Here is a 72,089-nt window from a genome sequence, read left to right on the forward strand (position 1 = left end):
GTGAATTACTTCCACCTAATAAGGTCAATTGGGACAACTTGGATTAACATGGTTAGGCTTGTAAGGGTTCTAGGACCGCTATCCTAGTAACCTGTTATGAACCTATGAAATGAATGGCAGAGTTTCACCAGTACAAGCATCTGGCAGGTGACCTAGACTAACAGTTCCCTTTAGTACTGCAATGGGCAGTTTGGATACCTGTTTTAGCAAGACCACTGAGTTATTTTCTCTTGATACCACAGACCTGCAAGTTACTTTAAATATTTTCAGGAATATTGCCATGACTACAACTCATAATCCAATCAACTAAATCTATCTACTCTGTAAACTAGCTAAACAATTCTTACTAAATCTACCTGTAACCCAAGAACAGCATCTCATCTTCACCTACTATAACTACTACAAACACAAACCATGACACCCAGTTCCCTACCACTGCTCACTCAAATAACACTATTAACAACCATCACTGTCTTATTCTGTCTCACCCAACCTACATTAGGAAACCACTCTCCCCCATTTCACATTACCACATCGTTCTCTATTATACACCCATATTCCCCCATCTTTATATCGCCCTACCTCTACCCCCATCATACTACTTTGCTCTTCCCCTATAGACTCCTTACTAACTATGGTAACACCAAACTCTACTTTACCATTTTAACATCCACAAAACTCTCCAACACTCTACTACACCACAAAGCTTCCAAATACCTCCTCAATCACATTATCTTTATTCTTCTCTCTGGTGATATTTGCCCAAACCCCGGTCCCTCCACCACACAAATTCCTAGAAAACAAAGCCATCCCTCCCATACCACAAGAAAACCCTTCACTTCTCTGCACTAAATGCTCAAAGTCTTTGCAATAAAATCCCAAACCTTCATGCCTGGCTTCAATACAATAAACCAGACATTCTTTCCATCTCAGAAACCTGGCTCAAACCCCACATAAAAGACTCTGAAGTAATACCACCTAACTACCGAATCCTACTAATGACAGAGTACAAAAGAAAGGAGGTGGGGTAGCACTCCTATACTCTGCATCCCTGTTAGTCACCCCTTATACCAAACCCTTCCCCACTTTTGGTAAGGCAGAAATGAGACCAGCCCTACTTCATCTTAACAAGCCGAAACTCATATTCATTCTCTCCCTCTGTATCCCCCCCCCAGGGATAATGTCTCATGCCTTGAAAATATTCTGTCATGGGTCTCCTCCAACATCACTCATAAAACAATAATCCTAGGTGACTGTAACATAAACTGGAACACAATTCAATCACCCAATAACTTACTTAATATCAACTTGTATAACTTTACACAACTAATCAATACCATTACCATACCCTCAAAGACCCCTTCTACTGGAAGTATAATAGACTGGATACTTGTGTCACATCCTCATTATATCTCAGATAGTGGCATTCTCCCAGACCCATTAGCTGACCATTTCCCCACTTTTGCCCATCGCCTTCCTTGAAACCCACAAGTACATATCCTGTAGATGTCTAAAAAACTTTAACCCTGAAACGTTCATAAATGCACTTAAAAACACTAACTGGACACCATTAAAAATCCTACCCTAGACAATGCTCTATCCTATTTAACTCCTCTTTCTTAGACCTACTCAACTCCCTTGCTCCCCTAAAGACTAATCGCATAAAAAGTAACCCTGTTCCCTGGTTAACTAAAAACACTTTAGCTACCATGAGACTTTGAGACAAAGCATGGGCACGATACCAAAAACAACGAACCCCTAACACCCTTACCGATTACAAAACATTACGTAATAAAGTCAAAACACTTATTACCTCCGACCGCAAAACTTACTTCTCTACCCTCCATGCCAACTGCAATACCAATCCCAAACTATTTTGGAAAGGTATTTCTTCTCTCCTACACCCCAGAATCTAAGAAAACCCCTGCCGAAACCCAGATGCAACTGACCTTGACTTAGCAACCCAATTTAACTTCTTCTTTATTGACTCAATAAACAAACTAATGCGATCCTTCACCAATAACTCTGTAATTCCTCCCCACCCTACTCCCTTCACCAACAACCCATCCCCACCCAGCAAACCATGCCACCAGCCCCCTCCTTTTACCATTAATCCCACCTCCACATCCACCATAAGAAAACTCTTACTAAAACTAAAACCTGGCTTCAATGCCCCTGATGAAATCCCCTCCTACTTCTTAAAACTTGCTGCTGATGTCATCGCCCTGCCTTACCATACTAATAAATCGGTCTATCCTAGAAAGCAATGTCCCCCAACTCTGGAAGAAAGCCTTTATCATCCCTCTCCATAAAGGTGGCAAGAACAATGACATCCCAAATTTTCACCCTATTGCCATTCTGTCCCCTATCTACAAACTACTTGAAAAGTGTGTCCACCAACAACTCTTACCCTACCCGATCAACAACCAGCTTCTTACCAACATGAACACAAACTTATTACACAACATGACTTTAGACCAGGCCATGGTACCTCCACAGCCCTACTCTCCTTCCTTGAAATAATCAAAAAAGCCCGTGACTCTGGCCACATTGTATCCACTCTTTTCCTTGACCTCTCTAAGGCATTCGACACCATTTCCCACAGCCTGCTTCTCACCAAGCTCTCTAAACTTAACTTAAGCCCTACCTCTACCCAGTGGTTCTCAAGCTACCCTGACCAACAGACAACAAGCAGTTAAATCAAATCAGTTAAGCAACTATCAGCAGGCAAAACCACATTTTAAGTCGTAGCCGGTTATAGATCACCCACCATGTCCCAAGATGCTCACTCTGCATTCCTTGAGACATTGAAAAATATAAAGGTCCTACCCAACACCATAATCTTGGGTGATTTCAACTACCCTGGTATAGACTGGGCGAACTACCAATGTTCCAACTCCTATGCTCAGCGATTCATAGAATTTATAAATTCAAATGCCCTTGAACAACTAGTATGTTCTCCCACTAGAGGGGACAACATATTGGATTTAATCATCACAAATACGGGCGACACTGTACCACACCCGTTATCACTCCCTCCTTGGTCAGATCCGACCACAATCTGATAACCCTGGACATCCTCACCCCTCCACCTCCCCAGTCAAAAAAAACATAGTCAAAAACCTTTCCAAAGCAAACTTCAAACTACTTGCAACCGAAGTGGAAAGCTTCACTATTCCCTTGCAGAAGGATAATGATATCCAGGATGCGGAATCCTACACCAAGGCACTCTATATGCATCTTCAGGATTGCATGGACCGTACTATCCCAAATAAAACCAAGACTCCTTCCTCAAGCAAGAAGAAACCAGTCTGGTGGACCCCGGCCATAAGCAAACTTTACAATAAAAGGAGGAGACTTATACAAAAAAAGGCCCTCATCAAGTCAACTAAAGCTAATTTTGAAAAGAAAGTTGCCAAGGATGCCAAGGATAACCATAAGGCCTTCTATGGCTACGTCAAAAACCTAAATGGCAACGCTCAGGTCTGTTCTGAGCTAGTACAAAATGGAACAAAATACACTGACCCTTCTGACATTGCCAACATCTTGGCTGACAGGTTCAGTGCAAATTTCTCCCCCCCCCCCCATCACCACCTACAGGGCCTATTACCATTCCAGGGGATTGTGTAAGTCCAATTATTACTGATACGTTGGTTAACAAGGCTCTATCTAAAGCTAAAAACACTGCCTCCATGGGACCAGATGGTGTCCCAGGCTCTGTCATACGCGAACTCCAAAAGGAATTAACCCCGCATCTTAATACCCTGTTCAGTCTCAGCCTCTCCACAGGATATGTGCCCAGAGAATGGCGCACGGCAACTGTGGTCCCGCTACACAAGGGTGGGGCCACAACTGACCCTGGGTACTACCGACCAATAAGCCTGACCAGTCTGATCTGTAAGGCTATGGAGCGAATCATTATGGAACTCATAAATGGAGAGATTGGGAACCTCTAGTTGCTGGACCCCACACAGTTCAGCTTCGTCAAGGGCAGATCATGCCTCCTGAACCTGGTGGACTTCTTTGAGACAGTTACTCAGGCTATAGATAAGGGAAAGGAGGTACAAACAGCTTACCTTGACCTTGCTAAAGCATTTGACACCAATCCCCATTCGGGTATTATTGATAAGCTCACCAGCTTGGGCATAAACCCTTACATCACAAGATGAATCTCAAACTGGCTCTCAGACAGATCCCATAAAGTAAGAGTAGTGGGATCTATGTCCGAATCCAGACCAGTGATGAGTGGTGTGCCTCAGGGCTCTGTCCTGGGGCCCCTCCTGTTTGGCATATACTTCTCAGAAGTACAGGCAAGCACGGAAGGGCTGTGGCTGACTAAGTTTGCAGAAGACTGCAAACTGGGTGCTATAATAGAGTCTCTGGCCGACATGGAGATCCTCCAGAAGGGCCTAAATGAGACTGATGCATGGTGTCAAAGCCATGGTCTCAAGCTAAATGCAAAAAAATGTGTAGTAATCCCCTTTGGAAAAAGAGTACCTGCAAACTACAACATAGGAGGTAATCCCCTGAAATCTGAAGAAGAAATAAGGGATCTAGGGACCCAAGTAGATAGCCAGCTTTCCTTTGATAACCATGTTGCCAAAGTGGTTAGAAAATCCTTCTATGTGACCCATCTGATCATGAAAGGGTTTGCATCAAGATCTAAGGATGTAATGGTGCCCCTATACTCTTCCCTCATCAGACCCATTATTGAGTACAATGCACCAATTGGAATGTACCTGGCTAGACATCTCCAGCAGCTGGAGAGACCACAGAGGTACCTAACCAAGAGAATTACTGGCCTCAAACAGTTGCTCTATGCAGCACGATTGAAAAAGCTAAGACTGTTCTCTGTTGCATACCACTTTCTCAGAGGTGATCTCTGTCTAACATACAGAGCCATGTCCAACCCAGAATTGTTGAACATGCTCCATCTTAGCAAAACCAAATCTACTCACACGCTCTAGGGATATAAACCTCAACACAACAATGAACAGAACATGCTGGAGGGATAGATTCTCTTCGCAGAGACTTCCCTTACTATGGAACAGGGTCTCGATCTACATAAGACAGAGCCCCTCACTATCACTCTTCAAGAGGAACCTTGATGAGTGGATGGGTAACAGAAAGTTCACACCAGGGATCACACCAACAGCACTACTAGATAGGGGCCAAGAGTACTAGCTGCTAGTACAAGGGTCTAGGGAACTACTAAAGGGGCGGTGAATACCGCACAACGTGGCTGGGCTAATATATGCCTTCGGGCAGACAGCTCAGTACCAACCTATGAACCCATGAACCTAAATGGAAAAAAGCTATATCACCCTTCCTTAATACATCCACAGGCGTCCCCCAGGGGTCCATTCTTGGCCCCCTACTATTTAATATATTCATAAATGATTTCTATCATGCCATCCCTCACTCCAGCCAAGTACAATATGCTGATGACTCTACAATAATCTGCCTGTCCCCTTCCCTTACAACTCTTAATATATTAACTCAAGCCGCTTTCTCTGCCACTGAACAGTGGATACTCGATAACCATCTAGCCCTCAATGCTACCAAAACAAAACTCATGTTATTCAATACCTCCAAAACCTCTCCACTAAACACACAACCCTTCATAATAACTAGCAAAAATAATACTATCCTAGAACTTATCTCAGAAACTAAACTTCTTGGTGTTATTATCGATAGTCAGCTAAAATCTGACAAACATCTGCAATCAAATATCAAAATGATCGACTAAAATCTAGGTATGCTTTACCGCAACAAACGCTTTCTCTCACCCACCACCATGGTAACATTAGCCAACACATACCTTATCCCATCCCTCTTATATGGTGCATCCATCCCTACCAACCTACAAGCTTCCCTCAAATCAAACCTCTCATCCTGTTACAACAAGATATCCAAATTTGCAGCAGGACATAGAGCCTCTACACATCACTGCAGTTCCCTTCACCAACTGAATTGGCTAGAACTACCAAACCTCCTTACATATACCCAGCTCATTCAAGCACATAAGCTCATTCAAAACCCATCCCTCTGTCCCTCCCTTGCAAATACCTTTGTAATGTACAAACCAGGAAGACTCTTATGATCCAGTTCCCAAAACCTAATTAAAATACACAAATCAGCACGTCCAGCAGGGAACCAACTAATGTCCTTCTCTCTTGCTCGCCTCTGGAACTCTCTCCCTACCTCCATTCGCACCACCAATAGTCTCCCCTTGTTCAAAACCTTACTGCAATCCCACCTTACTTCAAGATGGATATGTTCTTGCTCCCATCCCACCTAACACTGACTGTACACACTTCTTAATGTGATTATACCCATTTACCAACTGTCACTACCTACTACATTCATTGGGCAGGATTCACAAAGCCTCCGTGTAAGAGTTACAAGGCTTACATGGAGGCTGCAGTTAAATGGTGTGACGTCAGCATGTCATGCATATGCATGAGGGCATGCTGAATCACACCTAAGGCTTACACGGTCCATGGAAGACAGTAGGGGGCGTGTCCGTAGGCCGAGCCCTGCAAACGGACACACCCCCAGAAGAGTAAAAGTCCCGAAAGTAAGCCCCCATGACAGAGTCCATGGAAATGTGAATAAACACAACACAACACATGCCCCCACAGACTGTGAACATAAAATATATAAATGAACATGTTATATATTTTTTTTTAAATTGTAAAGATGTTTGCCCGTGAGTGCGCTCGTTTGTGCGGGCGTGCCTGTAGCTCAGCCACAGTTAGCAGTAAGTGGAAAAGCATATAAGAACTAACTATGCAAAGTAAGCCAAAAAGCAATAGCGTAGCGGTAGAGATGTCGGCTGAAGAGCAGGCAGTCATGGTTCGAGCCTCCACAACATAAAGTTTTATATTTAGTGAAATAAGCACGAAACAGGTCCCTGACATATATGTACACATATAAAATCATATTTTATGTAAAATGTAATGAAATAGGCTATTTATTTTGAAGAAATGTGAGATAACAAAATACTAAAAAATGCCAGATGTGCCTATAGCTGAGCTACAGTTTAACAAGGTAAGTGCATCTGCCCGTAGGTGAGCAGTGGTTTAACAGGTGTAAAATCAGTGCCCGAAGGTGAGCAGTGGTTTAACAGGTGCAAAATGAGTGCCCGTAGGTGAGCAGTGTTTCAACACGCTGAAACTGTGTGCCCATGGCTGAGTTGAGCGTATTATGCGTGCTGACAGCCAAATGAGGTGCAAACCAGAGTAACCCGTTTGCGCGGGGCTGCGCACCACGCCAACAAGCTAACCGACGGGCAACGTTGAGCAAGCTGTAACAAAACTGCCTTTACACAGACACACCCCCTAGCCTGTCTAGACAGTCATAAAATATAAAAAGCAGTGGCCAGGTTCGAACCCAGGATACCATGCACCATAGTCAAGGTACTGAACCACTAAGTCATGACAGCTGTACTTAGAAATGCAGTAATACCAAATATATAGGAATGAATAGAAAGAGGAGCATGACAAAGCAGGTTTTGTGAAGCTGATACAATTCCAAAATGGCCAATCACAGATAAGTGCGGGAAAAATGGCATATATAAGCCCCATAGGCGGGAATACACAGCATAACTGATTGTAGAACTAACTTGCAGCCAGAATGTCAGGAGTAGGCGAGGGTAGTTGCTTCCGAGCACAGAGGTGGGGCATTGAGGAGTCCAGATATATGGTCTGGCTCCTTGTCCACAATCATGAGGCCCAACTCATGCAGGGCCAGGTCCTGTGGGGAGCATATAGGGCTGAGGCGTGGGACCGGTTGGATCATGATCTCACCAGTGCCACAGGGATTCCAAGGACTGGTGAGCAAGTCCGTCACCACCACGCGGACCTGAAGAGACGTAAGCAGGACCAACTGAACCTTTGGATCCAGGAGGCCCGGCAAATGCCCAACGCCCCACTACTGAGTAAGTCACATCTAATTATGTATGTAAGAAATTAACCTGGCTGACATTATGGAGATGTGTATTCCAATATTACTTTATTTATATTACAGCTGCAGGTGTCCGTTCCGCGAACCGCAGAGCCTATGACGATAGGCTGGTGTGGTTGCACCACCAGGCAGGTCAGTAATCCTCTCCCTGTAACTGTAAATAAATATAAAAGTATGACAGTTAGCAAAAGAGTGAAGTGTAGTCACTAAGTAATAAAATGTGCAAGTAACAGTGTAAGAGTGTTTGCAAGTATTGCTTGATTACAAAAGTGTGTTGCAGTCTGTAATCCAAACAGAAAAATGAAAATGTCTGAAATAAAGTCTGAAATAAAGATGCCCCACCTGTAATATAATTGTACACAACCTGCAGCAGGCTGAAAAGTACAGCTGCAGAAGATGAGCAAATCACGTGTGAAATATATCCCTGTTGAAATACTGAAACATGACAGAAGTGAGAATGTTGGAAAGGATTGTAATAACTACAGGTAAAACATGTCAATAAAGCCTAGAAGTAAGTACCATCCTGAATTGTAAAATTGAAACAAGTGAGAGAGTGTGAGAAAGAGTTATGAATCCACCAATAAAGTAGTAATAACTCCTGAATAAAGTATACTGCAGTTAGTACAGAATGAAATGAGTGTGACAAGCAGAACCAAACTGCGAAATGTGTTCAAAATGTTCCTGCAGCTGGAATGTGTATCCCAAAATCTGGATATGTTGCTCTCAGTCTGCAATATGCAGATAGTATGATTGTCTGAAATACCAAACATCCACAGTTGTCTATAGCTATATAAAGCAAATGTAGCAGGATGATGTAGCTGAACAAAGCCAGATATGAATGTGTATGAATAAAAATGAAAATGTATATTGATGTAGCAGTAACATTCCTATCACCAACTTGAAGTAGTTATCACATAGGAAATTGTAGGTACAACTGTAGTGTGTATATATCTGCAGCTATTAGAAATGTACAGCATATGTATTGGTATTTGAAGGTGTTAATTATATTTTCTTCACCCTACCCTATAACCACATATAATCCATTCCACATGAAATTGGTATGTGCAATCACAATTAACACCCCTGGACATTTGTCCTGTTGGGTCATACATATTTGCATGTACGTTGATGCATCTGCCCTGTTCATACATCCAAACCTGATGGCCTGTTGCCATCAATCAACCCTGCATGTTGTTGGACTGTGTATTGCTGTTCAAATTATGCATGTGTTATGCTCGCTGTTCAATGGTGTGAATATCTGGGTGTTTCGTTAATGGGAATACTAATGCATGCTGTTACAACTAATTGCGAATGGTATTGTATGTTACTAACCGAAACTGTCATGACATAATGCAAAACATAGGACGACAGGGAAGGCGGGTTCCAGCGGACCCACCTCTCCCACCTCAGCTGGCGAGTGCACCTGGCAGTAGTGCCCAGTCCGGACCCTCCTCCGGTGGCCCTGTGCCACCTGCGGGTGGAAGCGCTGCAGGGGATGGGGCTCATCCCCCCTCTGCAAGTGTGGCCGGAGGAGAACCACCACTCACCCTCCGTAGCGTCCAGACTGTGGTGCATAGGGAGATCCAGGAATCTGTTCTTGAGCCCCTTCACCAGCTTGAGGCACAGGTGGCACAACTAACGGGCATGCCTGTTGCCCGGCCTACACAGCCCCCAGCACAGCCTCGTCCTGGGCAGTGAAGGTACAGTGGCAACTGCCCATGGGTGGGGATATCAGTTCCACTGTTGCCATCTGTGGGCTCATGGGCTCTGGATATCCAAACATCCGTCCCCGTCAATTGTGTAACCTCCCCACGTGTCATACACCACCCCTGTATGCGTCTTCTTTGTCTTGCCTGTTGACCTACCCAACCTACCTCCCCAGCTATACCGACTTCCTTTACCTGACATACCACTCTCACCTGAAAAAAAAAAAAGGGCACTCTGTACCCACAAAACAATTATGCCCCATACATAGCTGCCCATTTCACACACATGTCTGCTGGACATGGAAACTGTCAATTACAATTGGCTGTACAACAAGTATTATTGTTGTCCTGACACCTCTCTCAGGGGTGGAAGGTTTCAAATGTCACACCAAATTACAAACATATGCACAGCTGTTGCTGATGAAGAAATGGGCAGCTATGGGCCTTACCTACATCCCTCCTGCAAAACCCAAGCTTTTTTCCCTACTGTCTTACCCTCTTTGTGACCCCTTTTTCACCACTTTCCTTTCTCCCCATTTTCATTTCTTTCAAAGAAAATAGCACGGGTGTGCGCAAGAGTAAGCACTGTTAAGCGGTTGTAAACGGGTGTGCGCGGAGCTGAACGCTAGTGCGCATGCGGGAGCTCCATGCAAACCAGTGCTAACCCAGTTACAACTGCTTAAAAGTGCCTTAGTCACTCTGAATGACAGGTCCTGTAGTCAGTTCAAAAGCAAAATAAAATCCCACTGTCAGTCCCGAACCCAGGACCTTGGAAACAGTAGTCTGCATGATTTACCACTAAGCCATGACTGTTATATAAAAACATTGTGCTACAATAAATATATCATGTAATAGTAGGAATGAATGTAAAGGGAATATAGGATGTGTAGTACACAAAGCATGTCATGTATATTTACTGTCAAATCTAGTGGATTTCTATAATAGTAGTGTGTGAACAGAAACAGCCATGCTAGTTGGTAGCTAGTAGGTAATAATGTCAGTTATTATACATATATAAATATATATATATATATATATATATATATATATATATAGTTGTAGGTGTCAGTGTACATACACACTTAGTACAGGAAACAGGAGAGATGAATGGAGAAATGTTAATCTACAACACAGCCTGAATTATGAGAGAGATACTAACCTTTACACTCACAGAACAGTGTCCACAGCATACCAGCATGGTCCCCGCCCTTACAATCTGGAAGGGCAACGCATATCTCACATACCCTTTTATAGCACTGTCCTGAAATCACAGTGAGAACTGCAATCAGTACACAACTGGCTGCATGCAATTAGCAAATGCTGGCTTACAATTGGTGCAGAGGCTATCACATGGACATATGCAGATACCTACAAAAGCATGCTGTACTCCCAGTCCATGCATGCAATACTTTCATTGCACCATCTGGAGGCAGAAAGAGAGAGAGAAAAAGAAAGAAAAAAAGAAAATAAAAACACAAACAAAAACCACACTTAAGACAAACTAAGTTGAAGCTGTCATCAATGTCATTATCAAGCTGGGCTAGCAGCAGCAGGAACCTGTACTAATGGTAACGCAACCAGCTGCGACAAACACAGGTAATGTAAAGTAACAATTTAATAGTCTGCATACTGTCAACCCTCCATATGTGTTACTGGTCTGTATCTGTATGTATGTCTATGTGATAAGTTGTGTATACGTTGTTTTACCCAAAGGGGGTGACTATACATTTCATGCCATTCAGTGTTAGGCCATGATTCTGGCACCAGTTGTCCGTTTCAGTGAGGCCTGTCTGTAGGATGTGTGTGTCAGCTGGTGTATCGACTATGGCGCTTAGTTTGCGGTCATCTGGGAACTTTGTCATCCACAACCCGCCCATGTTTGCTTTCACATCTGAGAAGTAAATGCCAAACAAGAGGGGTCCTAGGACAGAGCCCTGTGGAATACCACTTGTGACTGGCTTTGAGTCTGACATGGCTCCCGCAATTTTGACTTTATGGATTCTGTTGTTCAACCAGTTTGCAACCCATCATGTGACATATGTATTAACATTTAAGCTGATGAGCTTGTCTATGATGCCTGAGTGGAGTATTGTGTTGAAGGCCTTAGGCAAGTCCAGGTAGGCTGTATGGACTGCTTTGCCCTCATCAATGGCTGTAGTGACTGTTTTGAAAAAGTCAACCAGGTTCAAAAGGCAGGATCAGCCCTTCACAAAGGCAAACTGGGTGGGATCAAGTGTCTGTAGGTACCCAATATCGCTGTATATGAGTTCCATAATGAATCTTTCCATAGCTTTGCAGACCAAGCTGGTTAAGCTTATGGGGCGGTAGTTCCCAGGGTCAGTAGAGGTGCCTCCTTTGTGGAGTGAGACCACTGTTGCTGTACGCCAGTGTTCAGGTACATATCCCGTAGTAAGGCTAAGGTTAAATATCAGTTTTACATGCGGTTGTAGCTACTCTTGGAGTTCATGTAGCACACATCCAGGGATACCATCAGGTCACATTGATGCTGTGTGTTCTGCTTTGCTGAGGGCGGCCCTCACCTGGACATCTGAGATGACAGGGAGGTTACATTCAGCTGTGATAAGTATTTCTTCTTTTGGGGGAGAGGGAGGGGGGATATTTGCACTGAACCTGTCTGCCAGAATGTTGCCAATATCTGTGGGTTCAGTGAATTTTATGTAGTTGTGTACTAACTCTGAGCATATCTGAGGCTTTTGGTCCATGTGTCTAACAAAACTGAAGAAGGCCTTGTGGTTATCTATAGTGTCCTTGGCCATTTCTCTCTCAGAGTTGGCCTTGGATGTTGTTATGAGAGAACTTAGCTTATTACTAGTGCCGACCAAAGATGCCTTCCCTTTATGTGATTCGGCTCTGTCCTGCAGTAGCCTCCTTCTATCGTTATACAATTTGTCTTTGGCTGGGGTCCACCAGACAGGATGCTTAACCTTTGTGCATAGGGTCTGGGTTAGAATTGTGTGTGCATGTTCCATGCATTCTTCGGGATGTCCGTGGGAAGCATTTGCAAAGGGGTCAGCATTGTGGGTTGTGGCTTCCACTGGCCCAGTGGGCTGCATGGATACCATCTCAGTCCTAACAAGTGAAAATCTGTCTATTCACATATATATCAAAGTAGTCTACTGTGCTGGTGGTGGTGGTAGGATATGTATATCCAGGCCGATTATTTTGTGTCCAGATCACACTAGTGGATGACGTTCCACATACAGTACCTTGTTATGAACCCCCAGAGTGAGGTGGTGCATTGGACCTGTCTCAGTGTGCTGACTGATGGGGCTTGGTACTATGTAGTATGGAATGTGGCAGGTATTGTTGCACAGGTGTTGGCTGGGCACTGATATCTGGCCATGTACATGTGTATCCACCAAGAGACACACATGTGCTACATATGGGAGTAGTAGTATATCACTACAGTTGAGTATCATGTATAGTGTGTGTGCCATATTTTGCTGACATAGTTTGCTGATATCCTGTTTGTGTTCTCTTTCAGGGACATGGTGCGTCAGCGAAATCCTGCCTACTCTGCTGCAGAAGATGAAGAGATACACCAGAGCCTGGTGCGGGATTATGACATACTGTTTTCCCGCACCAGCCAGAATCAGCAGGAGAGGGCTGCACTGTGGCAAGACCTTGTCCATAGGGTAAATGACATTGGCACGCATAATAGGACATATGAGCAGGTACAACATCACTGCAGTGATTTAATCAGAAATGTCCGTCAGCGTGTGTCGGATATCCACAGGCAACAGGTCGCCACAGGAGGTGGGGTGGCCACACATCCCCCCCTCACCAGACTGGAGGGGCTACTCCTAAGTTTTGTGGCTCCAGCCCAGGAACATCAACAGCAACACACCTGCATTATGATGGAGGCTGGAGCCACACAGCAACACGACATGGAGCATGCAGGTAATATGCCATATGTACACTTGACTGTTCTGTACACTGTTAGTTTATGCATGTGTAAGGTGTGTCCTTGGTATGTAGCTGTCAACATAGTATGTAATTGTGCAGGTGTGATATTGCCAATATCAGCAGCTGACATGTGAAAGGCACAGTCGTGTCCACTGACATTAATTCCCTAATTTCTGCAGGTCCCTCCAGTGTTACAGCAAGGCAGCCCATCCATGCTGGTGAGTGTGTTTTAACAATACCTATGATAGTCCTGATAGTGCTAGTAATAATAGTGTAACTCAGTAGTGCTCTGTGTGTATACTGCGGGGTGTGCATGTGTGCATGTGCGTGTGTCCACGTGTGCATGTATGCACGTGTGCATGTGTGCATGTGTGCATGTGTGCCTGTGTCCATGTGTGCATGTGTGCATGTGTGCCTGTGTCCACGTGTGCATGTGTGCATGTGTGTATGTGTCCACATGTGTACGTGTGCATGTGTGCATGTGTGCCTGTGTCCACGTGTGCATGTGTGCATGTGTGCATGTGTGCCTGTGTCCACGTGTGCATGTGTGCATGTGTGCATGTGTCTACATGTGCATGTGTGCACGTGTGCACGTGTACATGTGTGCATGTGTGCATGTGTGCCTGTGTCCACGTGTGCATGTGTGCATGTGTGCATGTGTGCCTGTGTCCACGTGTGCCTGTGTCCACATGTGCATGTGTGCATGTGTGCATGTGTCCACGTGTGCATGTGTGCATGTGTGCATGTGTGCATCACTGGTAACATTGTGTAGACATTGTAAACTGTGTTTCCTGTCTTCCACCCACAGGTTCTGGTGCTGCTCTGGTGTCCTGCAGCAGGGAACCTGAATCTGGTGCCACAGGTACTGATAATGATGATATCTGTGTAATGGCACAGGAAGGTGTGTCAGGGTCTGTCATTGGTCAGCCAATTGACAGTACACAGCTGTCAACCCCATCATTGCGCACAGTCATCCTGCCAGTACATCCTATGTCATCAATGTCCCTAGGTGATGGACAGGATACAGTGGGCATTGACCAGGGTAATGTGGTATCTGTGGCACATGCTTCCCCATACAGCAGCCATGGGCAGGGTCCTGAGATGGTACCACACAGACAGTTGCCCATGGGTTCTCGTGGGAGCATCCATGGGCGTACTGCCTCTGGCAGATGTGCCCAAAGAGGTCTGTCAACCTCAGCTATGTTTCGGGCTGTCATGCAGGTACAGTCATGTATGGAAAGGTACACCAGACAGGCTCTGAGGGAGCTGAGAGCATGTCACACATCCATGACTGACAGTATGCGTGACATCGCGGATGCTATCCGTAATTTCACCGATGTCATAGACAGACATTGTGGGGACATATTACAGCAGTTCCACAACTACATGTCCATGAGCCAGGGCAATGGTGGACGGTTGCTGCGTCGACGTGGCCGTATGCCAGCAACAGCAGCAGCTGGCAGTCGGCGCAGATGGCAACAGGCCCGCGGACACCCCCATAGTGCCAGCAGCAGCCCCAGCAATGCTGGGTCTGTGCTGTCATCGTGCACGTGGCTCTGGACAGTCCCAACAGGGACCTGTGTCCAGTCAACACAATCCCGCTTCTGATGACAGTACCCAGTCTGGCTTAGTACCGGATATGGTCCGTAGCACCCCTGCCAGGCACAGGTACCATGTCCGTGCCCACAGACACTGATCTGTATGACCTACCAGGTGCAGTCTGTGGCTGTCCACAAACTCCTGTATATGGCAGCCATGAGGTGGAACTGTGTGCGTGCATACACACATACGAAATGTTAACACCTAGGGCTACCACATACATGCACACACTGCACCAACAGTGCCCCACCCTGTACTGCTGTCCCTCACCAACACACATACACACACATGTCAATTGGTGGTATCAGTGGCAGACTCAGGCATACCTAATTCACACCCTGTGCATATGATGAAACTGTGCCACCTCCTGCAATCACCAACATCAGTGCAGGAACAGGTAAACACGTTGCTGATGCACAGGGTGACTACATAGAAGTGTATTAGTAGTATCATGTTGGTAACAGTACAGTGTGCTGATATGATTGTGTGTATATCCCAGCATGCCTGATGCAGTAACTGTATGACTGTCCTGAATTGTTATCTACACCCATAGTAAGTACCATAGTGTAACAGCTGCACATTATTGCATATCAGTGGTAAGGATGTCAACAGATAGCCACATACATAGGTAGCACAGGGGAGAAGGTAATGCAAGTAGTGATACGCAATGATGGACATGTACACTAATGGTGGCATGTTGCCCACAACGACTATGCAATGTGGATGTTTGTGCATGTTGATATGTGTGCAGTACCAATTTAATTTAAATTAAATTAAATATTAAATAATATCAGTTTTACCATGGACATCTGAGCTGTGCATTCCTGGGTACATGTTTATAGTGCCTGCATATTTGCACTGTTACCTACTGGAAGTGGTACCCCTTCTTTGTTGTACAATGGACTACTTCCAGCCCTGCTTACTGTAGCTTTGTTTGCATGCATGTTTGCTTGAGGTTCCCTGGAACACTGATTCCACCTGCAATGCTGATTTACAGAGCTTCTGTGGATTCCTAGTGACATCTGCATAGCGTACTATACGTATGTCAATGTCTCACTTGACAGAACGTCACTGTCTGTCCTGTTCGCATGTACGTTGCCTGTGACACATTGCATATGACTTACCTGGCATTTGCCCACGTGTGCAGTCATAAATGCCAGCGCTATGAAATCAGAAGCAGTACACCCATACATACTCACCTTCAGTATGTTGTTCCCCATTGGCCCTATGTGTTGGTAATCACCATGGCAATCACACTACTATGGTAGCATGTGCAAAGGTAACATGTGAATCACCTCTATGGTCCAGTTGTGGTATATGTGAGTCATGTGGCACTGTCACAGCTGCCACATGTATGCAGTCAACCCTCTCCCCTGGCCAGGAACTTACAACACATGTGTGAGATGCAACCACATAGCCAATCTGGGGACTGAGCACTCTGAACCCAGTACTGCCATACCCTGTCAGGTGGCATGACATACTGCAGTGACTACAATACCAGTCTGACATAGACCTGCACTGACAGCAATCCAAACACATGAACACACTGGGGCATACTTGGAGCCTCAGAATAGCATCCTGCCTGAGCAACACACACCTCCGCAGCTGGCACACAGGCATACGTTAAGTCGGAACAGAGCACATGCCACACATAGCACTCATCCCGTGTGCCAAACACTCACAGCCTGTAGGGCTACACAACACACCTGCTACAGATGTGTCAGGTACCTCTCTTGGCCAGTGCAGTGGGGTCCCGCTCAACAGGCTGTACATGGTGAAGGTCACAGTGATATGCCCGTGGGGCACTATGGTCCACCACATAACACATGCATACAGGTCAGTCAGAGGCATGGACACATATGACTCAGTCATTGTCCATGCCACTATGGATGACCTGAGACATACCTCCCTGGACTACATGATAGGGAACATAGAAGGGCTCTCTCAGCATGTGTCATAGGCTGGTATGAGCCTGACCTTGGTTGCCATCATACCCTCACCAGGTATGCTACCACAATATGTAGGAAGGGTGTTCTATGTCTACATTCTGCTCAATCTCCAATGTCATTCATAGGGTATCCAATGGCTGTCAGCATGTACTTACATGCTAGGTAAGCCACAATGATTTGCGAGGGGCAGCTTGCACGTGTCACCCATGGGCCATTGTATATTGGCGAAGCCTCTTGATACACACATAGTGCCTTTTGCTGCAGGGCACAGATTACATAGCCACCTCCACGGGTATCACACGGGATAGGACACTAACAGTAATGCTACACAACACCAGCAGTGTACACCGCAAGATGCATGCATTGGACACTGTCCTCAGCACGGTAAACTACAATATCTGTGCAGTAACAGATTCCTGATTCACGGCTCACATGTGCAACCCATCACTGCCAGGTTATACGTCATACCATGCCTGTCGTCCCCTACACATGTACCACACATGAACAGGGGGGAGGTATCTCAAGGCACCACAGATACACACACCTCCAGGTTGTTGGCAGAGCACAAAGCATCAGGGCCTATCCATGTGCAGCTAACAGTGTGTTGGACTGCCTTCTGGTTCATAGCCTGGCACACACAACCCTCCCATACACAGGAAACCCACCTGTCCTCCCTAACAACACTGGGAATATGACGGTCTCTAGATATGTCTTTATATGGCTGGACTGCATCCAGCCAAACATTGTGTGTGAGCATTACTGTAGCTACAACACACTAGCTGAAAGGTTCCCAGCATGTAGTCACTGAATTGCAGTGGAACAACATGTTACCACTCCCACAACAGGTGGGAACATGCAGCACCTGTTCATCGACTACATGTAGACTATATGGCCCAGACCAGATGTGTATCCCCCGCTGTTAGGATGATACCATATACAACTCACACTGTATATACACATACCGCATGCAGCCCCTGCACAGTAAGAGACAGTCATAATGTTATGCAGTGCAAATACCATTTATTCACATGAGGCACGTGTCAGACATGGGAACTATTGAAGGTCACAGGTATATATGTGTATGTGTCACACACATACATCATGTGTGCATTGCCATTGCTGGTTTAAGCAATGTCATGCATTGTTATGAACAACAACCCACACATGGGCATTTTGTGTGACACAAACACACGTGGCAGTTGTGGGTTTCCAAAACATACCTATCTGTGCTCTGACAGTAGTAATAGACCCAGTAGCGTAGCGCACTATTTGCATTACTGGGCGATTAGCCCTGTTTGTCTGTACTGATAGTGTGCTGACATCACCTGTGTTTACTGGGGGAATATGCAGCATCTGGTGTATTGTAGTAGTTGCCAAAAGGAACTGTTTTCTTACACTTGCAATTACACACACCATACTACCCCCCCCACAGGTATATATGTGTATGTGTCACACACATACATCATGTGTGCATTGCCATTGCTGGTTTAAGCAATGTCATGCATTGTTATGAACAACAACCCACACATGGGCATTTTGTGTGACACAAACACACGTGGCAGTTGTGGGTTTCCAAAACATACCTATCTGTGCTCTGACAGTAGTAATAGACCCAGTAGCGGAGCGCACTATTTGCATTACTGGGCGATTAGCCCTGTTTGGCTGTACTGATAGTGTGGTGACATCACCTGTGTTTACTGGGGGAATATGCAGCATCTGGTGTATTGTAGTAGTTGCCAAAAGGAACTGTTTTCTTACACTTGCAATTACACACACCGTACTACCCCCCCCCACAGGTATATATGTGTATGTGTCACACACATACATCATGTGTGCATTGCCATTGCTGGTTTACGCAATGTCATGCATTGTATGAACAACAACCCACACATGGGCATTTTGTGTGACACAAACACACGTGGCAGTTGTGGGTTTCCAAAACATACCTATCTGTGCTCTGACAGTAGTAATAGACCCAGTAGCGGAGCGCACGATTTGCATTACTGGGCGATTAGCCCTGTTTGGCTGTACTGATAGTGTGGCGACATCACCTGTGTTTACTGGGGGAATATGCAGCATCTGGTGTATTGTAGTAGTTGCCAAAAGGAACTATTTTCTTACACTTGCAATTACACACACCGTACTACCCCCCTCCCCCCACAGGTATATATGTGTATGTGTCACACACATACATTATGTGTGCATTGCCATTGCTGGTTTAAGCAATGTCATGCATTGTTATGAACAACAACCCACACATGGGCATTTTGTGTGACACAAACACACGTGGCAGTTGTGGGTTTCGAAAACATACCTATCTGTGGTCTGACAGTGGTAATAGACCCAGTAGCGGAGCGCACTATTTGCATTACTGGGCGATTAGCCCTGTTTGGCTGTACTGATAGTGTGGTGACATCACCTGTGTTTACTGGGGGAATATGCAGCATCTGGTGTATTGTAGTAGTTGCCAAAAGGAACTGTTTTCTTACACTTGCAATTACATGCACCGTACTACCCTCCTCCCCCCACAGGTACATATGTGTATGTGTCACACACATACATCATGTGTGAATTGCCATTGCTGGTTTAAGCAATGTCATGCATTGTTATGAACAACAACCCACACATGGGCATTTCGTGTGACACAAACACACGTGGCAGTTGTGGGTTTCCAAAACATACCTATCTGTGCTCTGACAGTAGTAATAGACCCAGTAGCGGAGCGCACTATTTGCATTACTGGGCGATTAGCCCTGTTTGGCTGTACTGATAGTGTGGTGACATCACCTGTGTTTACTGGGGGAATATGCAGCATCTGGTGTATTGTAGTAGTTGCCAAAAGGAACTGTTTTCTTACACTTGCAATTACACACACCGTACTACCCCCCCCCACAGGTATATATGTGTATGTGTCACACACATACATCATGTGTGCATTGCCATTGCTGGTTTAAGCAATGTCATGCATTGTTATGAACAACAACCCACACATGGGCATTTTGTGTGACACAAATACACGTGGCAGTTGTGGGTTTCCAAAACATACCTATCTGTGCTCTGACAGTAGTAATAGACCCATTAGTGGAGCGCACTATTTGCATTACTGGGCGATTAGCCCTGTTTGGCTGTACTGATAGTGTGGTGATATCACCTGTGTTTACTGGGGGAATATGCAGCATCTGGTGTATTGTAGTAGTTGCCAAAAGGAACTGTTTTCTTACACTTGCAATTACACACACCGTACTTCCCCCCCCACAGGTATATATATGTGTATGTGTCACACACATACATCATGTGTGCATTGCCATTGCTGGTTTAAGCAATGTCATGCATTGTTATGAACAACAACCCACACATGGGCATTTTGTGTGACACAAATACACGTGGCAGTTGTGGGTTTCCAAAACATACCTATCTGTGCTCGGACAGTAGTAATAGACCCAGTAGCGGAGCACACTATTTGCATTACTGGGCGATTAGCCCTGTTTGGCTGTACTGATAGTGTGGTGACATCACCTGTGTTTACTGGGAGAATATGCAGCATCTGGTGTATTGTAGTAGTTGCCAAAAGGAACCGTTTTCTTACACTTGCAATTACACACACCGTACTACCCCCCCCACAGGTATATATGTGTATGTGTCACACACATACATCATGTGTGCATTGCCATTGCTGGTTTAAGCAATGTCATGCATTGGTATGAACAACAACCCACACATGGGCATTTTGTGTGACACAAATACACGTGGTAGTTGTGGGTTTCCAAAACATACCTATCTGTGCTCTGACAGTAGTAATAGACCCAGTAGCGGAGTGCACTATTTGCATTACTGGGCGATTAGCCCTGTTTGGCTGTACTGATAGTGTGGTGACATCACCTGTGTTTACTGGGGGAATATGCAGCATCTGGTGTATTGTAGTAGTTGCCAAAAGGAACTGTTTTCTTACAGTTGCAATTGCACACACCGTACTACCCCCCCCACAGGTATATATGTGTATGTGTCACACACATACATCATGTGTGCATTGCCATTGCTGGTTTAAGCAATGTCATGCATTGTTATGAACAACAACCCACACATGGGCATTTTGTGTGACACAAATACACGTGGCAGTTGTGGGTTTCCAAAACATACCTATCTGTGCTCTGACAGTAGTAATAGACCCAGTAGTGGAGCGCACTATTTGCATTACTGGGCGGTTAGCTCTGTTTGGCTGTATTGATAGTGTGATGACATCACCTGTGTTTACTGGGGGAATATGCAGCATCTGGTGTATTGTAGTAGTTGCCAAAAGGAACTGTTTTCTTACACTTGCAATTACACACACTGTACTACCCCCCCACAGGTATATATGTGTATGTGTCACACACATACATCATGTGTGCATTGCCATTGCTGGTTTAAGCAATGTCATGCATTGTTATGAACAACAACCCACACATGGGCATTTTGTGTGACACAAATACACGTGGCAGTTGTGGGTTTCCAAAACATACCTATCTGTGCTCTGACAGTAGTAATAGACCCAGTAGCGGAGCGCACTATTTGCATTACTGGGCGATTAGCCCTGTTTGGCTGTACTGATAGTGTGGTGACATCACCTGTGTTTACTTGGGGAATATGCAGCATCTGGTGTATTGTAGTAGTTGCCAAAAGGAACTGTTTTCTTACACTTGCAATTGCACACACCGTACTACCCCCCCACAGGTATATATGTGTATGTGTCACACACATACATCATGTGTGCATTGCCATTGCTGGTTTAAGCAATGTCATGCATTGTTATGAACAACAACCCACACATGGGCATTTTGTGTGACACAAATACACGTGGCAGTTGTGGGTTTCCAAAACATACCTATCTGTGCTCTGACAGTAGTAATAGACCCAGTAGCGGAGCGCACTATTTGCATTACTGGGCGATTAGCCCTGTTTGGCTGTACTGATAGTGTGGTGACATCACCTGTGTTTACTGGGGGAATATGCAGCATCTGGTGTATTGTAGTAGTTGCCAAAAGGAACTGTTTTGTTACACTTGCAATTACACACACCATACTACCCCCCACCCCACATAGTGTGGTGACATCACCTGTGTTTACTGGGGGAATATGCAGCATCTGGTGTATTGTAGTAGTTGCCAAAAGGAACTGTTTTCTTACACTTGCAATTACACACACCATACTACCCCCCACCCCACCCCACCCCACCCCACACCGCACCCACACACACACTCTTGCCATTTGCAGGATTTAAACCCCTACCTAACTATGTTATGACACATGAGAGAGATGCATTAGCGGAGCACACTATTTGAATTACTGGGAGGCTCCTTTTCTCCGGCTATACTTATAGGGTGCTGACATCATCATTGTTTGGAAAGGGTAATGTGCATCATGTAGTGTGTTCTCCTGATTGCCAAAAAGCACATATCTTTCATACAGAACTGCACACACACAAACTCCCCTAATCCAAACACACACACTTGCCATTTGCAGGATTCAAACCCCTACCTAACTATGTTATGACACTTGAGAGGGACGCATTAGTAGAGCGCGCTATTCAAATTACTGGGAGGTTTCCCTTCTCCAGCTGTACTTATAGGGTGCTGACATCATCAGTGTTTAGAAAGGGGAATGTGTATCCTGTAGTGTGTTTTCCCAGTTGCCAAAAGGGACATTTCCCTCACACAGACTTGCACACACAACTACCCCACTCACCCACACACACACACAGACACACACACACACACACACACACACACACACACACACACACACACACACACACACACACACACATACACACACACATACACACACACACACACACACACACATACACACACACACACACACACAATTTGCATTTGCAGGGTTCAACCCCCTACCTAACTATATTATGACACTTGAGGGAGACACATTAGCAGAGCACGCTATCCAAATTACTGGGCATCTGTTCTGCACCTGCAGTATTTATAGGGTGCTGACATCATTATTTCTACAGAGGTATGTACATCTAGTACTACCTGTCATGTGGGAGATAGCATATATATGCATTTGCAGCCACCTACTTCAGGGTCAGATATGCACATCGCACTGGCAGGTTATGTTCTGTACCATGCTTCGTGACCACAGGACCTGTAACACACAACACAACCAGTCCAGACCACCCCTCCCACATCCAGGACACACACTTTGCTTCACTGGGAACAGTGCCAGGATATGCAGGTGTTCACATACACCATTCCAGTTGTTAGCGTCAGGTACAGGCATATTGTGTGTGGGAACTACTCAGGCCTCTACAACATTACCCTACAGCCACTACAATTTGTGAGTCCATGTGCTATGGCAGACCACTCACCACAGCCACAAGGGGAATACATATTGCACCTGACCATCTGCAACATGGGTACTCACTGTTCCACACCAGAGGTAGACCACCATTGTTGATATCTGACCATACCCACCTTTCCCTGGACATCCATATCCCATCCCCACCCCCAGGCAAGGTTGTCACTGCAAACAAACTCTATTTATCACAAGCAGACTTTACACTTGTGAAGACTGGGGTGGAAGACTTCAAAGGACCCATGCTGGGGGAGTATACTGGCCACTCTGCATAATCCTTGACAATTGCATTCTATGAGCATGTGGAAGGTTTGCATTGATCATGCTATCCCAAATATACCCATGACTGCTCCACAACAGGACACCTGTCAGGTGTACACCAGCCATATATGAGCTGTCCAACAGACAGAGTGAGCTAATACATTGCAGAGCAGTAGCCCACAGAGGAGGACATGTCTGAACAGTACCGGCACGACACTTCAATCCCACATAATCATCACGACACAGTGTTGACAGTGAAATTGTCCAGACAATGCAGATAAGGCTCCCCTCAGCCTGTTATTGACGCCCACTTACTGTTAGAGGTCCTCAGCAACCCTCTTCCAGCACACACCAACAACATGGATGTGGCTTAGCACATTCAAACCCTGGGATCTCCACTGTGTCCCTGCTTGACAGAGGCACAGCACACTAGCCTCACACGGTGCCTTATGTGACCTAATTTACAGTGGCACAGTAGCCTACTGTACTGGGGAGGCAGAAGCCAAGCACACTCTGGCTAAGCTGTCATTCCCTAGGGCAAACAGCCTAGTGTTGACCTCTACACCCATATGTTTAATTGTCAGATGCACATTATTTGTTGTTGATAGACTGTTTGCAGGTCTTTATTGCCATAGCATTCCCTGTTTGTATGAACAACGTGTGTATCTGCATATGGGAGGGATCCACTATATCACGTATGTCTCTGTAGTCATTTAACTGTGTGCACTGGGCAGATTGCTGTAATGTGGTTGGTTCCTGGAATAACACGTACACATACCAGATATGTGTGGCCAACTGCTAAACTGAGATTTGGCCTAAGTGTGTGAGCATGCCCAGTTCAGCCTTCCCATGGCATGTTGTCTGACATATGTCTCATTTATCTAAGTGTGCGAGCATGCCCAGTGTGTGCTTTCCATATGTTGAACTCTGCAGCCCACCACATTTGTGGATGAGTGTGAACTTCAACAATATCTCCCGTTTATGGTTGTGTGTTGTGTGTCATGTTGTGTAGTTACTGTCCAACTGCTTTGTGTGTGAACACAACAGGGATTATACTGTGCCTGCAGGGTTTGCATGGGATACTTTGCATACAGTTGTCAGCATCCTTTCATACTGACCTAACACTGTAGTACTGTATAGTGTACTGGTTCAGTACTTTCACTGTGGTGGACAGTATCCTGGGCTTTAGTCCTATCACTGCTTTACATTTCCATAGTGAGCACAACAGCCTGGTTAGGGGCCAGTTGTGCACATCTGACCATGTTGCATTATGTTCAGATATGAACTACTTATACCAAGCTTGTCCAACATTGGTAGTGTATTCCACAACATAGGTGTACATTGGCAAACAGTAGCGATGTGCCCTAGGCCATTTCTAATGCTAGTCGGAGAGTGTGTTTGTCCTTTGACACACATTGTAAGTGGAGTTTGCCATAACATATGTCATGGTTACTATACTGTGCCTCCGTCTACCTGTGACATAACAGTGATACCCAGGGTAAACCTACCATCTCCCATCCACTCATCACGATTCCTCTTGAGGAGAATCGATGAGTGACTCTATGGATAACCTGTACTGGGAGTTTACTCATGAGTGGGGGTGTCTTCTGTGTTATGGATCATGCAGTACAGCTTGTCCTATGTATGTCAGTGCTGGGGTTCAGGTCTCTCATGTGCATAGCTCACTGCCATTCAGATTGTACAAGGTGCAGCATGTTCATTGATTCCAGCTTGGACATGGCTTTATACATCAGGCACAGCTTGCCTCTGGGTGGGCATTATGGCAGTGTGTGGAGCTGCAGTTTGTTTAATCAGGCAACACATGGCATCTGTTCAAGCTCTTTGATACTCCTGGTGAGGTACTGTTGGGGACTTTACAGTTGATGGAGGTGTCTGCTGAGGTACATCTCACAGGGTTATTGTAGTCAATTGTAACGCTGATGAAGGATGACTGCAGAGCCACAATGACCTCCCCTTATCTAGATCTGACAACCTTCATGATTAGGTGGGTATATGGCATGTTTCTGTGAACACTACAGACACATGTTTGTCCAATGCAGGATATCTATCACCTTGTGTCCCCAGGTCTCTCATTACATGTTAGGTACGTAATGGGTTAACACCTATGTGGTAATTGGTGGGCACTTACTGTATATCCATGGGGGTTGACTATACACTTTTCTGCAATTAGCTTGCTGACATGACTATGGCACCAGTTGTCTGTTTCTATGTGGTCCTTTTGTGGGATGCTTGAGTCAGCTGGAGGGTCAGATATGGTGGGCAGTTTGTAGTCCTCTGCATACATGTTCAGACACAGTCCTTCCATGTTGGCCTGTACCTATGGGACATATATACCAAACGAGGGAGGTCCCAGGACCAAGCCTTGTGGGATGCCACTTATATCTGGTTTGTAGTCTGACATGGCTGCAGCATGTCTGACCATGTCAGTTCTGTCCTTGGTCTGGTTTGCAACCCCTCTACTGACATAGGGGTTTATATTTAAGCTGGTGAGCATATCTATAATGAACACGTAGGGTATTGTATGGAAGCATTTGCAAGGTCCAGCTACGCTGTGTGGACCACATTGCCCTCATCAATGGCCTTAATGACTGTTTCAAATGAGTCAAACATGTTTAGGGGCAGGATCTGCACTTCAGAAAGCCACACTGGGTAGGGTCCAGTGTCAGTAGGTCCCCAATATCTTTATGTCTGCGGTACATGCTGATCCTTTCCATAGCTGTGCAGACCATGCTTGTCAGGATTCTGTGGTGCTACTTTGCAGTATCCATTCAGGCAACACCTTTGTTGAGAAGGACCACTGTTGTTGTACACTGCTCTTTGGGTACATATCCTGTGGTAAGGCTGACATTGAGCAGTAGTGTGATTTGGCATTCCATTCTTCTTGGAGTCCATGTTGGACTTAACCCAGGACACCATTGCATACCATTGCTGCTGTGTGTTTTGCTTTGTAGATGCTGGCTGTTACCTCAGCATGTGCAATGTCAGGGGGCCAGCAGTCTGCTGGGATAGATATTTTGCATTCGGGGGGGGTTTGCACTGCACCTGTCAGGTTGTATGTTGGCAATATGTGTGTGTGTTTGGTATGTTGTTTGTAATATTTGTGTGATTCAGAGCATATCTGTGAATTACCAACACGGTTCCTACCCTCAGCTGAGTAAGCCTTGGGATTATCCTTAGTGTCCTGTGCAATTTGTATCTTCATAGGTTCATAGGTTCATACTAGGCTATCCACCCTAGGGCATTTGTAAGCCTAGCCAGAGTGTGTGTGTCTTTCGCCGCACCTTGCTATGTGAATATTATGGCCATTTATGATTTACTTTACTGTGCCTCTGTCTGGACGTGACACAGTGAAGACCCCCAGTGTACATCTACGATCATCCATCCACTTGGCAATATTCCTGTTGAAGAGTGTCAGTGAGGGGCTCTGCCTAACATGGAGTGGGATTCTGTTCCAGGGTGTGGGGAGCCTCTGGGTTATGTATCTGTCCCTCCAGCACATCCTATTTCATTATGTGTTGAGGTTGACATCTCTCACTCTCACAGCTCCAATGGCTTTGAGTTTTCTGGGGTGGAGCATGTCCATTACTCCTGTGTTGGACATGGCCTTGTACAACAGACATACAATGCCTCTGTGTAGGCAGTATGTGACTGCATTCAGCTGGGGTGTCTACAGCCAGGCAGCATATGACATATATTTGAGACCCTTTATCCTCTTGGTGAGGTACCTTTGAGGTCTTTCTAACTGCTGCAGGTGTCAGGTAAGGTACATCCCAAATGAGGCATTGTACTAGATTATGGGTCTGATAAGAGAACACTACAGGGGCACAATGACCTCTGTTGACATAGATGTGAATCCTTTCATGATACAGTGTCCAATATAGACAGTCTTCCTAGCCACATTGGCAATGTGAGTGTCACATAACAGGTTACTGTCCACTTGTGTCCCTAGGTCCCTGATTACTCCTTCCATACATAATGGTTTACCACCTATGTGGTAATTTGTGAGTACCTTGCTTGGTATTTGGTGGGACATTCATACTGTCCAGTGTCTTCAGGACATCTGGGTGGGGTTCCTGTGTGTGAGAGTGTGGTCTGCAGCATGCTACAGACTGTACAGCAGTTTTGCCTATGGTTAGGTGCACATGGGTGGTCTCTGATGCTTCGTGCATTGTCAGTTACCTAGACATATGGGTGTCTGTGCTGAATATGGATACTCCCCCTCCTTTTATGTTTTGGTCCAGGTTTTGGGGCCATAACACATGATATGAGGTATAACCTGGTAGTGCTGGTGTGCTGTCAGTAGGCTTGCAGCAGGTTTCTGTCACTGCACAGATATTGATATTCTCCATACTGGGGAGGGCCTCAGGAGCATGCATATTGCGGTTTACACGTCTGGCATTAGTCAGCATTACCCTTATGTTTCTTACCACTTATGTTTTCTAGGGTGGTGGGTTAGTCTTTTCAGCCTTGCCTATGTAAGGCTCTATGGAGGTGGCAAAAGCCTTATCCAATATCCAGACGCCCAGGGGTAACAGGTGCAAGCCATCCCTGGAACAGCAGCATGGCTTGTCAAGCATGACATCCCAAGCAGACAGACATTAGATCCTCTTGGAATGACAGCAGTAATTGTGCCACCTGTTAAAGCTGATCATTCTGTGTTTGTACTGTGGCATCATTCTTGGTATGGGTAGGATGCTGCAAACGGGCAGTGTCATACCGGCCTGGAGTACATGCTCAGAAAGCTCATCTATGTCTCTTTTCATGTAGTCCAGGGAGGTACATCTCAGGTCATTCACACCAGCATGGACAATGACTGCATCATATTTCTACTTGCTTTGGGGTGACCTGCGTACTTGTGTTATGTGGTGTATTGTAGCAGCCTACAGGCAGCTTACTGTACCCTTTCCCTTGTTCAGTCTGGTGAGTGGGACAGCAGTGTGTCTGCCTATAGAGTCACCTATTACAACTGTATCAGGCATGTTGTTTCTCCTTCTGGCCTGTGACTGTTTGGCACACCAGCTTTGTGTACTATGTGTTGCATGTGCTATGTTTGGAGGTTGTGGTTGCTTGGGGTCTGCTTTGGAGGCCTCTGTTGGTGTGGTGTGTTTGTAATTAGGGCCTCCGGGAATGTTTTCCTGTGTTTATGTGTTTGGTTTGCAGTTGTGATAGGTCTATGTGGGACTGGGTTTGTGGTGTGTGTGGTTACCTTCTCCTCCTGACTAGTTTTGACAGTACTGAGTTGAGGGAGCTCAGCTTCCGGTTTGGATAAATGGTTGCATCTCTCACATATATTTGTATTTTTTGGGGGGAGTTGAGGGTTGTCTGTGTACTTGGGGCAGGTATAACATTGCCTCAGGATTCACAGATTCAAATTGTTGTAGCTGGCCTTAGTGGATTGTATGTGTGGACATATTTTATTAACATACTACTGATCAGTGATTACTTCCCTTTTTATGTTTGCTCTATCATGTCGTAGCTTCCTCATTCTCTTGCATGGTTTGGTAATGGCTGGAGTACAGCATGCCAGATGCCTGCGTGTATGGCATTGTGTCTTGTTGTTATTTGTGATTGCATAATCCAAGCATTCCTGGCTGTGTTCATGGAATGCCTGTATAACAGGTTCTGAGGTGTGGCCCATATTTTGCACCTGCACAGGGCCTTTAATGGATTACACATCAGTTTGGAGGGGTGCAACTTATGCTTTACACATGTTTTTCACTGTGGTTTTCTGGCCAGGGACTGTGGTCAGGATATGTATATCCAGTGTGATTACTCTATGGTCTGGTCTTACCAGTGAGGGATACACTTCTCATCTTGCCATCCAGTACCCATGTTGCTGATTATCACATCCAGTATGCTTACCCCTCTTGTGGGAGTGGTACATTGTTCCTGGGCATTTTGGTTTATGGATTCTAGGAAATTTTCTCTTACAGTGTTGGAGCTAGTATAATGCTCCCAGTCTATGTCTGGGTATTTTCAGTCAACCGATATAATGTGGTTTGGGGGGCTTGATATATTCATGTATTCCAACATAGGCCAGGTGCAGTTCCTGGTGTTAGGATGGTAGTCTGTAGCAGGCTATAAACTGGGAAGCAGTTTTAGCCACTGTTACTTGACCATGGCTAGTCCATGCTGCTTCTTGTTGTGGTACCAACATGGGGGTGTGGTTATCCTTGACAATTATTGCTAGTCACCTTCCTTTTGTAGCTTGTTCCATGTTTTGAGGCTGTACAGCACAGTATGAGGTGTAACCTGGTATTGTTAGGGTGCTGTTGTGAGCCTTGACCCAGTTTTCTGTTACAGGACAGATATCAACATTCTCCATACTGGGTGAGTTTACACTGCATGCATCTTGCTGTTTAGACTTCTGGCATTGGGTAGCATTACATCTAGGTTCTTATCCCTTGTGGTACCTATGGAGGTGGGTTTGTGTTTTGAGCCTTACCTATTCAGGGCACGCTGTGGGTAATGACAGCCTTTGCCAGTATCCATGAGGCCTGAACTGATAGGTGCACGCCACCCCTAGCAGGTGGAGCATCATGTCATGCTCAGCATGTCATCCCAGGCTGGCACACATTGGATCACCTTTGAGTAACTGCAATACTTCAGCCAATTATTGCAATTGATCATCCCATCATCATATTGTGGCATCATGCTTGGTGAGGGTAGGATGTTAGTCAGGGTCCTCAAGTGTGCATATACTACATGGTGTTACATTACTTAACACATGGCATTCATGCCTCAGGTGGTGCTGCAGGGCTGCCTCTGTCGGATGCACATACTACACTCCCTGTACATGTTTGAGAGCAGGTTATGTCATTTTAGGCATCCATGTTATTATATGAGTGAGTCAGAGAGGGGTATCATTCCCAGGGTTCCTACTGAGCCAGTGTATGTGCTATGCGTTGCCTCTTTGCCAAGGCCAGGGCATACTGGGCATGCCTCCTTCTGCCTACTGGGGCAGGCTCAGGTTGTTCCTCCTCTGAGTCACGCTCTGCCTGTGATGGCCTTGGCAATGGTGGGGGGCTGTTTGGCCTGGCCCTATGCTGGTCCTGCTGCAGCTGTTTTCGCAAGATCATATTATGTAGCATAGCACATACCATGACAATTTGGGTACATGTAGTTGGTGAGTACTGCAAGGCTCCACCAGATGTGTCCAGACACCGGAACCGTGACTTGAGCAGCCCAAACACACGCTCTATTACATTACGTGTTTGTGCGTGTGCCTCATTATGGCGTTCCTGTTCAGGTGTGTGTGCGTTTCTGATGAGTGTCATCAGCCATGGCTCCAGTGCATAACCTGCATCCCCCACTAGGTGTCCGTGTGGGATGTCCCCATTGGCAAATGTCTGGTACAGCTGCGTCAAATGCCAGATATGGGAATCATGGTAGCTCCCAGGGCAGCCAGCACACACATTCATTATTATGCCCTGGGCATCACACACGACCTGGCAGTTGATGGAGGGGAAGCCCTTGCGGTTAATGTAGGCCCTACCCCGCTCACCAGCTGGTGCTTTGATGCATATGTGCGTGCAGTCTATTGCACCCACTACCTCAGGGTATTCCGCTATTTGCTGGAAGAGACACATATTGCTGGCCAATACCTCACGGGTATTGGGGAAATATACATGATCACCAACATGTGCTGACATGGCATCCAGGAACTGGTGCAGTACCCTGGAGGCTGATGCCTGTGATATCCCCATCATATCACCAGTTGGTCTCTGGAAGGTACCTGTTGCTAGTATTCTTAGGCCAACACATACCTTGGTTTCCACTGGGATGGGTTCCCCTCTGTTGATTCTGTGTGTGAGGCGTGGCCTGCACAGCTCGACAATTTGCTGCAGGAGGTCTCTGTCCACTCTATAGTGCTCTACTATCTCCAGCTCATGTAACCCGTGGTAGGTGACCCTGGGCCTGTACACTCTTCTCCGTCTCCTCACTGCGGGTTGTCTGGCACCATCTGCATTGTCACCACCCTCAGCAAGTCGCCTATGTCTCCTTATGACAGCTATGGCAGCCCCTAGCATTTCTGCTCTGAGTTCAGCTTTTTCAGTTTTCACTTCTAATTGCTTACTCCTGTCTTGCAGTGTCTCTTGAGAGAAACATCCTGAACTGCTGTTTGCAGAGTTTTAAGTGCTTGGCTGAGCTACTATTCTGCCTGTGTAATTGCCTGCTTCTAATTGTTTTCACCTGCTAGCTCCAGCAGTATTCCCTGCTAGCTTCCTACTAATTCTGTTGCTTCCTTTTTCCTTTCTGTTTCCTCAGGGGGGAACAACGTGCATACCAGCAGAAACACGCTCACAGTGGCTTACACACGCGCACACATGCTTACACGGTTCAGAATCTGCTTATTCGGGTTAAAACGCGCGCACACCAGCATAAACAGTCTTACAAGTCTGCCAACAGGCTCCCACATGCTCAGTCTGCCTTACACACGTGCACACTGCCCTACTCGCGCTTCATGGCGCGCACACGTGCGCATGCACGCCCAACAAGAAACTTTGGTGTAAGTAACAGTGTACACCTTCCATTTCTTGACTTTCCCATGCTTATCTTGTGGCACTCCTCTTTCCATGATATGTGTCTGACATCTGTCATGTAACACTGACCTCCAATGAACTGCATTTCTTTCTACCATTCCCCCCTGTGATGTCACCTATCTCCTACTCTATTCCTCCCCCTTATGTATCTCTTACACTACTCAGAATGTGCTCGTTTGCTATGTGACAGTGGAATTCAGTATCCTAACACTCATTTACATCAGATTGCCTACTAATGCTTAGTTACATCTCTTAGACTCAGCTTTCCCCCTTAGCAACCACTAAACGGTGGCCATGTTGTTTTTGGTCTGCTGGTTCCTGTATTGTAAATCCATGTATTGCATAAAACCCACATTTGTGGGTTTATAACCTTCATTTTTATGTGTCATACAGAGCAACCCATTTGTGCGGGGCTGCACTGCGTTTAAACATCGGCGATCGCCGAAAAAAAAAAAGTATTATTTTTCATATTTGCATCGGGGTACCTTGCCAATGGCCACATATTTGGCCATTGGCATGCTGCCTGACACATATGCACCCTTTATTTGGAGCTGACATGGCTCTATTGTGATTTTTGCAGAAACGTACTCAGTTGTCAACTGAGTACATTTCTGCAACTAAAACGGCTCTTACACGGGCTGCTTTCTGCTTCGTGGATCACTACTCTACCTCATTTGCATGCCTTTCGGCTGCAAGTGAGGTATTTAGCATATCCACGCCCAGTCCGTGTAAGAGACATTTTAGCTGGTCTCTTACACGGAGTTTCGGGCTGTTCCTGGATCGCGAGGCTTGCCTGGAGTCTTACACGTCTCTTACACTCCGTGCAAGCCTTCGTGAATCCTGCCCATTATGTTTTGCTAAATATCTCAATGAATCCATTAACTACTACAAACCTTTCCCAATTGTAAATACTGTTCTGTATATATATATATATATATATATATATATATATATATATATATATATATGTGTGTGTGTGTGTGTGTGTGTGTGTGTAAAAAGAAAACAATATTTTAACGTGTATGTATATATTCCCTTTGTCTTATGAGACACACGTACTACTGTATGTCTACCACTGGACATATGTAAATGAGCAATGTGACGTATACAATGGAACAAATGTAACGGACCAATTATTATGTATATCTGTCTTATCTGAAATGTGTTATCTGAAATGTACTATATACTATGTATAACTGTCTTATCTGAAATTTATTTCATGTATTTGGCTTCCTTTCATTGCATTTGTATTTTTTCTGGAGCTTTTCTCCCCAGGACTCCACTGAAAATGGGCCCCAGTGGCCCAATGGACTATCCTGGCAAACAAACTGCAAATAAATAAAATACATAAATGCAATGCCTCAATATAGATTTGTAGTTATATAGCATTGTAACTGTTTTTTTTTTTTTAAATAAAACAGATGTCACAAACTGCTAATGAAAACAATTCATGCACAGATAAACACATAAATAAATAAATAGTTATCAAGGATTGTGCATAGACAGTACACAGAACCATATACACTGATGTGTTTAAACAGTCACTTTTTTCATTAAGACAACTTTTTGTAGATACCTAAACATAATTTCTTTGCACTGTCCTTACTTGAATACCTGGCCTTAAAAAGCTTACCTTCAGTGCTACAATACTGACTGTGAATGTCTGTATGGGCAGGAGTGCGTAAAGCAATTTAGCCGAGACAGTTAAGGTGATAAGCTGGTAAAGATCGCTGTCCGTGGTTTGATTCCCTTGTCTTCCACATGTAACCTCTTGAATGCTGCAAATCACTTAGCCAGTCAGTGCCCTTAGGTTACCCCCGAAAAGGAATCTTTGTGTCCAGAGGACTTTCCTGATAAATCAATAAAATAATTGTGTACAGAGGACCTCACCTGGTTAATAAATAAAATAAGCCCTTTTTGTGGGGGAATAGTACATGCCTATAGCAGGTTTCCAGTACAGGCAAATACAAATAAATGTTTTCCAGTAGAGGTTTTTCATTCCTGAAGGATGCTTCCATGTTCAAGATGATTGTGAATTAGACAAATCCAGATGTCAGTACAATTCTTCCAGTTTTTAATTTGCAGTGTTTTATGCCTGCACTCCTGGACAGAATGAGTACAGTGCTGATTGTGACATGGAAAACCTAAAAAGAATGTAGACTAAAAGTTGATCAGATCATAACGTTCACTACAAGGAAGCTGTTTTGCCTAATGGCTTAGGAATAGGTGTTTCTATACACTGCAGTTGGTAAGTTGAGAGTTTTACAAAAATAAATATTTGTTTCTGCTGTTCTAGATGGGGTGTTAAGAGTTATGTAGTTTACTAAAAGCATGAAATTTACAACTGTTCTTGTTAAGAGTGCTGCAGCTGGGTATAGTAGACTGCAATTGTTTTCACACATATTGCTTCCTGTCAAAAGCTGCTCTTCCTTATTTTTGGAATGGAACACTCTTTATGTTTCAAGCATCTTCATTTAAAGGAGATAAAACTTTTGTTTTGATTTGAAAACAGTGAACTAAAAGTGCTGCTACTTTCCTCTCTGTCTGGACTGCTGTTTGGATTTTGTAAACCTCTAACTTGCAGAGAAATCTAAACAGTGCCTACTGGACTTCGCTTTTTATTTTTGAATTATGGACGATGAATTCCAATCAAACCAGGAATCAGTAAAGTAGATTTCTAAGAATTATAGAGGAAAGAAAATGCAGCCTATTTTCCCCACATCACTAAGGTAAAAATTCAGTAATTTGTCTGTGTGTCATTTGCAGCTATTGAATGTTTTTAAGATACACTGGTAAATAATTTACAAGATTTTCTAAAATATAGTTGGAATAAACTTACTTAAATGCAGTCAGGCTTAGTCTATTGCCAATTAGATGTTTAAATAATTATTTTATTCTTCCATGTCCAATCATAAATATATTTATATATATATATATTTGTTTATCAGGAAAGTCCGACTGGGCACAGACCCATTTTCAGTGGAGGCCCGGGGAGAAAAGCTCCATACAATTTAATGTATTATATATACAGTACTTAAACTAAGACAGTCCATTACACAGCAGACAAAAATTATACAATATAGCACAACTGAGCAATAACTTCTTTTTTAAATAAGTGAAGGGATAACAAGATAATGCAATGGAAGGCTTTCTAGAAAAATTTCAAGACAATAAAAGAAAATGAGAATATAAAGAGAGTTTTAGGAGAATTTTTTTAACTATTATTCAATGACTGGCCAGTAATGTTCAAAAAGGAGCACGCTGATTGGTCAGCCCAACCAGTGTGCCCATTGTAAATCCAAGAATATAGCAATGGAAAAAGTTCCAGTGGCCCAGACTTTTTTCCATTAGTGTATCTCATAAAAGTTTTACTTTTCTTTCTTTCTTTCTTTTTTTAATAAATTTACAAAACATAAGACCTCAAATGAACGAGGGAGACAGCGCAGAGACAAATCAGAGGATAATTAGGTACTTTCTGCAAAACTAAAGAAATGTACTTGATTATCCTTTTATTTCTTCTGTCCTGGCTCCCCCAAACATTAAAAGTCTCCTAGTTTCTTTTTAATAAAAAAAAAAAAAAAAGTAACGGTGATCTTCCTTTCTTGGCTGCTTCCTTTGCACAGCACTGATGTCCTGCGTAAGTATGGGAATACAAGTCACATAAGCATGCACAGTATATCAGAAAAGCCCCAGGATACCAGAAAAATGCAGAAGGGCACCACAGAGGCATTATACAATGACTTTATTTAAGAAAAGTAAGTTTGTTTCTTAAATAATATCATTGTATAATATAATAATAACCAACTCCATGGTGTGGTATATTGAATATTTACCCATGTTTTGCTTTATGTAATCACTTAAGCTTCGCTCTCGTGATTAAACCACACCAATCGTGGGTGAATCTTCAATATACCACACCGACGCTGTCGGTTATTACTATAATAAGTTGGAAGTAAAAGTTAGAGGAATAAAGTCAATTCAGAATGTAAGATGATGGGGAGGAGATGTAACTCTAGTTTAATGGAGTAGTTAGGCAAAGTAATGGAATGAGAAAAAGGGCACAGGAGATGGTAGCAAGGCTAAAGAGAGAGTGGGATTATTACTATTGGAGGATGTAGTTAAATCAAAGAATATATGGAGATTATGGGCAGTAAAGAGGTGAAAAGAGCAGCGGATTTAATTCAGCTAGGTGTGATATATGTGCAGAGCCAGGATTGAGAGGTAAGTGTATTAAGGAGTGTTTGAACAGGTTAAGTGTTAGGCATTCTAATATCCATAGGCATGTTATTCCAGTTTTTGTTCCAACAGTATTTGAATAAAGAAAAAGTCCAATAGATTTCTGGGGTTTGCAGATTGCAAGTAGTTGTTTTTCAAGGAAGATAATATGCAATTTGTTATGTAATGATTTAGAGCGGAGCTGATTGCCATGCAAATTGCAGACTTAGTATATCGGAGGCATGAGAGCACCTCAAGCCAGTTTAGACATTTAAGAGTGTCACAGTAATGTGACTTATGAGGACTGTTCACTGGAAACTTGGCCATTTTATTGTAACAAGAGTTATAGTTTTGATTTGAGAGAGGTTTGTAAATTGATAAGGATGGGCACAGGATAGAGTAGGGATGGGAAGAGATAATCACTTGCCAGAGTAGCTCTAGTTTGCAAGGTGAGATATTTTTTGTACAATACAGCATAACTTGTTTTTCATATATATTTAAAATAGAATTATGAATATAATGGTCAAAATTTAGTTGATTGCCAATTATAACTCGTAGTAATTTGGCATGGAAGATGACTTCTGTGGTAGTGCTGTTTAATGATAATATTGTGAAGTTATCTTTGGTCTGGGCCATGGATTTAGGGAGAAAAAAGGAGTGATGGCTTGTAAACGGAGAAGGGTATCGATGAACAGATGAAAACAGTATCACCTGCATACTGAATGAGAGAAACGTGTTGTGAAGATGTGTTACTATTATTAATGAATATTAATGAATATGTTAAAAAAGGATAGAGACTTGTGGGACTCCTGTATTGACTGTCAGGAAAGATGAGAAGGCTGACTGCCAATTAACAGATTGGAAATGATTTGATAGGTAGCTAGAGAACCATTTAAGAGCAGATATAGAGAGACCTAGTGTGTTCATGTTTGTGAGTAATTTGGAGTTTGAGACTGTTGAAAGCTTTGGAAAAGTCTAGAAATAGAGAAGAAACTAACTGTGATGACATTGTCAAGAAAGGATATGAGGGTATTTGTTATAGTGTGGGCAAGTCAGAAGCCATATCAGATAGGAGTTAATAGGTTTTCCTGCAGCAGATATTGTAACAGTTGTTTGTGAACACATTTTTCTAATATTTTTGAGAGAGGGGACAAGATGGCAATTGGTCTGAAACTGGTTATTTCTGTGGAGATGTCACCCTTGTGTAATAGCTTTATGTATGACTTTATCTGTAAAAGTGAAACTTGAATTTTATGTAGATTGATTAATTAGGATAAATATGGTATAACCAGTTTGCATTAGAGGCTAGCATAAGGTATTCTAATGGGGATTTTCAGGAGAGGAAGACCAGAGCTTGAGTTTATTTAAAACGTGCTTTATACTGTATGTAGAAATAGGTTGTAAGAAGAAGGTGAGTTTTCTTTGAATATACTTTCTGGGGTGGAATTGTGTTGATGATACATTGAGTGAGGCTATGTATAGACTCACTTAAATGGGAGTTGTTTCTAAGGGAGAAAGACAGAGTTCATTTGCGATCGTTTATAATATTGCTTTCTGTCAGTGATAGCCATTTTTTTTAGATTCTGGAGATGCTTATATCTTTGTGAATGGGTAGAGAATTTATGTTTTTGCTATTCCCTCCATGGTTTATTTCCTTTTTGGTTAGATGTTTGCTGGTCAAGGATAGTCAGGGAATCTGATTTGTTTTGACTCTTCTTCCTCCTAAGGGGGGGCAAGACTATTTAGTTTGCTAAGGAATACTGTGTTAAATGTAAGTATAGCCTTATCTAATGATAGGGTGATGAGAGAGGATCAATTAACAGATTTTAGAGTATTGTTAACGACTTCTGGGTTACCTTTAGTTACTAGATTTTGAGAGTCTTTGAATAGCGGTTGTTTGATATATTGGATGACTGCTCTTTGGACATATATGAGATTATAGTCACTTATGGAATTGAGGATGATTCCTACTGTAGAGTAAAAGTTTAGGTTAGAAATGAATCCGTTCTAGAGTGGATGAGGTCTTGCTGTTATAACTGGAGTAAGTGTGGGATGTTATAAATCTGGTAAAACTATACATGTCAATACTAAAGGATGGGAAGTCTGTTTCAAGGTTCTGCCAGTCAATGTTGATGTACCCAAAAATGATAGTTTTGTGTGGTATGCTAGTAGCTACTCAGTGAAAATATCTTCTAGTATGGGGATGCTATTTCCTGGACGTATAAAGACAACGGTTGTGCAGAGATCTTTATGACTGTTTATTTTAAGCATAGTGATAAGGAGCACTGTAGTCTGGAATTTTGGTGGGTTTATAGAAGAGGGAATAAACATAACAGAGTTACGGAATAAGATAACTCCTCCTCCTGCTTTTTGAGACGTCTGTTTGATCAGATGATATTATATCCTGGAGGGAATATTTCAGTGCATTTTATCTGAGGTTTAAGCCATGTCTCAGCGATAATAGTAATGTATGGGGAGTACTGTTTGATCCAGGAATAGAATTCTGCTACTTTGTTTATTATGCTGAAGATATTTAAGTAAAAAAAAAAAAAATATATATATATATATATATATATATATATATATATATTTTTTTTTATTATGTTGGTGAGCAAGTATGTGACAGTAGAGAGGGTAGGTAGAGTAGACAATGAGTAACAGCCAGGGTTTGGACGCACATAACCAGATATTGTTTTCAGAGTGAGAGTATACAAGGGGAAATTTAGATGCAAAGATAGTTGGATGATATTTTATTTTATGAGAGTAGAGAGGGGAGTTAAGCATGTTATATCTGATAAGGATATTATTGGGTTTGTTGCAAAGGCTGAGGGCAATTGTCACTCTAGAAATCTGAGTATTATTTGGAGTTATGTAACTGATTGTAAGGGAGTTATGGGTAGGTTAGACTGGTACAAGATAACAAGTAAGAGGGATAACAGGAGTAGAGAAGAGAAAGAGCAGAGGTGGAGCATTACTGAAGGCAGGAACATAGATGATGTGTAAAAATATTTAAGGGAATTTAACTAGAGGTGGAAAAAGGAGACAGTTATGAGTAATAATTAGTGTAATAAATAGATTAATTAGTGATGTATCTATTTATTTCTATGTGTGATTTCTGAAGGGAGTAGAATGTAAGTGAGTACAAGAGAAAGGTGAACTATGTGTATAAAACATTAAGAAGAGGTGTATTATGGTCTATTTGAATTCATGTATTATGTGTAGATTATGCTGTTATTCCATTGAATGTAAGGAGGAAGTGGGTGGATGATATGTAAGGTGGTAGTGACAGGATACATAGCTAGGAAGAGGAGGAGGAGTACTGTTACAGGAAGAGCAAGGGTTATAGACTATAAATGTAGATGTAAAGGGTGGGAATTGGGGATAGGGTAGGGGAGCAGAATGAGCCCAAATGTAGCTAGGATAAATGCAGCAGGGCTAGCTGGAGTCAGGTGAGAGACCAATTCACAACAAAAAACAATCTATGAAAGTAAGTAACTGAAAGGTATCAAGTTATCTGGAGCACCACACTAAAATTATTTTATATGGTACAATGGCAGGGTAACTTGGTAGAAATACAATTTAACATACACTGATTAAAGCTGAACATACAGCTGTGAATGTCTATATTTAAAATAGTTGTTTACATTTGTGTGAAATATGTTGAAATATTAATTTTATGTTTACTGTTTTGTTTAAATTGTCCATTATTTTACAGAACATTCATGACTTTGTTTCATATTTTTGCTCTGGCGAGTAATTTAAGATTGCAGTCACTAAATGGGGTAAGGGCCAGGGCAAAATTCTGCAAATGGTGGCCTAGGCAGCTTCCTAGGACCAGATGCTGGCTGTGGGGCCCAACCATAAAACTTTAAATTAAAAAAAATAGAAATATCAGAATAAGCACATTAATTTAAAAAAAATAATTCCAAATGTCCTGCCTACTGCTCAGATTATAACACATTAATTAAAACTGAAAAGTCTGAATATTGTGCTGCTGCTTGGTCTGCAACAGTTGCATACACACATCTCATTTGAGCCAGTGACAGAGACCAGAGCCACACAAGCAACTGAGTAAGAGACATCCAGGAATTTGGCATGGGGATTTAATTACTGTTCTTTCAGTACTGAAATGGCACTAAAAGGTGCACTGAATTGTTTATAAACACAATGGTAGCAGGGACATGTCTCCTGTCTAATTAAGTATAATGTGATTATTCTTTGTATAAATGCATGCTGGAGCAAGTGTGCAGAAAGGTACCTATTGGTAGTAATATTGGGTATGTGTTTAATGCCCCAGTTAAAGAGTGCTGTCTAGTTAAGTGATTTGCTCATAGTCGAACCCTGTACATTAGCTGCCAGAATCACTATATTTCCGGTAACTCATATTTATTTGCACCTTGACTTGTCTACTCTAACAAGCTTTCTAAATTATTTTCTACCAAATGAGTATTGCATTGTAAATATTCAGCACATATTCAAAAATATCTTTTCTATGTTAAACATTATCTTTGTTTATAATTTTTGTAATTTGATGTGAATGTTATGTATAATTTTGTATGATGTAATTTTATGTAAAAAATAATTTCTGAATTTTTGTTTTCTGGAGACTTTCTCCCTGGGGCTCTGCTGAAAATGGGCCAATTGCCCAGTTGGGCATTCCCGGAAAACAAATGTAAAATAAATAAATAAATAAATAAATAAGAGCATGAATCCTCCGCACCAACTGCCAGACCTCCATTAATGTTTTTTTCCATTGGTAAATCACTGACAGTTACACTCAGACAATGTCAGTCATTAGAGTTTCATAGTTTTTGTGGTTCATAAATGACATGCTATTAATTTTTAAATTTATTTAGAGAAGTTTGCTCTTATCTCTGTCCAATTTTGCAGGACATCTCTGATTTTGCCCCATATCTATGACCTGTCCTTGAGCAAGTCCCAAATCAGACAGTGCTTTTGGACAGCTGGAAATTTGGGCTAGGCTCATCAATGGTCCCCTGAGCTGTAAGCCTAGTAACTACCTATAAACCAGATTACTTATGGTGTAAAGGAAATTGACTGTAGTAAAAAAAAGCATTAGTCATCATCATATAAGCCATTTTCTTTAGCTGTGATCCTTGGTTTCCTTGTTCTGTTGAATGGTGATAATGTGTTTATTATTTAGCTGTAAATAAATTGTACAGCATAAAGTCTATGAGTTAATGTCAACATTTTAAATGTTAATACCTTTTTAATTTAACTTTTTTTTTGCAAGTAAATAGATATGAAATACTGTATTTTGGCTACAATAGTTTGTCTAGCAGTTAATACAGATGAGTAAGGCTATGAGCTGTTAAAGACTGGCTCATAGCATATAGCACATGGTTTGATTCTGTCAACCTTCATTTATCTCCCATGTGCCTGTGTCAAGTTACTTCACCAAACAGTGCTCCTAAAAAGGGACACTTGCATTCACTGCCAAATTTGTTACACATTTGTCTTTTGAATTCCTGCACTTTTAACACAGATGCTAATTAGTACTTCAGCATATGCTATCTGTGTATAAATTACAGCATGTCACCTGTAGTTTAATAGATTACCAGATGCATTTACACTAAATGTGACTTTTAAGGGAAGGGGGGTACTGTTTTCAATGCTAAGTCTGTTTTCAATATGAAAGTGTTCTGTTTAGAAAATCTCTGCAATGTTCTTTACTTTGTAAACTTTAAAATAAAAGTTTTAAATGAAATCCAACTTTGTGTGGTAATAGTAAAAGTTAACAAGAAAATAGTATGTACACTGACAGGTCTGAACAGTAGTTATGGTAATTGGGGAGATACAGCAAAGTAATGGGATATTGGTATGGCTAGTGGGCACCTGATTCACTACCCTGCACAAGGCCCCATTTTTCCATTATTATTCATTCATATAGTACAGACTTGTACTGAGTGATATCAGAAGGTGTAGCTACTTTGATGACAGAGAAGACAGGGAGGTCAAAAATGAGATGTAGATGTCCAGGCACACACACACACACACAAAAAAAAAAAATCATTGTGTTGCATGCAAGAATGTTTCAGATTTTTGTATGACTGGTGGGTTTGTTGAACAAAAGCTGCTGCTTCATTTATATTGCTTTTAATTGTTTTGTTTTATTCATTGCACTAAATCCTTCATTAATAGACTTTGATTGTGTAATGCAGTCTAAACATATTGTATTTTAGTAGTCTAAACATTTTGCATTTTAAGAATATATTTTTGCCTCACCTCACTGAATCTCTTCAAGAAGAATCTCGATAGGTGGATGGGGGATCGTAGGTTTGTCCCAGGGATTACTCCCGTGTCACTATTAGACAGAGGCACAGTAAACTAAACCTTAAAGGGCACAGTATACTCAAATCAAGGGGTGGCGTAAGCCATACAGAATCGGGCTAGGCTTATAATTGCCTCAGGGCAGAGAGCCTAGTATGAACCTATGAACCTATGAACCTGTGAACCTATGCTGTACCTACTTTACAGCCTGCAGCAACTGCAAAAGGGTTGACATTTTCAGTCATATAGTCTACATTATTTGAAGGGGTGATCAGAACCATCTGATCTTCAGCATCCATTATGTAGTCATTGCTGTATATTACAGTGATACAGTCTTCTCTACTAAGATTGGATAAGAATATCTGCATTTACTTAAAAACTGTTACTCTGCTCTATTCCACAGTGATACAGCGGTAGCATTGTTACCTCACAGCAAGAGGTTCTCCTGTTCGATTCTTGGCTTGGCTTGGGAGTGCCTTCTGTGTGGAATCTGCATGTCCTCCCCGCAGTTGAGTAGCGTTCGAAAGACATGCGTGCATAAATCGGCGTGCCTTCGTTGAAGGTTGGGTGTCGAGCTGGCACCTTGGCATTTCGTAAAAATCTACTGCCAATCATTAGCGGACGGAGTTCTGCTGTGCCAACCCCTTACCGGGAAAAAGCCAAAACACAACAGCAACTTAAAAACTGTTACTCTGGCAGTTAGTGCAGAGGACTTAAGCTCTGACTTCTTAATAAGCTGCTTCATGTGGCAAGGGTGTAGCGTACCTCTCAACTGTCCAGATTTTTCTCTCATATTTTTGCTCTTTTCTTCATGAAATGTATGGTTTTCTGGTAAATCACTGGTATGATCTGAGGACTGAAGTCGCTAAATAATGACATGCATTTGGGTTTCAGATTTCACATATTTCAGAAAATGCATGTTAACACAAACCCTGTTACCCTAGCAACTTCCTAAGTTTATAAGAGCAATAGTTAAGATATGTCCCTATTCTGGGGCCTTGGTCCCCCCATTTTGTTGGGCTTTATACAGATTTCTTGTACTAAGAGGTAGAGAGGTATGGGGTGTAGGGTTTGATTTTTTACACCTTCCTTTACCTGCTGTGTGACATTGAGCAAGTCACTTAACCAGACAGTGTTTTGGAGCAATTGGTAATTTGAGTTAGGCTCCTTAATGGTCTCCAGGACTGCATGTCTAGTAACTATGAACCTGTTGTCATTGTTTCCCAGCATTCCCTACTGCAAATCTGATTTAGTACAAACAATATTATGGCAATGTCACTAGCACACCAATTTTTATAATGTAATATAGGCAATTTATTCTTCATGGGCAGCAGATACTCCATTTATAGATGAACCCACTAAAATGTTTTTGCCAGCAGCAACCTCTGCATTAGTAGTTATCTTCAATGTAGAATTATTTAGATGACATTCACTTCTCCAGAGCTTGTGCATATTGACTTAGCATATGTTATCAGGTAGTTAATATTTCTTATGCTCTCATGAATATTCTTACATTTTTACTGTGCTACACATGGCTGGATCTTATGATGATGAGGATAGTGATCTCTATACAGTTTCATGTGATTTATACAAAGCTACCAATAAAGTGCATGTAATGTATTGTTTCACAACAACAAGGGGTGTAAATAGTCAGCAAAGTAGCTATAACTGGCAATGGGAGTGCAGGCTGTCTGTGTGTGAATGTACCCTACGCTCTTATCATCTGGTCATTTTTAAAAAGTCTTTAATCTGTCTTTGCAGGACTAGTGTGCATGTATATGTGAATTAAGTTGGAATACTTTGGCTACTGTGTGTTTGTGTGAAATGTGTAACTTTGGCCATTTTTACTGTTATTATATGTTTTATCACACTCATCTGAATGATGCAGTCAGCAATGTAACTATGACTGCTGGGTTTGGAGGATGTCTGTGAATAAAATGACTGACCTAGCTGAGCAATGACTAGTATGCATTTCTGTAAAGCAAATTTAAGTACTTTACTGTGGCGATTTTATCACAATTAAATATGTGATGTGTACCCAGATGATAAAATAAACATAATTCTTGATTATGGATCTTGGCGGATTATAATGACAGTAGCTTCACTGGTCTTTTATAGCTGAAATGTTGTGAAAGGGGTACATTATTTCATTATTGGTTCATACAATTTGTTTCACTGCAAGAAATGTTCAAAAATACAAATTTAAAACACTCTCTAATAAATGTTGCTGTATTAAACATGAAATATAATTTGAAAATTTTGAAAAAATCAAAAAGTTGATTCAAAGAATATATTATTTCATGCATGGTCCTAAATATGTGTGCATGGGGACCATGTTTTGAAAATAGCCCAGGGTTAAAGGTGCACTTAATCCACCACTGGCCAGATGCATTTTCAATGAATGTGAGTTTCAAGGGAAGAGAAGTCAACTGTTGTTCATGCTAAATCTGTTTTCAATGTGAGACTGTTCTGTTTAGTAAATGGTCATCAGTGTTTGTGCAATAACATTTGAAATAAAAGCTTTACATTAAATTCAAATCTCAATAATCATTGTGAAAATAAAGAAGAAAATAAGATGTAAAATGACAAGTTTGAACAGTGTTTATGGTAACTGTGGTGAAACAGCCAAGTAATGGAACACTGGAATGGCTGCAGGGGAGGGGGGTGGCCCGTTACCCTATCAAAGGCCCAATTTGACTATGTCTTGCTCTGGCAGCAGCTGACTGTGGCTGAAAGCAACTTACTGTAGTTATTTGTTCAACTTAATTTCTGGATTTACAACAGTAATGTGTATTACTTTGAAGTAAGTTGGAATATCTGTTTTAGAGCTACCATTTTATTGACACTCTGCCTGATTTCACAGAATATCCGTGACTTTAATTAATATTTTTGGGCTAGCAAGTAATTGAGGATTGCAGTCACTGAATGGGAGGGGTAGCTGTGGCTAAAGGCAGATTACTCTCTTGTCATTTTCTCATCCAGCTTTCAAAGACCAGTCTAAATTTGTATAAAATAAGTAGAAATGGTTATTCTCTAGCTACTCTGTTATGCGCACCGAAGTTGAGTATCCTGGATTTCACAGAATACTCCCAACATTGCTTCATATATTTGGTCTAGGAAACATAGCCGGCCTTAGGCATAGGCCAACTAGGTGGTCGCCTAGGGTGCTGCTCTAGTAGAGGCACTTTTCCAGTATTTATTTGGTGTAAGTAGACCAAGATGGGGGCACTGGGTAGTGTAGTGGGGGGCGCTGTGGAGCCCTTTTGCCTAGGACGCCAGTTGACCTAAGGCCGCTCCTGCTAGGAAAGAATTGAGGATGGCATTTATTAAATGTGTGAGTTAGCCATTATTAAAGACAACTTACTCTCTTGTCATATTCTCAATTTAATATCTAGCTTTACAGGATTAGTGTAAATTTGTTTGAAATAAGTCATGATATTTTTTTTGTGGTTACTGCCTTGTTCAAACTGTCCCTGATTTCAGAGAAATATGCAAATAATTGCGAGCTGCAATCATTCAATGGGGGAAGGGTTGTTTATGGCCGAAGGCAACTTATTGTATTGTTTGCTCAATGATAAGTCTGGCTTTACAGGTCTAATGTGCATTTGTGTGAAATAAGTCAGAATATTTATTTTGGTGCTACTGTTTTGTTGAAACACTGCCTGGTTTTGCAGAATGTCCCTGACTTTCCTAACATAGCCTGACCATAGTCCATCTGTTGATAATGGGTTTAAGGCTGAAGTAATGTTAATCATACTGTAATAATGCAACACCTCTTCCACAGCACAAGAGAGAAAGAAAATTATAAAACTGAAAGGGTGTTTCACACAGATGTCCCAGCAGTGTCTCTGGGACAGTGGCAAAGTTTACAAGTAATGTTAAGTTTTAATGTGCCAGTAAAAACATAGAACTTCATCTGAAAACAATGAAAAAATCAAAGGGTTCTGACGTCTGTGAACCAAATTTGACTTTTTTCTGTTACCAAAAATGAGTTTCCCTGTCTATGATATGTCATGCTGTAGTCTGGTGTTACTGCATCATGTTCCTAAGGTAGTGAGCATTTACTAGTTTATCACTATGCTCTTTATGCTTCATATGCCATTTCATTAGTGTTAACTGATGTTATGTACATTTCTGCTGACACCCTGTGTACCCTCATTATATTTCTTTATGTTTATTATATACATTAGTTGTTTTTTGTCCTTAACTTTGGGATTACATTGTTTGCTTGTGTTTCCTGTATTTCTTAAAGTGCTTTGTAACAAAGCACTCCAATAACCACTGAGCTCACCTGAGGTGAGCTGAATACACTCTACGTGATAGCGTGATAGCTGGCCTGTCCTGTCCTTTTGTCTTCCATAACCACTTGTCTGCCTAGGCAAGATGTCTACTGGCTTTAATGGCTGTGTGACTGAGCTATGGTGTGCAATTTCGCTGCTGTCCTTCTCTTGAAAGACCTGTGTCATCTGTTCTTCTCCATTCTTGTGCTTTTCTCTATACTGTTTAATGACATCTGAAGTGATCTATGCCTTCTTTCTCATACCTTACACTCATGTGACACTGGGCAGTCATGGTGCGATATACCAACTTGACTGCTGTCAGCCCCTCCAGATGCTATTGTGCCTTACTGATTCTCTCATAGGGTCAAAGGCAACATGCCAGCTGTTGGGAGAGTTTGGTGAACGGGGTTCCTTTGGACTCATCAAGAGTATTGTGCTGTGTGCATTGTGTTGTTCAAGACTCCAGATGTGGTAGCTACTATACATTTACTAGGTGGTTACTAGTTTATGCTTCATGTAAGTGTGCTGTACCATTTTTGCAAAAGCTACTGACTTTACGTGGATATTCCTCTGTTTATTACCTGTACATAGGTACACTTTAAATTCACCTCTTGTACATCTGTCATTAGGTTTTGGTAATCAACATAGCTGCTGATTACTTTCAGGTAAACATCTGCAGTAAAACTACATTTTTGAATTTGGACACCTGTAAAATATACAGCTGAAATTTGGGAACTTAGATTTATAATACTCTAGGCTGCAGCAAACTGTCTTATTAAGGCCCCTTTCTTGACCTTTAGAAACAAATGGTGGCTTTTTAAATGAAGTTGCATTTCTCTGTTTGTGATCTTATCAATGCAACTGTAGTCTACACTGTTACAATGAGGGCATTCTAATATTAACAAATATCATAAGGAAATCTGCTTTACATAGCAGTATCGATGGAAATATTACAGTGGATGCACAAAGGGGACAGTCTGGTACAAAACAGAGGCATTAGCTAGAATATTTTAGCATTATGCAGAGCAAACCAGTTTAACTAAGAATGCACCATCTGTAATGCAGAACAAATGGAACACATAGAATATTCTCTTAACTGAAAAGATTCACCAGAATAATATTATAAAAAAGGGAAAAAAAACACTTATCTGAACATCTTTGAAATACTCTTCGGAATTAACTTATAAGGAAATGCTATACATAAAAAGATGTAATGACGCATTCATCACTCTTAATGTCTGTTTCATGTCATGCACAGGAGTGCTATGGTGAAGAATACAGATCAGGGGTCAGGGTCTCAGCTAGCTGGCAGCTTACACTGCAGCATTAGCCTGCTACAGCAGAATAAGGGCTTCAAGAAAAATGATAATATTAGCACTGTTTGTGTATTGATTACCAATGGTATGTTTCATTCATGCATAACCCTGTGGGTGAGGGGGCTTTTAAGACACTTGTGCCTTTTGCATTATAAAGTCTACCTGTCGTGCCTTGTTCACTGATTCTACCAACTAGCTCAATATTATAGTAGAAGCTTTAAATCTCTGTAGAAAATCTGTAACATCAAATTCATTTCTGGAAAAAAACACAATTAGTGAGCTGAGGAGAGTGACAGCATGTCTGATGAACAAATAAGACAAATAAAGAAAATGAACGTGTAAAAGTAATGCATTAAGACATTTCCACCAGCACCACATGATTAACTCAGATATAAGTTAAGTTCTAAGTATTTCTGTATTGTTAGAAGTGACTCTAACATACTTTAATGCATCCTCTTCTGCTTACTCTGTCTCCACGGTATCTTCTGTCACTATCTAAAGTTAGACATGGAGTCTAAGTTGAGCTCAGCCAGTACTTTAATGGTTAGTAAACATGAAGATACTAGATTTCCATAGCAGAGATTGTCAAGCTGGGCAATAAGATGCATCCGTATTGCTGTATTACTTTTGTCAGACTGGTTTTGATAAGATTTACTTCTTGTGTGCAACATCACTCATGACAGACCAGACAATATAATTTTGGGGGGGGGGGGCTTTAAGCAGAGTCTTTGTTATAAACTGAGATAGAAGTTGACTAATTTAAAAATATACAGTGACTTCTACAGACAAAACGCGTTTTATTAAAACAACACAGTAGTTCAACAAAATGTGAAAAATGTATACAGTTAGGTCAGAAGAAGAGCGACTGCTGGTCAGGAGTAATACCATCCTGCTGCCACAGTTTCTTAGAATACTAGCTGACATATCTCTTATCATCTAGGATGACATTTCATCACACTTTTAAATTAACATTAAAGTCTTAAATTGAGATGAAATTAATATTTCATTTGTTGCCTGACACTACAACGTAATTTATTCTGCAGTATTGTGGGAATCATAGTTAGGTTTCAGCTTGAAAAAGAAAGCAAAAACACAGACTTTATTATTTCAGAAAGCATTGTAAGCTATTCTGAACTTAGGATGCAAACTCATAGACATTTGAAAAACATATTACCCATAACAAGTATGACAAAACTAAATGAATGTGTAAATGCATGCAGTTTAGGCTACATCCAAGTAATTGTAATAACTTGTGTATCTTCAGCTATAAATTTGCTTAAGCTATAAAGTAAAGTATGTTAAAGTAACTAAAGTGTTAGTGCAAAGAACTCACTGGCCTTAAGATTAGTTACTATACTTCAGTTTCCTACATTTTCCAAATGGTATGTCAAATTACACTGATATTGTTGCTTTATGAATTACAAGATGGAAGACTGATTCATGTACCTCATTCAAAATGAATAACAATTTTCCAGTTTTAGTCTTTTTGACATTTTTCACCATAATAGTCCATTCCGCTAATCGTTTAGCCATTCTGTGAAAATCCCACGTTGAAGACAAAATTTTTTAAACTCACTGTAGCACAGATACATTGGCACCCATACCTCTCAACCTCTTAAAGCAAGACATCTGGACAAAGCCACAAATAATGGGGGGACAATAGCCCAAAAATAGGAACACTTTTTAAATATTGCTCTTACAAGCTTAGAAAGTTGATAGAATAACAGGTTTTGAATTTGCATGAATTTTATGAAGGATATGAAGTCTGAAACTGAAATGTCTGCATTATTTTCTGACTCCAGTCCTCGATAATTTGCCAGTGATTTGTCAGAAAAAAAGAAGTTATGTACTTACCATAACATTCCATGTGAGTTGCTCATCTCACCTTCATTCTTTACTGATGGGTTCGGAGCTGATCCCTCGGCTCCGAGTCGGCACCTACTGCAAAAGCTTGAGGATTTCTAGTAGCTCGAGGCCAAGTCTCTATCCCATGATGCACCCTGAGTTACCTCAGATCTTGTTTGCTGTGTAAAATAATACCATATGTCCTTCTATAACTCCATAAGAGAGAAAGTATAGGCGGGATGAGTGACCAGGAAGGATCTAGCATCTCGGTCTTCTGAAAGCTCAGGAGGGGGTAGGAGGGAGGGACGTAAGAATGAAGGCGAGATGAACAACTCACATGGAACATTATGGTAAGTACATAACTTTTTATGTGAAGTTGTTCTATCTCGTCGTTCATTCTTTACTGATGGGTAGCATCCCAAGCACCATCAACCTCGGATGGCTCACAGGAGTATATTTCTCAGGACCATGGATCCAAAGGAGGCCCTGTCAACTTTGTAATGAGTGATAAAGGTATGAGGTTTTAACCAAGTGGCTGTTGCGCAAATGTTATCAATAGGAAGTCTGGCAGAAAAAGCAGATGATGTAGAAACTGCTCTGGTTGAGTGAGCTTTAATTTTATGCTGCAAGGGCATATTGGCAGTTGAATAAGCAAAGGTGATACAATCAGGTAACCATTTAGACAGAGTTGTTTTAGCCACTGGCATACCCTTCCTGGAATCTGAGACTGAAACAAAAAGCTGGTCTGATTTCCTGAAATCTTTTGTTCTATCCAAATAAAATCTGAGCTGTCTGTGAACATCAAGTTTGTGCAGTATGTAAACTGTTGGAATGGTTGGGAAAGAAAACTGGCAAATCAATAATTTGGTTGAGATTAGTTTCAGTGCAAACTTTGGGTAAGAAAGAGGGGTTTGTTCAAAGTGAGACTCTGTCAGCATGAAAAATCAAATAAGGAGGCTTGATGGATAAGGCCTGAAGCTCTGACACTCTGTGGGCAGAAGTAATAGCCACTAAAAAGATAGTCTTCCATGACAAAAATTTGAGGTCACATGAGGAAGCTGGTTCAAATGGCGGAAGAATTATGCGGGAAAGCATACAATTTAGATTCCATGGAAAATATGGAGATTTCACAGGTGGTCTGATATGAAAAGTCCCTTTGAGAAATGCTTTGGATAATTTGTGTGACAATATTCAATCCTTCAAATCCCAGATGAAAGTTAGAAATGGCAGCAAGTTGAACACGGACTTTAGCTGCTGAAGCTCCTTTATTAAATATCATGGTCAAGAATTCTAGAATAGAGGCCATAGGGGCTTGGTAAGGATCAGTATTGTTTTTAGAGGCCCATATAGAAAATTGTTTCCATTTGCTGAGGTACAGCTTCCTCGTAGAGGATTTGTGAGAGGATAGGAGAATTTGCTTCATCTCATTGGAAAGGTTATGGAACCAGGCTATGATGGGAATTGGAGCAGCCAAGCTGTCACCTTCAGGGACTGCAGAGAGGGATGATGTTCCCCCGATGAGTGCGTCAGATGGTCTGGAACTGGGTCCAGAATCCAGGGGTCCTCCAAAAGATGAAATCAAAGAAAAGGGAACCAAATCTGACAAGGCCAATAGGGAGCTATTAGAATGATGGTCCTGCCCAGGACTTTGGCTTTCTTTAATACCTTGGGTATCAACGGGATTGGTGGGAATACATAGAGGAGACCCGGGGGACAAACATGAAAGAGTGAGTCCCTTGGGGCTTCTCCCGGAGGGGGAATCAGGGTGAAATATCTTCTGCATTTGGTGTTCATGTGACTGGCAAAAAGGTTGCAGCAAGGCTGGCCCCACCTACGGAATATCCTGATGCTATTTCTGTCTTGAGGGACCACTCATGGGGCAACAAAATTTCTCTGCTCGACTTGTCTGCTTCTTCTTCTTCTTTCAGCTGCTCCCATTAGGGGTCGCCACAGCAGATCAGCTGTTCTGTACTGTTGTCTGCATGTATGATTTGGCAAAATTTTACGCCGGATGCCCTTCCTGATGCAACCCTCCCCATTTATCCAGCTTGGGACCGGCACAAAGAAATGCACTGGCTTGTGCATCCCAAGTGGCTGGGTTCTGCTCAGCTTGTCTGCTATCAAGTTGGATTTCCCCGGGATGTACGTTGCTAACAGAAAGCGCTGGGTGGAAATAGCCCACTGCCATACTCTGAGGGCCTCACAACAAAGGGGGTATAATCTGGTTTTTCTTTGTTTGTTCAAATACCAGACCACTGACATGTTGTCCATCTGAATCGCAATTGTACCTAGAGGGAGAGAGTCCTGAAAGCACTGCAACACCAAAAGTACTGCTCTCATCTCTAGGACATTGATATGCAGATGTGTCTCTTGATCTGTCCATGTGCCTTGAGCTGTCTTTCCCTGAAAATGCCCCCCCATCAGGGAAGTGTCTGTGGTCACTGTGGCCGCTGGAGGGGGTAGCACAAATGGGCATCCTATCGTAGCATGAAGTGAGGTCAACCACCACTGAAGATCCTTTTTGCAGGAATTCATGATCATTATCATGCGAGACATGGAGAGCTCTCGCTAAGACCACTGAGTGAACAACAGCCATTGTAGTATCCACAGGTGCATATGACCCAGTAGTATGGCTAGAATTGCTGCTGCCATCAAACCTAACAATTTCAGAACTTCTGATGCTGGTGCTTTGTTTTTGGATATTAGAATGCGGACATGCTGATGGAGAAGTAAGACTCTTTCTGCTGGAAGTTTTAGCATGGTGGTGGTGGTGTCCAGTTCTGCTCCAATAAAGATGATATGCTGCGATGGTGACAAGGCAGATTTTTCTGAGTTTATTGTAATGCCCAGCTGATTGCAGAGTGACAGAGTGGACTCCCTGGCCTGAATGAGTTGATGCCTGGTGGTGGCAGTAAGGAGCCAATCGTCTAGGTATGGAAACACCTAGAATCCTAAACATCTCAGGTGAACCGTGACCACTGCCATGCATTTGGTGAACACTCTGGGGGCTGTAGTGAGACCAAAGGGCAGGGCTCGAAACTGGTAATGACTGGCTCCCAGCCAGAAGTGTAGATGATCCCTGGATGGCCTGGCCATTTTTATGTGGTAATACGGATCCTGGAGATCTATCGAGCACATCCAATTGTCTTTCCCTAAGAAGGGAAGTATTGACTGAAGCATGACCATCCGAAACTTCTCTTTCTTTACAGATTTGTTTAGTTTGCTGAGGTCCAATATAGGATTCCAGTTCCCCTGTCTTCTTTGGAACTAAAAAGAATTTTGAGTAAATTCCGGATCCTGTGTGGTCAGCTGGGACTTGTTGGATGACTCTTTTTCTTAGCAATGTCTGGACCTCTACTATTGCTTGTTCCATGTAACTTGGTGGAACGTCCAGGATTTTCCTTGTCGGTGGATGGGAGGTGAATGGGATGAAGTATCCTCTGGAAATGATACTTTGTACCTAGTTGCCATTTGTTATTTTGAGCCAGGCATCTGGGTACAAAGATAAGTGACCCTCGACTGCCTCCAGAGCAGGACAGTTGGTTCTCCTTTCAGGAGCGCTGGTAGGACTTCCCAAAGAAGTCACCCTGGTTTTGCAGACCCCCTCTGCCACGAGGGTGGCATCTTCCATTATTGCCCCCTCCTCTGTCCCTGGAGGGGGGTTCACCACGTCTGTCCTGAAAGGCTCCTTCGCTTTTCAGAACCACATTTTCCCTCCCCTTTAACCCTTGGAGTAGGGTTTGGTAGGGGTGAAAAAATGGACCTTGACGGCAGACAGAGTCTTTCCATCCTTCTCACACCTGGTTAAGGTTTCCTTGACTTTGGGCCAAAAAAGGGACGATCCCTCAAAGGGGGCATTCACAAAGAATGACTTGAAGGGCTCCACGATGGAATGCAAACACATCCAGGAGTGGCTTCTAAGAGCAACTCCTGTACCCACTGCCCTACTCATTCCATCAGCTGCCTATGAAATGAGGCACATGGGTGGGTTCACTACATAATTGAGGGCAGCAAGCTGGGCGGCAACTTTGTCTGTAGCTCCTGCAACTACTGTACCCTGAAGAGTATCTCCCCGCTCTTTAAGGAGATCTCTTTGTAGTCTGGTAAAATGGGCTAAATAGTTAAGCGAACAAAGAGCAAAAGTCACTGAACTAAACATGCACTTCCCATATCTATCCATGAACCTGGAGTCTCTGTTAGGAGGATGGATAGACAAGGAAGTTTCAGACATTTCCTTTTTGGTGGCTGCTGCCAAAACCATGGCATCAACTGGCACACCTTTTATCAAGAAGGATTTATCTATGGGTTCAGATATGAACTTATTAGGCCTCCCAGGGTCAGGCACCATAGTATCCAGAGACTCCCGTGCCCTTCATGAGACCAGCTGCATAAGCTCATCAAAGGGTCGAGACACCCAAGAGGTGGAGGGCTGAGACCCGAAAGCCTTCAGAAGGACCAACTCATCCTCAGTAGGGTTGACAGACTGCAAGTCACCACACTGCCTAAGGATTTCCAGTATCTCAGCAAATGAGATATCCTCAGAGGGGGACTGTGGGGACCCTTCTGATTCATCCAAGTCAGTGTCAGATGTTAATGACTCCTGAGGGGAGTCCAAATGTTTCCTCTTACACACTTTCTTCCTGGGAACGTCATCTGTGGGAGCTTCTGGGGAGGTCTAAGAAGAGCATGGGCCACCCAATGGGGCTTCCTGAGGCTCTGGGTCTCTGCGCTTAGCAAGGATATGTGAGGCAGAAGCAGAAACAGGTGCTTTAGGGGATGAAGAAGTCAGACCCGAAGCTGAGGATGTCTTGGGAGACATAACTTTCCTCAGAGCTTCGAAGGCACCTCTGCTCCGATGCAAAGGGACCGATGGATCTGGGGAAACCATTGATACCCCCGGCACTGGGACAGTGGGCTCCAAGCCTGAGGCAGGAGCCGAGCTGATCTGAGCCGAAGCCCCAAGAGGCAAAGTCAGAACCAACAAGTCAGTTCGACTATCCTTCCCGGACCCGACCAGAGAGTGTCGGCTCCTAGAGTCCTCGATTGGCTCAGAGGACATCAGAGTGAATGGAAGAAGACACTGGAGCAGGCATCGGCTCTGAAGGCTCCACAATCAGCAGGTCTCACTCCTCCAGCTCCAAAGGACCGGTATGGCTCAGAGGAGGAAGAGATATAGCTGGCATAAGCGTCTTCGGCTCCGAAGCCACCTGGGTCGGAGCCAATAACAATTTGGCAAAGGCCGGTGCCTGTAAAAGCTTCTGCACCACCCGATCCACATCCAAATCAAATAGGCTTACAGAAGATTGAGATGATCAGACTGATGGTACCAACTGGATTAGAGGTGATTTTTAGGAGTTTCGGATACCGGTTCCAAGACTGGGGACCGGCTCTGAAAAGAAAAGACAGTCGGCTCTGAGACCTGTGGAGCCAATGTCACAGACTCTTTAGATTTTTTTGATTTTTTTTTTATTCTCCAAAAGTCTTGGAGGACTTTGAGGACTTACTAGATCCATCCTGGTTTCTCAAAGCCTCCTGGAAAGAAGGTATCAACAAACCCCTATCAATAAGGTTCTTTTTTTCTCTCTTGGAGGACTCTAAAGGAAAAAGAATGACATATTGAACATGTTTCTTGTAGATGCAAGGCACAATTCACATGGCAGTCAGTAACCGACATCTTTTGCCCACATTTAGGGCATTTTTTAAACCCTGACTTTGGGTGTTTGTCTTTGTCATCAGCCATGACAGACGTGGACACACCCAACAACAGCAAGTATAAATTAGCCTTCTAATAAAAAACAGGCTATCAGCACACACACACACACACACACACACACACACACACACACACACACACACACACACACACACACACACACACACAAGCTTTTAACTAAGGCTAACTAACTACTCAAAAGCCTTCTAATAAAAAACAGGGTAAAGATAAGCACACAAGCCTAAAATTAAGGCTAACAAGCACACACACAAAATGATTAGACAGGTAATCTAAACAGCAAGTAAACTGTAATAAAATACTATGCTGTGGAAAAAATGTGACAAAAGGTCACTGAATAAACAGTTACTATACACTAAGTAAACACACTATAATATGCTAATAAGAATAGTGATAAAAGGTCACTGCACAATCAATTTTTTTGTCAGAAATTTTAAATAAGAATATAAAGGTGGATTACGGGTGGTATATATCCCGTTGCTGTAGTATAGAAATGTAATAAAAGAAAATAACAGAGCCAGCAACGGATAAAAATAAGCGGCTTGCAGTCTCAACAGTTCAAGTAAATGGCAATGGTTCAAGACGCAGATGGAGGACATGCAGTCTCAAAAGTTCAATTAAGCAGCAGTAGTTCAAAACGCAAATCAGTTCAAAAGCGAATAAATAAAGCTGAACTCTGAAAACTTAAAACACCTTTAATTGTAGTCGACTGGGTAAGCTCTTTCACAACATAGCTTCATCAGACCATCATACAACTACTAAAAACACACCCTATATAAAATAAGAACAACCAATGATCAACCGACATCAATTAAATCATGGAAAACAATTAAAATAACAGAACCATAAAAACATAAAATCATTAGGGAACGCATCTGTATAAAAACAGCAAACTAAACTCAATAAAAATCAATATAGAGTATGGAAAAAATAAAAATAAAACGTATAATATATTGCATGAATGTACAATAATATATAAACATAAATATACATGTATAATATGGAAAAATAAAAATAAAACATGTATAATTTTTTAGTCAGAAATTTTAAATAGACCTATCAGAAAAAACGAGGCCAAACATAAAGCTAAGAAAAGCACACAGGGAAAGGAACACTACAGAAAAGGCTTTAAGAGCCTATCTATCTTAATATCTAACTATTTTAATGATAATCCAACAATAAAATTTGAAAATAGAAAAATAATAACATTTTTACTGGCCCGAGCTAGCAAGAACCTCTGATTAGTTGCAGCGGCAAACTAGATCTGAGGTAACTCAGGGTGCATCATGGGATAGGGACTTGGCCTCGAGCTACTAGAAATCCTCAAGCTTTGCAGTAGGTGCTGACTCGGAGTTGAGGGATCGGCTCCAAACCTATCAGTAAAGAATGAATGGCGAGATAGAACAACTTCACATCTACAATTTTATGAGAAACAGATCAAAAATATGAGGCAAAAATCTGGACATTCTGTGAAAATCTGGACAGTTGAGAGGTATGAGTGCATCAGAGCCTGAGTTTAAACATCAATATATGCATTAACATGCATTTTGCTCAGTTGAGATAAACATGCAATACAGCCTGAATTATTTGTGATCATTTTTTGATCGCTCAGTAATCATTAAGAATTAACCTTCATCAAGAAAATGGTATGTTGGTAGAACCAGCACACAATTACTACCATAATAAATTGTACTTGCATATAACTGTTAATGCATATATAAGCTGTTATCCAGAGCATCACACTAAATCTTTAATGAAACAACTGTCATATGCATTTGGCTCATACAGCATCATTTCCGATATTTTCTTTTGCTTAATAACCAAGCTTTAAAGTGAATTTCTCATGTTCTGAAGCATTGCTGTTTTATAATTAATTTCATTTTCTGATTGTTCCATCATTCTGGGGAAAGCAAAGAAATGACATTTCCAAAACTGTAGCAGAAAAGTAAAAAGGCAGAACCCTTGTGGCAATGTGCGACTTATAAGATCTAAGTATAAAATGCATGGCAGACTTTCACTAGCAAAAGAACCTGGCAGGCTCTTGTAGTTTCTGGTGAGCAGCCACAGGGTATACTTTTTTAAAGAATGGCAAGTTGCACGGGGTTTGGAAAGAAATGGCTTTTAAACAGCGAGAACTACTCGAGCAGAAAACATGCTCCAGTGGTTGAAGAGTGAATTTTAAAAAATGCATGATTTTTCCATTGAATAATGTTCCAACCTTTCAAGTCAACAGGACAAGCTGCAACTCCCTGATTGTTATTTGTCAGAGGAAATTATGGCCAGCACTGCTGTTATTTGCTCCAGCAATGATTCGCTATTTTTTTTTTACGTTTTCCTTTTCTGCACACAATTATGTGACCATGGAGTTGGTATATATAAATAAGAGCTGTGGAAAGAGAAGCTCCTTGCACAGTGGGTGCAACTTTTGCTTTCTTTCGTCTAGATGACTTTATGATCAGTTTTGTTGGTATGTTTAACATAGCTGGCCTTAGTCATAGGCCAATTAGGTGGCTGCCTAGGGCACCTCTGTAGCAGGGGTGCTTTTCCTGTATTTATCTGGTGTAGGGAGACCAGGATGGGGGCACCAGATGGTGTCGTGGGGGGAGCCGTGGAGCCCTTTTGCCTAGGGCACCTGCTGACCTAAGGCCGCTCCTGGTATGATATCGACTGCTTCTGGATGGTACTCAACAACTCATAGAGTAATCTGTATGCTTATTTATCTGTCTGTCTGGCTATTTATCTATCTATCTGTCTATATGTGTGTATGTGTATGTGCACACACACATCAATGCATGTGAGAAAGCCTAGAGAGTTGAAGAAGTTACTACTATATAGGTTCATAGGTTCATAGGTTGGTACTAGGCTATCAGCCCTAGGGCCTATACAAGCCTAGCCATAACAATCCCCTGGCTATTTCTTCCCACATTATTTACTTTCCTGGACCCCTGTCTAGCAGGGCGACTGACGTGATCCCTGGGGTGAATTTCCTTTCTCCCATCCAATCGTCAAGGTTCCTCTTGAAGAGGTCCAAAGAGGCACTCTGCTTGACATGTATGGGCAATCTATTCCAGAGTCTGGGGAGTCTCTGGGTCAGAAACCTATCCCTCCAGCATGTTTTGTTTATTGTGATGACAAGGTTTAGATCCCTGGAGCATGTAGCTCTGAGGGATTGGGATTTCTTTAAGTGTAGCATGTCCAACAGCTCTGGGTTTGACATGGCCTTGTATGTTAAGCAGAGATCGCCTCTGAGTAGACGATATGCGACAGAGTATAGCTGGAGTTTTTTAAGGCGGTCAGCACTGGGCATCTGCTTTAGGCCTGTGATTCTTTTAGTGAGGTATTTCTGAGGCCTTTCCAGTTGTTGCAGATGTCTTGAGAGGTACATACCAAATGGGGCGTTGTATTCTATAATGGGTCTAATGAGGCATGAGTACAGTGGGACAATGACCTCCTTTTTTCTGGATGAAAAGCCCTTCATGATGAGGTGTGCCACATAGAAGGATTTCCTGACTGTTGTGGTGATGTGGTTATCGAAGGTGAGACCACTGTCCACCTGTGTCCCTAAGTCTCTTATCCCACTTTCTGTGTTTAGTGTACTGCCACCTATATGGTAATTCATGCATACATGTTTTTTCCCAAAGGGGATAACAATACATTTCTTGGCATTGAGCTTGAGTCCATGGCTCTGGCACCAAGCATCTGTTTCTGTAAGGCCCTTTTGTAGAGTATCCACATCATTTGGGGATTCAATAATGGCTCCCAGTTTGCAGTCATCTGCAAACTTTGTTAGCCAGAGTCCCTTAGTGTTGACCTGTACTTCAGAGAAGTAGATGCCAAACAAGAGTGGCCCCAGGACTGAACCCTGAGGTACTCCACTTGTCACTTGTCTGGAGCTGGATTTGGAGTTGGCTACTTTTACAGTGTGGGTTCTATCAGTAAGCCATTTAGCAACCCATTGGGTGACATAGGGATTAATACCCAACTTAGTAAGTTTATCTATGATTCCAGAGTGGGGGGTGGTGTCAAAGGCCTTGGCAAGGTCTAGATAGGCTGTATGGACCACCTTACCCTTGTCCATGGCTCTGGAGACTGATTCAAAGAAGTCAATCAGGTTCAGGAGACAAGATCGGCCCTTCACAAACCCAAACTGGGTGGGGTCCAGTGTTTGAAGGTTGCCAATGTCTTTGTTTATAAGTTCCATGATAATACGCTCCATGGCCTTGCAGATAAGGCTTATCAGACTGATGGGACGGTAGTTTCCTGGATCCAAGGTGGATCCCCCCTTGTGGATTGGGATAACTGTAGCTCTGCGCCACTCAGTGGGCACGAAACCTGAGTTGAGGCTATGATTAAACATGACACTTAGGTGAGGTGCCAGTTCATATTGTAGTTCATGTAGTACACAGCCGGGATGTCATCTGGTCCCATGGATGCTGTATTCTTGGCTTTAGAGAGTGCGTTTTGTACCTGTGTGGCCGTTATTACTGGAATTTGGCAATCTTCTGGTATTGAGATGGGCCATTTAGGGGGTGAGAGGGGGTGAAGTTGGCACTGAATCGATCTGCCAGGATATTGGCAATATCCTTTGAATCAGTATATTTATTGCCATTCTGTTTTAGCTCAGAGCAGATCTGAGCATTGCCATTTAGATTCTTGACATAGTTATAGAATGCTTTGTGGTTGTCTTTGGAATCTTTGGCAATTTTATTTTCATAACTAGCTTTGGAGGATTTTATGAGGCATCTCAGTTTCTTACTGAGGCTAGTAAGGGAGTTTTTTGCATCCTGGGATTTTCCTCTTTTCTGCAAAAGTTTCTTCATTTTGTTGTAAAGTTTGTTTATGGCAGGGGACCACCAGATTGGCTTCCTTTTTTTGGATGAGAGCATTTTGGTTCTATTTGGAATAGCACGATTCATGCATGAGTGGATGTGCTCGTACAGTGCCTTAGTGTAGGACTCAGCAGTTGAACTTTCAGTTCCCGTCTGCATGGGTGTCATGAAGTTTGTCACTTCTGACTTGAGTAGCACGAAGTTGGCTTTGGAGAAGTTTTTCATGGTGGTTTCTTTACTGGGGGGTGGGGGTGGGATGTGGATGTTAAGGGTGATTAGCTTATGGTCAGACCTGACTAATGAGGGGGTAACCATAGGTATGGAGCATTGATTTGCCATGTTGGTAATGACCAGGTCTAGGATATTGGAGCCCCTGGTGGGACTATGGATTAGTTGATCCAGGGCATTGGAATTTATGAATTCCAAGAACCGTTGCGCAAAGGTGTTGGGACATGAGTAGTTTTCCCAGTTAATGGCAGGGTAGTTAGAATCACCCAGTATTAGGGTGTTTGGTTCTATCTTAATATTTTCCAGTATGTTTAAAAAAGTGTAGTGAGAATCTTGGGGTATGGTGGGGGATCTGTAGCAAGCTACAATTTGGATTGCAGTCTTACCTAGTGTTAGTTGCACTTGGAGAATTTCAGACACATTGTGTTGGCCAACTAGCCTGGTGGTGTGAATATCCTTGGTGAATATTGACACTCCTCCACCTTTAGTGTTTCGGTCCTGGTTTGGTGGCCGAAAAGTGTGGTAAGAGTTGTAGCCTGGTATTGCAGGGGTGCTCTCTGGAGCCTTGAACCAGGTCTCAGTTACTGCACAGATATCAATGTTTTCCATTTTTAGGAGTGCCTCGAGAGTGCATTTTGAGGTTTAGACTTCTAGCATTGAGTAGCATTACCTTCAGATTTTGCATGCTTGTACCTGTTACGGTGGTGGTTTTGTCCTAAAAAAGGCACTATAGGGGTGGCAAGAGCCTTAGCCAGTAACCTGAATCCCAGGGGCGACAGGTGCAGACCATCTCTGGCAAAGCATCGTGGTCTGTCAATCATGTCATCCCAGGCAGACAGATACTGGATCACCTTTGAATGACACCATAAGCTTAGCCAATTGTTGAAGTCAATCATTTTATCCTTATATTGTGGTATCATTCTGGGCGAAGGCAGGATGCTACTCAGGGCTAGGGTCATACCTGCCTGGGCCACATGATCCATGTCTCTTTTCATGTAGTCCAGGGAGGTACGTCTCAAGTCATTCACTCCAACATGGACAATGACAGAGTCATATTTGTACTTGTCGTGGAGTGACTTGAGTGCATGTGTTATGTGGCGGATCCTGGCACCCGACAGGCAGCTGACTGTAATTTTCTCCTTATTCAACCTGGTGAGAGGGACATCAGTGTGCCGGACTATAGAGTCACCTATGACTAAAGTGTTAGGTACACTGTCTTGCCTTAGGGGCTGTTGCTGGGTGGCACACTGGTGTTGTGAACTATGTGACACATGGGTTGTGATTGGTGTTTGTTTGCATTTCAGCTTCAGAGGTCTTTGTTGCTTGGGCAGGTTACATTTAAGGGCCTCTGCATATGTGGATTTAGTGTTGCTATATGTGGGTATTGGTGGTGCGGGTTTAGAAGGGCTATGTGTTGCTTGAGATGTAGTGTGGGTGTTAACCTTCTCCTCTTGACTGTTTAGCACAATCTTGAGTGGAGAGAGCTTTGCTTCCATTTTGGCTATGTAAGTGCATCTCTCACAGGTTGTAGTGTTGGGTGGTAGGAGGAGAGGGTTGTCTGTGTACATGAGGCAATTGCTGCATTGCCCCAGTATGCCCAGATTCACCAGGTGGACAGGAGAAATCACCGGAAGCTGACCCTTGGACATGCCTGCTTTGGGGCTTTTTTTTTTTTTTTTTTTTTCTTTGTAAAGTACAGGAGCTGTTTCCTTAGCAAGGTACTTTGCAATTATAGGCTGTTTAGTGCCTACTATTAATTTCTCCTTATTAACAAGGAGAGTTCAGTGTCTGTATGAGTTTAAGGCTTCCTAGTGCTTTCCAGCAGGTATTAGAGAAAGTGCTAGTCACAGGGATGCTTAAAGGTAAGATTGAAAAGAATGCACTCTGCAGTGTGCACTAGAGAAGTTAGATGTGAAAGTAGGTAACTTGAGTTTTACCTATTTAAAAAGTTAAGGTTTAGTGGAGAGTTACTATTTTTAAAACAGCAAGATGGATTGAAAGGGGTGGTCACTTTTGTAATTTGATACTATGAAATACTGTAGGATGGCCAATAAATTAAAATAATTGAAGGGGTGGGATTTCAAAAATGATGATTTTGTGATTACTCACATAAGCCAGTGAAAGTAGAGAGAAATGAGATATATGGTCAGATTAACATAAGAGGCGGGCAACTAGAAAGACAGTGAGAGCTGTGGTCTCTTTTGAAGTTTTAATATGCTGTTAAAACAGAATGCAAGCAAAACACAAGGTAAAGAAAACAAACTACAGTATTCAAAATATAGAAAGGCAATACAGTAATACAAAAAATATAAGCAAACTAACCTTTCCTTTACAGCAAAGTGTAGCAGAGTCTGGATGAGCCTTTCTGGTAAAGCTCTGAAATGTTTTAGTTTACTCCTTAAATAGAAAATTTAGTTCCTAGCTCCACCCCCTCTGTTAACAAGTGATTAACCTTATGTGAGTCAAGAGAAAAACACTAAGTAATTTTTTTTTAATCTATCCAAATCTTTTGGGTTTCTAACAGCATGATGGGAATGGACCCAACTCCTTAGTCAAACAGACAGAACAGTGAATGTGCAGTTAAGGACTTACTTTTTACACTTCAGCACGGAAGCAAATTTCATAAAAAAATTCTCATTTGGAGTTCATATTTTTTCCATAATCTTTATTTGTTTTATTAATTAAAATAGCATGTTCACCAAGAGTTAAACAAGCAATAGTAGCAATCCAGGTTAGAAATAAAGTAACAACTGATAACTATATACTATACTATATATTTACATAAGTGCCATTTACCAGAAACAATATAATCTTACTAATGCTTCAATAGGAAAAGAGAAGACGGGTAAAAACGAGATTTATAACCCAAGGGAGAAGAGCATTAGCATACCCTAAATACAAACAATTTCTTCAGTCAAACTTGGTAATTAAGGAGATGTAAAAGCACTTCTAAAGATCTAGCTTATGGTTATTAGAAGTTAAGGAATTGTTGTAATATATGATTATGTAATAAATTCCAGTAATTAATAAATTGTGAATATACTTTTCGATTAAACATCAACATTTTGTGAGCTGTTAGGTATTTAACTGCCATTTGTCTAAACCCTTCCCATGTAATTGCTAACCTGTCTACCCAATTAACTGTAATATATAGTTTGACTAAACTAAATATGGTAATCAGAATATGGGTTTGCAATTTGGTCAGGCCAGATGGAGAAATATGTAGAATGGTGAATTCCCATGAAAGGGTGGATTTTTCATATCCCATCTTTTGTAGTTTAACTTTTAGAGAATTCCAAAGTTTATAGATACATCTGCAACTCCAACATATATGTAGGAGATCAGCTCTTTGAGATTTACAATAAGGACAAAAAGGGGAAATGAAAGGTTAAATGTATGTAAAATTGTAGGGGTAAAATATGCACTACTACCAATCATAAGCTGTGTATATAACAATTTGCTAAAAGGAATTAACTTAGATGATAATTTTATGAATTGTTTTATTTGATTAATAGAAACTGAAGGGTTTATCTTGGACCAATAGCTTGAGAATAGGATATCATTCTGGTATATAAGCAATACTATTAGTTTGTATGTACTTGAAATCATTTTCCCCCCATTAACATTAATCTCCAGAGAGTTTGTAAATATCTATATCATTATCAGTTAAGATACTATCAGCTAAGTAGCAAGAACACGTTTCCTTAATCTGTCTTACAATAATAATAATATAATTACTGGGAAGATTTAGTGCATTCCTCATCTCTGTAATAGTAGAATTTCGAAGGGGATAGAACTCAAGCATTCACTTTTCTTTTAAAAGGCGGAAATTTGTTAAGTTTAACATTAAATTATTGAGTTTTTAATGTGGGTTAAGGTGAATTGGTTGGATAGTTGTGAAAGCAGCAGATAATCCTGGTGAGTGAAATGTTTTTTGTAAATTAGTTACATAAAATTTTATTAGGTCCAGCACTTTATAGTTATTCAAACTTCTTTTGTTAAGGAAAGAGAGATCCTTGGGATTAAATTTAAGAGATTTAACATGTCTATAGTATAGTATTAACCAGTAAGGTACCCAGGAGTTTCCATTAGGATCATAATCAGCAATTTTATTACTCTGCTACTATTTACAATGTCAAAATATAATCTGAGGTCTGGGAGATTTAATCCCACATTATCCTTAGGCCACATCAGTTTATAATAAGAGATCTTAACAGATTTAGGGGACCAAATTAATCTAGCCTGATTACAGTGTATTTTTTAAGAAATTATTATATATTATTAATTGAGCAGCCATAAAGATGTATAATATCCTTGGTAATATATTCATTTTTACAATTGCAACCTTAGACAAAAATGGTAATTTAAATTTCTCCCATCTACTACAATCTTGTTTTATGTTCTGCCATACATGTACAATATTGTTTTGGTAGTGATCCAAAGTCTCTTGATAAAATGAGATTCCTAAGTATTTTATGGACTTTTAAATTTTAATTTCCGAAGGATGGGGATATAATAATAGCAGATCGGCTGAGTTTAGAGGAAAAATTGCAGATTTGTCCAGATTTAGTTTATAATTAGAAAAGTTCACAAATCTTCCAATTTAATTCAATAGTTTAAGTATATACAAGCTTGGTAAAGTAAAATATTAGTTCAAATCATCTGAAAAAGCTGATACGGCAATTCTGATATTGTAAATTGATGGTGGACAATGAAAGGTAGAGTGGTTAATAAGTAGAAATAAAGGTTCCATGTAAAGATTAAAGAGGTATAGGGCTAATGGACACCCTTGTCTTGTTCCATTTTTAATGGGAATTCTGTTAGAGATGCTTCTGTTTATATGTAAGGCAGTGTAGGCATTGTCATATATTATCCTAATAAAATAAATAAAGCTTAGGGGTATTCCAAAATATGGTAGAACTGATAGTAGGAAATTTAGGTTAAGTATATCAAAGGCTTTATATGCATCAACAGTTAGAGCAAATATTGAGCATTTACTATGTTGAAAAAATCTCATCAGAGCTTCTAGAGTAAGTGTGTCGTTGCAAGTCTGTCTGTACGGAATAAAACCTGACTGTTCAAATGATATAATATTTGTTATTATGGATTTTAGCCTATTGGCCATTATTGTAGCAAGAATTTTTGCATCTAAGTTAATTAGTGAAATAGGTCTGTAACTTTTAGGATATTTGGGGATGGCTTTTTCTTTAAGAATAAGAATGGCTTTAGAAGAATTAAAGTGCATATCCATGATGTTATTATTTATTATGTAATTAAATAAGGATAGTAATACTTTGGATATTCTTGCGCAAAAGGTCTTATACAAGTCTGATGTAAAGCCATCTGGGCCTGCCACCTTATTGGTTTTAAGGTTTTCAATTACTGTGACTACCTCATGTTGAGTAGCATATGAGGAAAGACTATTTTGTTGATTTTGGTTGATCTTTGGAAACCTTAAGTGCTCCAGAAAATGAACTTTCTCTTGTCCTGATGCCAAAGATGATTGAACTCCATATATTTGCAAATATATATTTTCAAGAAGGTTAATAATCTCTTTGTTAGAGCTGATGGAATCCTCTCAGGTGAGCTCCCAGCCTAGTAGGAGCCCTAGGAAACTTGCCAATGGGCCAGTAAGAGAAAATGGAATGGAGCTACCTTGATTCTCCTCATTCCAGGTCATTGAATGTTATTATCAAATTTTGCAGTTTCCTTGGACACTGACAGAAAAATAGCTTTTGCTTCTCTTGCAGTTGAAGCAGAGTATTTTATTTCTTAGTGTTGGAATGACCGTGTACTCAGGAACCTCATTTGAAATTTAATTTTTTTCTGAATTAGGTACACACAAAAGGGAGAAAGGGCCTGCCTCACCTGTCTAATTTGAAATGGAAGATCCTGTACAAAGGAAATTTTATTACCATTCCAGGTAAGAGGGCCTTTCTTTATGGCTGACATTAAAACTTTCAAGATGTCTTGGTGGTTCAGAAACTTGACATACACTTGTCTCAGTTTGTCTAGAGTTTGTGTAGTCCAAAGTGCATGGTGGGCCCTTTCTATAATTATTTGTTTTACCTCTGCAGGGTTTCTAAAGAGGGTATTCAGTATTTGGTCGACTGCAGCTACCAAGTTGGGATGTGTGATATGTTCTGGAATACCTCTGATGATAACATTGTTCCTTCTTGAACGGGTTTCCAAATCAGTTATTTTTGTTTGCGTTTCCTGTATAAGTTTTGAATTATTATCCACTTTCATGTGTAGTTTAACTAACTTTGTCTCGTTCTCAGCTATTCTTGTTTCTAAAATTTCAATTATTGATAAGATTTGATTACAAAATTCACCAAACACTTGAAATTGGGCAGTAAGTTCCTGTATAGCTTGATGTTTGCTGGTTGGTCCATTTTTACTTTGCCTAAAGTTTTAACTCTTTCTTGCTGTTTATTAGTACTGGGTCTTTTTGGGAATGGCTTCATTCTCTGGTGATGCAAGCACTGATAATTTTGCTTTTGTGGTTTGGGTTTCCATGCCTGAGTCACTGTTGGACATTTTAAGATTTTCTTTGTGGATAAGTGAGACCAGAAAGGCCATTATTACTTTGTGGCAGTTGTCAGATGAAAAAGAACCAATTCATCCAAATAATCTGCCTTCTCAAATGACAAATAACTAATTTTAAGTCATAGTCTTAGTAGAACAGGATATTTGTTAATAGTTATAGATGAATATTTTCATTTTTGTGCTAAGCTCTATGCTTTTCTGGTCATATATTCCAGAGATTTTTGACAGAGCTAGGAATAGCCGTGTCTATAGGACAGCAGCCATCTTTTGTCTCCCTGGAGTTCATATTTTTTAAACCTTTAATCATGCTTATATTGGTGACTATCAATAAACACTAAAGTCAAGATCATGGTTTTATACAGCAGTAGCTGAAAATAATATCACAACTGCTCCTACATGGGATAAGCATTAACAACTGATGCAAGGAAAATGGCCTCATATTAAATATGAAAAAAGTACTACACTTTGGTAAAGAAAACATTTCCCATGACATGTAGGTGACACACCTCTCCAATCAGACACTGTTGTAAGGGACCTAGGCACTCTGGTTGATAATTCTGTAACTTTTAATCATCATGTCTCTACCTTAGCTCATAAAGCCTTCTGTCTGGTTCACCTAATTTTCAAAGGCATTCCTCTAGATTCAGAAAAGCCTTAATTCCACTTACTCATATCTCATCAGACCTATTATTGAATATAATGCCCCATTTATCATGTATTTGTTTAAACATATCACTCATCTTAACAGACTTCAGGTATTCCTAACTGAAAATATCAGTGGCCTCAAAAATCTTAGTTATCAGGACAGAGTGTCAGCCCTCTCTCTGTATTCATTCTCTTATAGACTCATCTTTGAAGATATGTGTTTGGTCTTTTGATCCATGCAAGATCCCCCCCCCCCCCCACCAGCCTCCTCTTCCTTCTCTGAACAAATGGTTCTTCAAATAAATGTTTAAAGGAACTAAACCTTCATAAACAGATAACTAAGACACCTTTGCATGAAAGATTCGTATCCCACTGTATCCTCAACTTTGGAACAAATATCACTACATGTTAAGCAGAGTAGGTTCATAGATAGTTACTAGTGGTATAGTGGACCACTAAGGAGCCTAGTCCAAATTCCAAGTTGCAAGCACTGTCTGATTAAGAGATTTTCCAAGGCAAAGGAGTCATACACTGTACCACGGGAACTACAGTTCACAACCTTAATCCTTTATGGCAATTGCCAGACAAGAAGAGCAGCATGCTTACCACCTTTAAGGTGAACCTATGTAAGAACAGCCTGAAGTTGTCCCCTGTCTGTTTTGTGTTGCCCTCCTTGGGGATGAATGGTACTTTTGAACATGGTTTATTGGCTTGGCTTTTAATAGATTTGAGACTGATTGCCTAACACTTATGAACCTATATGCACCTACAAGTATTTGTAACCTATAAGTACTTATAATTAATGCACTGTGTTTCAGATATTTCTGTGGCTCCGTGTGGTATGACTGAGACAAAGCTATCAAGTGCCAACATTTCAATAGGGAGACAAATTAAAGCAATATTTTAAAATCATCCCTGATTTTGGGCCTTTCTCCCCCAATTATTTTTGGTTGTACCCCATATTTTTGAGCAAAGACATTAAGAGCTATATGCCTGATGCTAGTATGAGAAACAAATGAAAACATAAACAGTATGCGTTAGAAGCACCCAAATGAGACTGTAAAAGTTTTTTTCCAATATCTTTATTTGTATTTCCATGAAGAAATATCAAAAAACGTCTTCAACATGTGATGACCATAGCTATATAGAAAATGATTTGCTTATAACACATTGAAGAATTAACAAAAAGAAGAAAATAACTATTTGCAATGAGTGACAAGTGCCATAACAAGAGTTCAATTAATACAACAAAAGTACATAACAGTATGGTCTCAGAGATAAAAATGAAAGCAAAAAACAAGACTTTTCCATAACTGTGCATAATAAGAACATTTGCTTTGGTTGTCATTAATTGATGACCTATTATATATTTAATCACCATATGTTTAAAGCCATCCCATGATACAATTGATCTGTCAAGCCAGTTTCGTGAGATATATAGCTTCCATCCATCCACTATTAACCCCCTTTTCCTATTTTGCACATGGGGTCAGGGTGTCAGTTCAACAGTGACAATCATATCTAGCCAAGGTTTACACTGCCAGGTGGCTAGCCTTACCACAATAGTTCATCTGTACCACTCAGTCACACAGACACTCATACCTACAGCCAATTTAGAGTGTCCAATTCACCTACTTCATGTCTTTGGAATGTGGTAGGAAACTGTAGCACCTGGAGGAAACTGATGCAATGGCAGGGAGGACATGCAAACTCCGCACAGAAGGCACCATAGCTGAGAATCGAACTGGAGAGCCTCTTGCTGTGAGGCGACAATGCTAACTGCTGCACAACAGTGGCCGCCATGAAAAAAGGATAATTAGGGTATGTAGTTTGTGTTTAGATAGACCCATGGGGGAATGTGTAAAATAGCAAATTCCCAAGACATAGTACTCTTTTCGTAACCCATTTTTTCAAGTCTGGCCCTTAGTGAGCACCATAACTTTTATGAACATTTACAGATCTGGAATATATGCTAGCTGTCAGATCTTTGGTCTTGACAGTATAGACAGTTAGAAGATGTGGAATAATATTTATTGAGTTTGACAGGAGTTGAATAGGTGTTATTAATTACCACGAACTGGGTATACATGAGTTTTTTAAAAGGGATTAGTTTTACAGAAAGCTGAATTGAGATTTCTGGTTATATTGAATTGCAGGTTGCATTTTGAACCAATAATAGGATATTATCTTCATATTTAATAGCTGTGATTAAGTTATTCATATTTGTTAGCATTTTCTTTTTAAGTGTGAACATATTCCATAACTCCTTCATGAGATTTATATTATCATCTTCTATTTTTGGATCTTCTAATAGGGTTGATGCCATTTCTTTAATCTGTATTAGTATAACATGATAGCTTTTAGGAAGGTTTAATGCAATTCTGAGATCATTAGTAGAAAGGTTTTTATAATAATAAATACCTAATATTTGCATCTCTCTGATTAAGGGGTAACTGTTTAGGTTTAACACAGAGTTATTTAATTTAAGATTTGGCTTGAGGTGGAGTGGTTGGAAAATGTTAAAAGAACTTGTTAGATTTAGTGATCCAATAATATTTTGCAAGTAATCATATTTTTAGGCAGTTATTTAGTTTGATTCTATCTGTATTTTCTTTATTGAGGAACGGTAGGGCCTTAGGGTTGATTTTGGAACCATTTACTAGACAATACCACATTTTTACCCAAATAGGGCTCCATTTTGTTTTAGTTGGACAATAATCAGAGGTTGTTATAATTCTAGTAGCATTTATTATGTCATAATAGAGTTTAAAATCCGGGAGACCCAAACCACCAGTCTTTTTGGGATAAATTTTGATAGGTAATACAGATCTATTTGGGTTCCCAGAGAAATTTAGAAAGATGTACATATAAGGTTTGAACTTTTTTAGCTATTATTATATTAGTTGCATTAAACTGAAACAGTACTCTAGGTAGTATATTCATTTTAATAACAGCCACCTTTGACAATAGAGGGAATTTTAACTTGTTCCAGCTGAAGATATCCTGTTCAATCATTTTCCAAAGTTTTGTTAAGTTAATCTGGTAAAACGTTTTAGGGTCATGACAAAAAACATACACCCAAATATTTCAAAATGTCATTTAACTTAATTCCACACTCTGTAAAGTAATTAAGTTATAGTTTGGGTTTAAACGAAAAATAGATGATTTTGAAAATGTTTCAATAGAATTCTGAATTTTGGGGTAGATCTGTATTAGGTAAAGTGAAGTAAAGGTTTAAGTCATCAACAAAGACTATTAGTGTAAGCTTTATGTTATTTATTATAGGAAGAGAGTGAAAAGTTCTTTGAACTATAAGAAGGAAGAGCAGTTCTATATAGATATTACACATGTATGGGAATAATGGGCAACCTTGTCTTGTTCCATTAATAATTTTTATTGGATGAGAAGCTGTTTTGTTAATACATAAAGTTGTGTGTGCATTTACATAAGGAATTTTAATTGAGGTATTCAAAGTTTGCAGTAGACAAAAATATGCCATTATTGAAAAAAGAAAATCTAGGTTGAGTCTATCAAAAGCTTCAGAAGCATCAAGAGCAGGTGCAAATACTGAATTATTATTTTGATTTGATAGAGAAATCAGGGTGTCCAGAGTTAACATACGGTCACTGGTTGGTCTACCCTTTAGAAAGCCTGATTAGTTAGGTGAAGTTATACTTGGTAATAGTGGTTTCAGTCTGTTTGCCAATAATGAGGCAAATATGTTAATGACTAAGTATATAAGGGAAATTGGTCTATAATTTGATGAATCTTTAGTGTCAATATTTTCCTTTGGAATTAAGTTTGTTTTAGAATTATTTAAATACAGATCTGTTATA

Source organism: Protopterus annectens, chromosome 1.part2 (genome assembly GCF_019279795.1).
Source record: "Protopterus annectens isolate FY-2018-M chromosome 1.part2, PAN1.0, whole genome shotgun sequence".
Lineage (NCBI taxonomy): Eukaryota > Metazoa > Chordata > Ceratodontiformes > Protopteridae > Protopterus > Protopterus annectens.